The sequence below is a fragment of the Mus musculus genome, chromosome 14 (genome assembly GCF_000001635.26).
Source record: "Mus musculus strain C57BL/6J chromosome 14, GRCm38.p6 C57BL/6J".
NCBI classification, from domain to species: domain Eukaryota; kingdom Metazoa; phylum Chordata; class Mammalia; order Rodentia; family Muridae; genus Mus; species Mus musculus.
In genome coordinates, this window is record NC_000080.6 from 114,998,770 (window position 1) to 115,070,858 (window position 72,089).

At 40.8% G+C, this 72,089-nt stretch overlaps 1 long non-coding RNA gene and 6 other non-coding genes across 7 annotated transcripts; all 7 read left to right on the forward strand.

The window, feature by feature from the left end:
• Nucleotides 1-44,901: 44,901 nt before the first annotated feature.
• On the forward strand, nt 44,902-44,985 carry Mir17 (microRNA 17). Its single transcript, NR_029785.1, has one exon. It is a non-coding gene; the product is annotated as a microRNA 17 (primary transcript).
• Nucleotides 44,986-45,081: 96 nt separating this feature from the next.
• On the forward strand, nt 45,082-45,177 carry Mir18 (microRNA 18). The gene has a single exon (NR_029736.1). It is a non-coding gene; the product is annotated as a microRNA 18 (primary transcript).
• A 53-nt stretch (nt 45,178-45,230) lies between these two features.
• Mir19a (microRNA 19a) lies at nt 45,231-45,312 on the forward strand. Its single transcript, NR_029786.1, has one exon. It is a non-coding gene; the product is annotated as a microRNA 19a (primary transcript).
• A 75-nt stretch (nt 45,313-45,387) lies between these two features.
• Mir20a (microRNA 20a) lies at nt 45,388-45,494 on the forward strand. The gene has a single exon (NR_029737.1). It is a non-coding gene; the product is annotated as a microRNA 20a (primary transcript).
• A 41-nt stretch (nt 45,495-45,535) lies between these two features.
• Mir19b-1 (microRNA 19b-1) lies at nt 45,536-45,622 on the forward strand. The gene has a single exon (NR_029815.1). It is a non-coding gene; the product is annotated as a microRNA 19b-1 (primary transcript).
• Nucleotides 45,621-47,959, forward strand: Mir17hg (Mir17 host gene (non-protein coding)). The gene has a single exon (NR_029382.1). It is a non-coding gene; the product is annotated as a Mir17 host gene (non-protein coding) (long non-coding RNA).
• Nucleotides 45,658-45,737, forward strand: Mir92-1 (microRNA 92-1). Its single transcript, NR_029816.1, has one exon. It is a non-coding gene; the product is annotated as a microRNA 92-1 (primary transcript).
• Nucleotides 47,960-72,089: the final 24,130 nt, after the last annotated feature.

The window sequence follows — 72,089 nt, forward strand, 5'->3', positions numbered from 1 at the left end:
TCTGAAACCAAATTGTACTGAGAATGCATCTCTTCCTTAAGAGAGATGTGACTAGGTGTCTTTTTCTAATTACTCCACATTTTATGAGACAGCATTAATTCTACAGTAATTTTTTACTTTAACAGATAGAAATACTTCAAACTTTTACACAAATTAGGAAGGTTTTTTATTATTCTAATTCTACTAACTTATAGAAGTCTTTTTGAGAGGTTAGAGAATGGCTCAACTGATCAACCACTAGCCTTGTCAGCTGAGGACCTGACCCATCCTCAAACTCATAAGGGAAAAGTTGTGCATCCTTGTAACCCCATTCTGAAGAGACATTGGACAAGCCAGGACACCTAACCAACTCCACGAGTTCCAAACCATTGAGAGACCTTGGCTCCGAAAATATGGTGGATCATACTGGCGCCGTATTTGCCACCATTGGTGTATGTGTGCATATAGCATGTGTATGTGCCTGGGAGCACGTATATCATGGTGTGGATGTCAAAAGGCAGCTCTCTGAAGACAGTTCTTTCCTCCCACCATGCATTCCAGGAATGATTTCATCAGGCTTCTTTGGCAAGTGCTTTTGCCTGTTAGGACATGGTGTTGGCCCCAGAAAAATCATTCTAAATTCACATGACCATATAAAGAAGTCTGACTTATCAACATAGCTTGCAATAATGTGCCTATGTACAAAAGACAAAGGTCTATATTCTAAAATTATACCTGGAAAGAAATCTGAAATAAGATGAGAATAACAATTCACTGAAAAACAAGTCTTTATAATTAACCTCAAAGAGCTTAATAAATATGAAGGTTTTCAAGAAGTTAATGTCTCAAAAATACTCCTCAGTTATACGTGCAGAGATGTTTCTTTAACAACCACTCAATTTTTCTCAAAAGAAAAAAATAACAAGAAAAAAATGTTAAATGTTCCCAGTATCTTACTGAATAACATTTCTAAATATAAATATCACAATATCAACCCCAGTTTCCATGTGAAGTTTCTCCAAGCCCCTCTCCCTTCCAAAAAAAAAGGAAAAATGAGCAATGCCATAGAGTGATTTTGTGTGTGTGTGTGTGTGTGTGTGTGTGTGTGTGTGTGTGTGTGTGTGTGTGTGTTTAATAAAAGGTTTCCATTTGGTTGAAAGCTCTCTGGATGTTATGCCTGCAAGCAAGGCCCTGCTGTTCAACATGGGCTGGGGAGAGCTTGCTATACTTTGTGTAGAGAAAGAGTTTTACTGTGAACTCAGACAGGTTTTTCAATAGACCAAATTTAGGAAAGAATACCATGTTGATAGCCCAGAAGCTGATTCCCTTAAATTAGTCATCTATACACAGCTTTCACATACCTGGTCTCCGGATGTTGGAGTCAAGTAAGAATGAAGCGAGTTCTAGACTACAGTAAAGATTCCCAAGGCCAGCTTCAAAACATGCTGGTTCTGAGACACTCGTTGTGTGATGGAAAGTGTGTCTACACATCCACATAACGTCTTTGGTTTGTTGGTTGGCTGGCTGATTTTTGAGACAGGGTGTCTTCCGACAAGTACACCTGCCTTTGCTTTCCAACTGCTAGACTACAAATGTGCAATAGCTACCGTGCCCAGCTCAAGAATCTCAGTTAGTAGATGGAGGTATATGACTTTATTGTATAACAAAACCAACCTAAAACGAGGAGAAGGCAAGACAGTGCCAACTGCTACTGACTCATCCTGACTCCTACTGTCCACCATTGGTAGTTTGTTGTTGCTGATTTCTCCTTGAAATAAATGTTTATTTCAAGATTTAGAAACAAATGATGATAGTATCATACCTGGAAATTTCATCTTACTTGTTATACATAGACATCATAGATTCTCTAACTAGAGCTAATAAATATTCACAACAAATCTTGATGGCTGTCATTTAGAGAATTCATTCACAGATTGAACTATCATTTATGGAATGTCCATTATTTAGAGATATATACTAGACACCCTAAGGACACCAATAAAAAATACATAAATCTTCCATTTTGTCTGGACAATAATCTTGAAAATAAATAGTAGTGGTGGAAGTTGGTATGTCGTATTAATTGGGAGGGTGTGGCAAAGCAGGAATATAGACAGAGAAACAGCTGATTAGCCCAACTCTAACAGTTTGCACATTAACAGTTTATTTTGTAAAATTCTCCTGGTCTAAAAATGGGTGTATTTGAATCTCTAATAATATTAGATTATGAACACTGAACATTTCTGTACAATGTTTGCACAAAGAAACCTGGCATCAAGGGACAATGCTTGCTTCGAATCTTCATGATGCTAACATATTTTTCTGACATGTATTTCTGGAGACAGGGAAATCAACTTCACATTTTCAACAGAAACCTGACATTTTATACACACTGAAATATGTTTTATGCAGTTTTATGAGTTTCCTTTTTATCAAACCACACTAATAAAAACAGTGACAAGGTAGGCATCATTTTCTTTGCATTTCGAGGGGCAGCCATCAACACTAGCAAGTCAAGGTAAAGGAGCAAAGATTCGTGTGCTTTATTCTTACAAGTCACCGAAGATACAGCTTAGAGTCTGAGAATTGTTAGACCACTTAATATGGGAAAAGGAGAAAATCTGGCAAGAATAATAGATAGAGAATCAGAGGATATGGGAAATAAGATGTGCTTAGTCCTTAATGAATACGGGACTGCACAGCAGGAAGATTATAATAAAGAACAAAGGAAGGGTTAAATCCATGTGGATGCCCAAGATCTTCAGCAATTCCAGACTCATGTCACTCACAGAGCCAGCAAGACAACATCATCTGATGACATCTTTATCCCCTCGATTCCAAGCATCACTCTTTGGGGAAGCGATCCTTTTCTTCTCCAAGGTATAATTTTAAGAGCTTACACAATGTCATTTATTAGACTGAAAATAATACATTTTCAGTGGTTTGAGCTCCTAAAGCATGATCTTTAAATGTTTTGAAAAGTGAACAATTTTATAGAAGGGAAATCAATACAAAATAAACTGCATTTGTGTTTTGTGTGTAGTGTGAAAGCTTTGATTGCCAAGCCAGCAGACCCATTACCGCAAGCAAAGTAATTAATATAAACATGACCTTTAGATTTTCCTGGTGGTCTTTTTTGATCTCACCTTCACAAACTCTTCCCACATTCCTTCTTTATTCAGAAAGACATGACCTGATTTCTGGCTCGAGATTTGGCTGCAACTATCAGAACTGTGTATTTTGTATATTTATATTACCAAAAATGGAATCTATCTATTGATATACATAAAATATGTACCCTTTTATTGATATGTTGCTTCTTTCATCAAATAATTTTGACATTGCTCATGCTTAGGTGTTTTATTCCTGTGTAGTGTGGTGTATGACAACATTACACACATGTCTTACACACTGAACTGTTTATGAATTCTCCTACTGATGGATGGTGAGCCATTTTCAATTCTGAATATTACAAATAAATTTGTTTCAAACACCAGCGTGCCAGGCTTTGATAGAACTATCTAAAATTGAAATGGCTGGAATACATGAAGCATTTAAACAGATATTTCAGAAACTGTCCAAATGAGTTTTGACTGGTGTCACCATCTTCATTTCTGTAAGCAGGGTAAGGGCATTCTAGGTTCTCATCTTCATTAAAATTTGGTGTGGTCATTCATTTTAATATTAGGTCTTCTCAGAGTGATCTAGACATTTCTAATTCATACTTTTTCATTTCTATCATCAATAATGAGGGTAAGTATCTTTTATTGTGCTTATTTTATCTATCTCTTTTTTAGTGAAGAACCTATTCACATCTCTTATTCATTAAATTTTTAGGGGGATTCTTAATGGGCTTCAGGAGTTCATAAAATACCCTGCACATATGTCTTCATTCGACAAATCCTCTTAAGTTACTTGTTCCAACCTGTGGCTTTACCTTTGCACACTTTGCACTGTCTTCCACAGAAGACCTTAATCTTGACAAAGTCCAGTTTGTCTTGTTTTGGTTTTAGTCATGCCATTGTATCACAGCTTAAAAGTATTTACCTAAATGAAGAACACAATGCTTTGGCCATGTTTATAGAACCAGACATAAGATTCCTCCTGTGGGGCAAGCCTCAAATCCATCCAGAAAACAGTTGCTTAACCCAAAATTAACACATCACTACTAAAATCGTGGGCATACCTTACCTCTCAGGTCAGAAAAGGTCGCAATAAGTACTCTGGGCAGTGCTTATTGGTCTCTTTTGCTAAATAGCCATGTTATTAAAAGGATTTCTAAATATGAATCTTTATATCGCTTGATTTGTGCTGCTTTCAAAGTTGGTCAAAGAAAAACCGGGTTGTAGTTAACGAGATGGGAGGAAGATAACGCAGAGGTTCATACCTAGTCCAAGTGCAGAGATTAAGTCAGTGTCAGTTTTCCGGAACATAAACAGATCAGCTACATCAGTGTGCCCTACAGATGGCTCAAGACCATATGAGTCTTGAAAAGGAAAGACCTGAAGGATGGAGAACAGGGCTGTGAGGGTATTTTTTTCTGATCATGACATGGATGTTGCACGCAATAACTCACATCAGCAGTGATTAAGTACACAAGACCTGAACAGGATCAAACCAGTCAGGGCACTGCTGAGTAACCATTGAAGGTTGATGATTTCTCAGGGAGTGGAGGAGGGCAGAGTGGTTTGTTCTTGGAAGTGTGGCAACTTGTAGACTGCTCATGCCCTAGGAGATAACACACATTCATAGGCGTATGAGCTGTGCTAATTATATTCCATGGTTATGAAAAAGAGGACAGGAAGCTGAGAGGGAACTGCAATGGAAGCTGGGAGAGATAGTGGGAACATTCACAGGATGATATTATCAAAACATTTTATATACATGTACGGCAAGTTTAATGGATAAATAAAAATGATACAATTCTATAAAAAAAACACACACACACAAGAATCAGCGGGTATAGGCTGCCTGGTTGGTGATGCAGTGTTTGAGAAATCTTGGGAGTCCAGGTTGCTAGTTCTCCTACAGGGTCACCCTTCTTCCAGCCTTTCCCTAATTCAACCACAAGGGTCAGCAGATTCTGTCCATTGGTTGGGTGTAAATATCTGCATCTGACTCTTTCAGATGCTTGTTGGGTCTTTCGGAGGGCAGTCACAATCGTCCCTTTTTGTGATCACTTCATAGCCTCAGTAATAGTGTCAGGCCTTGGGACCTCCCCTTGAGCTGGATCCCACTTTGGGCCTGAACCAAAGCTGAACCATGCTTTCCTCAGGTTCCTCTCCATTTCTACCCCTGAAGTTCTTTCAGACATGAACAATTATGGGTCAGAGTTTTGACGGTGGGATGCCAACCCCATCTCTAACTTGATGCCCTGTCATTCTGCTGGAGGTGGGCTCTACAAGTTCCCTCTCCTTACTGCCGGGCACTTCATCTAAGATCCCTCCCTTTGAGTCCTGAGAGTCTCTCACCTCCCAGATCTCTGATAAACTCTGGAGGGTCACCCCAACCTCTTACCTCCTGAGGTTGCCTGTTTCCATTCTTTCTGCTGGCCCTCAAGGCTTCAGTCCTTAGCTGGGTAGAAGAGAATAGGGAAGAACTTTTGATCTAAGTAAGAGAGTCGCAGAGACAGAAGGGAGGGAGAGAGACCACTGGGAGAGGAAGGTGTGGAGAGCAAGCCCATGAAAAGTCACCATTAGCAGGTCACCAAAGGAGTCTCCATGAGGACACATTTAGACCACAGTAATCCAGGGCAAGACTGGGGTTGAAGGCAAAGGACCATGTAACTGGGAAATCGGCAGCCTTAGAGGGTTAGAGCAGCTCAGAACCTGCCCAGCTTGCAGCTAGTTAAAAAAAAAAATACCCGTTATTCTTGAGCTAAAATAGTCTCCAGTGGGTATGGAAACACCCAGCACTTACTGAGAAAAACATACATGATATAACCCCCCAGAAGTACTCTTACACCTCACCATTTAAGTTTTAAGTTTTATATCTATGTCTGTCATTATATATACATACAGCACTTTATTGGCTAAAAACATAATTATATTCTTTTTATCAAGGGTTTAGAAAACAGTGTCCAAAACTACAGGGATGCCATAAAACATAGAAAGGAGGTGACAGTGAACACATTGCCCCTCCGTTGATAAGCTTCGATAGATATCTCAGATCCTAACGTGAGCAGTCATGTACAAGCACCTTGGATACCAGCATTTTACAGAACTTTCGACTGCTCTTGATTTTTCTGAGGTTTTTGTTTAGGTTTCTAACCCCTGCTATTGCAACAGTTTCCCGGAGATTATTCTACAAACAATAGATGACTCAACTATAAATAGAAAATGCATGTTGCCCCTCCAGAATTTGGGGAACACCTCAGAAGGAGGTGTAGAATAAACGGAACAGCTGCAGGAAGTCTGAAGAGAGGCTCAGCACAGCCCTCTGGGAATACATGGCCTTTGGACTCTTGAACCCTTAGCAGCTGGCTGTGACTTCTTGCACAAGTCTGGGCCTGTCACTTCCTTGTCATAAAAAGGGAGGGGCTCATGAGCACCACACAAACCCATCAGGGGATTTATATACAGTTAAAAATTGATGCAGGAAGGAGAGATGGTTTCTTCAGTGAGAAATTCAATGCTAAAATGACCATGCTCTAGTAAATAAAACTTCCACCCATCCCCTTGTTAAAAGACCCTAATGTGGGTTTTACACATTCACATGAAAGTATAAGCAGACAATTTGGGAACGGAAAAGGGAATGGAGGTAAGAAAGCTATGATTGAGATACATTGTGTGTAGGTATAAAAATGTGTTAATGAAACCCATCGTTATGTATTAGTAATACACACTAATAAGAGCTTAAAAATAAAAAAATAAAATAGAAAATCCTTAGTCTCCATTAAGTCACATTTGGTTTAAATTAAGAGTTTCTTCTGTGAAATTTTTGAAGCTAATGAAAGCATTTTAAAAAATTAAAAATCCTTGTCTAGAGAAAGTCATACGTGTTCTAAATATATAGCTTCTTGTGTGTGATCTTCAGAGTCATTTTGTTTTCTGTGCCAGGAGGGGAATAAAAACCAGTTATTCTGGAAACCTGGAAAAGTACCCACCTAGCTGCACAGTTGCCTGCAGCTTCCTGTTGCAGTCTGTGAATCATCCCCAGATACAGAGTCATCTTTAGAGATGATTCAGGGCTCATCTGCCTGGCTGCCACTCTAGACCCCAGCGCATAGGAATTATCTTCCCAAGAGCCATCAGACAACTTGTGAGATCACAGGAAGTTTGCATTCGCTAAAAGTGTCACTGTTCCATCAAGCACATTTGAGTAAACACAGTTTGTATAGCCAGAAATTCATCAGATTCTCCAATCCATTTGGTCGGTCTTATTACATTGCTTCAGTTTCTTGTAAACTATGTAAACTCTTCAGAATCTGACATGGATGGACATAATGAAGGCCTACCTATAAAAATACTCATAATATCTTACACTCAGAACACAGGACTATTCTGCCTGGAAATGGAGCCAGTGGGCAAAACACGTGTCTGGCATATATGAGATTGTAGGGTGCTATTTTCAGTATTGGCAAAAGGAAAAAACAGGATATAAAAATATTTCATCAGCTATTGACAAAGGAAACATAAGTTTCATGTATACAGCATATCAGATTATTTCTGAGCTAGGATTTTACTTCAAATGATCAGAAATTCGATAGCTAAACAGTCATGTGTATAAGGCCTTACAGATTAATCTCAAAGTTTGCCAGATATGTAAGTTATGCTGCGTGTGGACATATTTAGCACTGTAAGTTAATAAGGCTTGGATTTCCCACTCTTCCCAGCTATGTTTCTCCTTCTTAGCTACATAATGCTAGTGGCTTTCATATTACACAGTATAATATAGACTATTTCCATCATCACAGAAAGCTCTGCTGTGTTCAAAATGAACAAACATTAAAAAATAAAGAATTTTATCCATATCAAAAGAATGATTTTTTTTTTCAGCATGGGACAATGTTCTATGTTCTTTGTATATAGAGATGCTTGGCAGCTCACGTAACGTTTTTATTTCCTTTATTATTTTTGTATGTGTTTAGAATGAGCACAGGCGTAGGCATGCTACAGCAGCCTTGCAGAGGTCAGAGGGCAGACAATCTTTAGAGCTGGCTTTGTCCTTCCACTGTGGGTCTCAGGGGTCAAAGTCAGGTTGTCCTTTCTGCATGACAAACAGCTTTATCTCCCGAGCCATCTTTAACTAAATTGGTTGAAAGTATTAACTATTATTCCACAGTGTAAGAGAGTCAAACACATACAAATGTTGTGGACCCTAAATGTACATCGCAGGGTATATTTTAGAGGAAAGGGAAAACAATGTCGGTTACTTCAGGCAATAGGGAAAGAACACAGGCAACTTTTAAATTAATAAATAATTGCATTTCTGCATCAAAAGAACTGAAATCTTAGTCTCACGGGACACCTGATGCATCTTTTCATTTCTTGCGTTTTCCTTGATCACATGACACTGCGTAATTTTATAGAACATGTGCAGAGAGGCAGGTCAACCCTCATCCCAGTTCAACGAGAGGAAATGTGAGTTGGGGAAACATCCTCTCCCTTCACAGCACACGCTATGAAATACACCAACAGGAAACAGTCTGTTGAGGATGCATTTCAGGATGGAATCGAGGAGGAATTCACCAGCTACATGCCGGTCAGCTCTCAGAGTAGAATTCTAAGCCACACCAAGGGGCAAAGGCAATTTCTTCCCCTCCACACTGCAGCTCTGCTAATTGGATATGAGCCAAGATTCATGGGTGACTCAGTTTATCACTCCAGAAGGTAAAGGAAACACTTTCTGTCACCCAAATTGAGGCTATGAGGATTAATCTGCCCGTAAAGCGTGTTGACATTGTTACAGTAAAGAGGCAAGCCAAACCTGACACTTGTACTTCACAGTGAGCTAGCAAGGCCATGCGCCTTGAAACTGTTTTGTTTGTTTGTTTGTTTGTTTTTCCACAAGATTTAGTCATGTGGACTAATGTGGACACAGACATGATTCAATCTTAAGGATTCCCATTGATGTGGATAATGAACAAAGATGACAATTTTCCCATTTTTACTGTTGCATGCTTTCATCCTTCCTGAATTATAGAGAGCTGAATTTTATATTCAGTATCCGGGTACTACTGACCTATATAGTGACCTAGCTCCAGGTATAGCAAGATGGGCTTTGTTGCTATATTATAATCTAAAAATAAAGATGTTTTATGAAAGACAAAGAAAAGGGCTAAATAAATAGCTCAGTGGCTCAGAATTTTTGCTTTTCTTGCAGAGAACCCAGATTCAGTTCCCAGCACCCATGTGGCTATCAGCCATCTATAACTCCAGTTTCAGATATCTAACCCTTTTACTGGCCTCCTTGATCAAGACACACTTGCAAACACTCAAACACGTAAAATAAAAATATAGGGGTTTTGGTTATTGATAGAGTAAGAGAAGCTTGACTTTAAAAATGAATCTGGCTGGGTGTGGTGGTGAATGTCTTTAATCCCCATCATTTGGTAGGCAGGAGTCAGATCACTGGAACTTTGTTTGTTTGTTTGTTTGTTTTTGTGTTTTTTCTTTAAGGCACTGATTCATTCAAGGATACTTCTCTTCCACAAATCACACCAGCCTCTAATAGATACTTTCAATCCCATACTCTCACAGATGGCCTTGGTTAAACTAAACGGTTCACAAAACAAAAGCAAAAGTTACAAAAAGCAAAGAGACAGGAGAGGTTTTGATAAAAATGGAAGAGATATAAGAGACAATAGGGGAAATGAGTAACTAGAATGATTAGATAGATAGATAGATAGATAGATAGATAGATAGATAGATAGATAGATAGATAGATGGATGAGATGGTCAAAGAACAAACCTAATAAAATAAAAATAAATATTTCAGCACATTTCAATAACAACGATATTTATAATTAAGTATTGTTTACATACTGGTATTTGCCACTAGCATTGAGAGGAAAATACACTTGAACAATTTACATATTTCTGCTTTAAATTTTCTCTAAACATTTACTTTTAAATTTTTTTTGCAAATTTACTTTTTTGCGACTGCATTTTACTTTCAAGTTTTAAGATATTAAAACCAGCTTCAGTCACCAAAGCCTCAGAGCGCAAGGATCCTGTGTTAGCATTTAAACACACTGACACTTCTTGGTTGGTTTAATCTGCTTTCAGATTAAATATATCTCTGCATGTATTTAGCGTGTTCCCTTTTCTTCTTTCCAATTTCCCCTACTTATTTCTTTTATTTCATTTATTTCTTCATTCACCTGACTTTTTTTAACCCTCTGTGTTCTAGAGTTTTACTCAGTACAGAAATGACAGTGACATTTATACTGACTTCCTCAAGATCACCGGCATACAAATGCAGAACATAGTTTGAATAATGTATACATAAAATACGAATATCTCTTTCTTTCAACTATGATTTTTTTGCATCAAGCACCATGTAAATTATTTTGTTACCATCTAGCTCTAAGAAAATCTGAATTATATAAGCTATCCCTATTGTGTGAACTGGGGTTATAATACCATATTTTGTTATGTATAATTAAGCAGTTGAGGCTACATTGTTTATACAGAGAAAGGTTTTAGTTAGCTTACAGTGTGGACAGTTTTAAGCTCATCACCTTAGCTTTGGCTAAACTCTGATTATTCTCCCCTAGCAGATGTCAAAAGTGAAAGAGAGAGGGAAGAGGGAAAGAGACAGGAAGAGAAAGAAATATGTGCTGTGCAGTGCAGGAATCCTGAGTCCTGAGATTGTTGGGTTTGCTCTACTTTAACAATCTTACTGCAATCTTCCTTCATCAGTTGATTGATGTCTCCTGAGGGCAGCCTTCTCAATGACCTTGTTGGGTTCTATTAGACCTTTAAAAGGAAACATCATACCTTCACCACCCTTACACTGAGCATCAACATCTCAACATAAAATCCCTTTTGTGGAAAGACAGCACACGTAAACCAGGAATGAGTGTCACCTGGAAGCCAGCAAGACCATAAGAAGCTGAACCCTCCATACAACTCAGCAGTGTCTTCATAGGGTATGAAAGTGATGAAATGTTTGGTGTGGAAGAATTTGGGGTTGAAACTGGCTGTTTCTTCTAGGTCATTTAGGTTAGAGGAGTTACACATTGTGGCAGCTACTACTGGTACCTGTCCAATGCCTTTAGTTTCTTCTTTATTAACATAACCTCATTTCATTTTCTGAGTACAATGCATCCATGTACCCAGTTCTTGCCAGAAAGATGCAAAGTTCAATGGGGATTTGTGACTTTAAATATAAGTGATGTGGCAAATAACCCTTCTCTGTCGTGATACATAGATCACAAAATTGAAGGTGAGGCTGCCATCTTGCAACTAAGATGAGAAAAGCAAGGTTGAGAGACTGTGAAGGCAGAAAGTTCTTTGGGAGGTCTGAGCATCTGGAAAGAAAAGAGAAACAGTAACTGTATTGTTGTTGAATTTCTGCCACACATTACTAAAAGCAGATCATGACCAATGTATATCCATGAACAGAAGGGAAAGGAGGACTTGAGACCTTGAAGAATTAGGTGTGAGGGGCTTTGCAATAGTCATGTGGTGGGATTTGATACTTGACCTTGAATTAGGGAATTAAAACATGTGATATGCCAAATCTGTGAAACCAGGGTTTTAATGTGTGCTAGCAGCATTGTAGAATAAAGATGGCAGTTAAGTGGGCTCAACGCTGATCTTAAAACCTCAGCATATCTGGGCATGCCTATAGGTTGTAGGAAGTAATATCAGCAGGATTTATTTATATGGGTGACCAAGTAGCTTTCTAGATGGGGCAAACAGAAATGGTTCATGGGGTAAAGGGCTTGCTACCAAGCCTGATGACTCGAGTTTAATTCCTTGGATCTCTATACACAAATAGATGTAATTTAATTTTTAATAATTAAAACTTACTACAGAAAAAATATATGTGTATAGGATAGTATTTCAAGAATAATGAAGTTGTTACAGTAAAAACGTCATACTTAACAGTTTTTTATTAAGTAAAAATGGCTGAGAATAGCAGCCTAACTCCAGGGAAATAGTGGCTGGACAAAGGAACGAAAGCTTTTGCTTTCAGTTTTTACTGAATTTTTCTGAATGTTCTCCCATACATGATTCAGCACCCAAAATGTCAACATTTTGAATACCTCTTTATGACGAGACAAATAATGAGAAAGTAATTACTGCAGCTGTCCCAAAAAAGATTAAGAAGGTGGTTTGCCTTGAGAGGACAACATTAGTACCTCCAGATGCTGCCCTCAGATATCTAGTGCTATGCCTGGAGTGTCTCTATGCACAACACATATACATCCACCAACCACAGCAGTCATAGTTCTAAGGGTACGCCTTGTCTGTAGTCCTTTAAAATACAGTTAAACAGGGATATTTTAAAAATGGATGAGGAAGCCAGAAAAATGGGAAAATGAAACAAAGAGACAGTTCAAAAAGGAAAGAAATTCCCGACCTGCCACTTCTGGACTGCCAAAGCAGATGAGATCAAGTTTCCTTTTAAGCTGTCCAGTCTGTAGGGCTTTGCTACAGTGGCACAGTGGCAACAGGGAAATACAATGTCACACCATTTGTGTTTGTTTCAACATGTATCTGTCTTCTCTGCTAAACTCCTATTCAATGGGGCAAAGAGATGTCTTAGGCACACTGTTATATTTTTGTTATGTTCTCCACCTGTCCGCATGATTTCCATTCTTTTCCTTTTGGATATAAAATTTTTAGGGTCTTCCCTTTAAACTATTCAGTTTGTGTTCATATAGCTTTGCAAGAATGGTGGTTGGGTCAAGATTGCTGGTAAGGTTTTTCTGTTTTTGTTTTGTTTTGTCCCTTTTTGCATCTCAAACACAGAATTATCCTTAGAACAAGCATGTTGTGTTGCCTCATTGTCTCTGGCATATCAGCTACTCCCTTAGGTTGGAGGGAAGTGCCACGCCTTTTTCATCCCTTAGTGATCAAACTTGATTTGCAAAATGAATTCACTTGGCTGTAAGTATTTCCATGAGGTGTCAACAGCTTCATTCATCTCTTCAGTTGTTTACTGTGATGATTTACCGCGGTTCATTCTATCCAAAGACCACCATGGACTGACCACCCACTACACATTCTCTTTACGGACGGCAAAAGGTAAATAACGTAATATAAGTGTAGCTGGTTTTATCTTCACATTTCAATAACTTAATTTCTAACATAAATTGTCAATTTAAAAACTATTTACCAGTGTGTAATATCAGAAAATGTGTTATTTTATTAACATGAATGTTTTATCTGTGAGTGATCAAGTTACAATGTTGTTACTCATTTTATCTATAACTATTGACAAAAGTATTTACTGAGAACTTTTCACCAAAGACCTAATGATTTGAAATGTATACTTCTACATCAAACAATGAAGTGATTTCCCTGATGTGACTGCAAATATTCACTGCTTTTTAAATCTTGAAACAGCTACGGTCAGAATTGCCTTGCTGGCTCATAGGTCCCTTTTACTTGACATATAGAACTCTATGGCTTTGGTTTTAGCTGTATATGTTACTTTTTAGAAAAAGAGTGATCAAAGATGAGGCACTTTGTCCCAGCACTATCTTGAATGTTCAGTATCTGCTTTTTCCTATATGTATCACACAAGTATTAAATGATTACTATAAAGCATACATATCACTGACTGATGCACATGTTCATTTGGTTTCCTGTGTAACTCTTTACCTTGATGAGTGGGCAGAGAAAATGGAAGAAGCAAAGATGGGCATCTTGGAGTTCCTTGTTCTTTTGACTTCTAGAATCAATTCAACCTTCAGAAACCTTTGTAAATATAGTCCAGGCAAAGAAACGTTGTTTGGTAACTATTATTGTAATGTTTACCCACTCCATTCAGAAAAACAAATTATGGGAAGGCAGTTTTCAGTAGCTTCAGTCTGAGTTCCAAAACTGACATTCCCAAAATAGTCTATACATCAATTACTACACAGTCTACGTACCAAACGCTTCCTGGTTGGATCTACTTATCCAGAGTTTTGAAGGTGAGTGTAGGGTGATGCTATGCTATAAGGTACCAATTTCTGCTTCAATTTCCTGCATCTTTGTTATCCCCACATCCTCACTGTCCCCTGCATCCTTACTGTCCTCACATCCTCACTGTCCCCACATCCTTACTGTCCTCACATCCTCACTGTCCCCACATCCTCACTGTCCCCACATCCTCACTGTCCCTGCATCCTCACTGTCCCCACATCCTCACTGTCCCTGCATCCTCACTGTCCCCACATCCTCACTGTCCCTGCATCCTCACTGTCCCCACATCCTCACTGTCCCTGCATCCTCACTGTCCCCACATCCTCACTGTCCCCGCATCCTCACTGTCCCCTGCATCCTCACTGTCCCTGCATCCTCACTGGCCCACATCCTCAATGTCCCTTCACTGTCCCCGCATGCTCACTGTCCCCACATCCTTACGGTTCCCGCATCCTCACTGTCCCCGCATCTTCACTCTGACAACCTCACTTGACTGGCAATATCCTAAGCTTCATTTTCCACCAAACCTTTTCTTACATGGTCCTTTGCTCCTTAGGAATGCCATTCTGAGCCCTCTAGCTCTTTTCTACATTCTGTAGGAAATGAAAAGGTGTTATATATCTTCTCTTATGCTGTTGGCAGAGATAAAGAAATAAGATGGGTCCTGCAACTCATTGCCTGGAAACCTTCTTAGTTAGATCATGGATTTCCACTGTTCCAAGGAGCAATGTTACCAACTTCTTCCATGTGAGAAGCCCTTTAGCTGTAAGTTTCTGGGGGCATTTTCCTTACTTGTCATTTCTGTACTTGAAAATTGCTAAGCATCTTCCTTCTATGACAAAAACTGTTCAGGTTTTGTTATAATAACCAATATCAAATGCTGTCTGAGAAACATTTGCAACCCAGTCAATTGCCACATATCCATGGCTCAAAGGTTTACAAAGAATAGAGATTGAATGTGTTGTTTTTATTCTTTGTGTTCTTCTTCACGATACTTGGAAGTCTTGGCTGCAAATGATTGAAGAGTGAGAAGTCACACAAACATCTGGAAGCTAGAATCGTTTTGTGTGTTCTTTGTTCATAGATCTGGTGCCTGGTCTGGCGGAACTTGAACCTGGAGCCTATCTGAGGCTTTGGTAAAGGTGTTTGTCAAAGCCTCTCCCTATGCCTTGGGCTAATTGAAGTTCTTGCATATTAGGTGAGGGTTCTGAAAGTAGCTCTCTAGCCCCAGTGCAGAAACTACATGGCCTCTCAGGACCTGGGTTAGGAAAGCGCAGGCCTCTGTCCCCACTACACTATTGCTTAACACAGTATGTCCAGACGCAAAACCAAGGGTCATAGCCATGTCTTCTCTGAGAACAGGTATTGGATCACTTGTGACCGTGTTCCCAAGTCATCCTATTATTGGTTATTCAATATAAGCAATAAATACTATAGTAAAGCCCGAACGTGCTTCTCAAAATAAATAATAATAAGTTCCTGAAGCAAAACCAGCTTTTCTCAAAACTACTGGGGGCCAAAATTGCATCCTTCTCTCGGGCACTTACACAGTCTGAATTCATCTTCCTGATCAAACACAGGTCAGGCACTGTGCCCAGCTGATCTGTCACCAAGCAGGAAGAGCTTCCAGCCATCTCAGAGCACCCGTGAAATAGTTATGGGTTACATGTAATTTCTGAAAATTGAGTTTATTGTAGAAATTTTGCTTTCTAATAAACTTTATTTTAGGAGATGAAGCTTAGCGTTTAATTCAGAAAGAAATATGAAAATAATCACTTTTCCTATACTCTTGCCAATTGATGATCTGCTGATAAAAAAATATCTAGAATTTTTAAATTTTCCTGTGAAGCTAATTCTTGTGTCATTAAAGTAATTCTCTCATAACTTTCTTGAAAGTACTTTTTTTAGTTGTGTGTGTGTGTGTGTGCACGCACATGCATGTGATCTCATACACTCAGGGAGAGTATGTCACAATGCACACATGGAAGTCAAAACTCTTGCAGGAGTCAGACCTCTCTTTCTGCCATGGAGATCAACCTGGGGTCTCATGCCTAGCAGCAGATATTCCCAATAATCTTCATTCCTTATATAATATTGTTTTTGCTTTTAAAGATTTATTTTGTTTTTAACTATGCGCATAGGAGAGGTGTGTACAGCTGGCTGAAGAGGTCAAAAGGTGAGTCTGGATCTCCTGGAGCTGCCACCACAGGTCCTTCTATCCCTTTATCAATCTATCAAGTCAAATGCATGGTGCCCAAATACTCTCGTGTGTTGGGCTTTGCCGTGGAGGGTGACTGGAAACACCTAATGATTTATTGCTATACCCATAGATTAGTGCCATGTGTCTATCATAGATTTCTGTTTTGATCTGATAATGCAATACTTGATTGCCAGTGTAACAGTCTGGGCTCAATCAGGAGATGAAAGTGACAGCAATTTACACAAGGGAAGTTAAGAATAAAGTATTATTAAATTATGATAGGAGTGGCTTTAAAAACATAACGAAGATGCTAAAAGCTACCTTATGATTAAAGGACTCTGGCCCTCAGAAGAATAAACTGGGGTGTTTGGGGTGGGGTGGGGTTTCTCTCAGGCTAATTGAGAAGGTATTACTATAGCCCACTAGATGGCAGAGAAGTTTGCTACGTGGCTGGGCTAGTAACACGCTTGAGATATGGAGCATTAGACAGCAACAGAGTGTTTAAAGAGTAGGAAAATGGGTGAGGACCTCCTGAAGATAGCCACTAGATTCCTGCCAGAGGCTCAGGGTTTCCTAGCAACAGCACTCGGTACTGCATGATCAGATGTTCAGCACCTAGCTTCTTCCTAAACCCGCTCCACAGGATGACCTCAAGGTAAAAGCAAGAACAGAGAATCCTATACAGAGTAATCAAGTAAAGTTACTCCCATCCTTTAGCAACTGAATTTACATTGTGTGCATGAAAAGAAAACATATTTAAAGTGTTATGCATGGGCTATCAGAACAGGTGCTAGAGAGCCAATTTGGGGGCTCAGGGTAATAAATTGATAATTGGCAGAGAAAGCAAGCAAATACATCTTTGTCTGTTTGAAAAAAAAAAAAAGAATTCTACGTCCTAAGTTTCATTCTAGAGAAAGCGCTTTCACTGATGATTTGTTTTATATAGTGGAGAAAAATAGGAATAGGAAAAAGATAAAAGCAAGTGTAGTGGAATTTTATTCACATATATTGCTCAGAACATATGGTCACATAGTCACTGTGAAACCCTTTCAATTTTAGAGCTGAGTTTTATAAAAATGTCATCCACGGTGCCACTTAATGCTTCCCAAGCTATCCTGTGACAGTTTAATCCCTACTACGTAATAGTTTACAAACCTCTACTCAAAGAGACTGTGGTCAGGCAACATTGAGACTTACCCAGGGACAGGCCCCATGGCCAGCAGTTTTTGTTTGTTTGTTTGTTTTTGTTTTGTTTCTATGTTTTTTGTTTGTCTTTGCAATGCTCTAACCGGTCATTTTCTTACCTTACCAATGTTTTACATATTTTGCAGAATTTCTGTGTTTGTAAATGTGTCTCTGTTTTTATGTGTTTCTTGTGCCTTACGGGACTTCTGGGTATCCAGATGTGTGTCTCTGTGTTTACACAAGTTTCTGGGTATCCAGATGTGTGTCTCTGTGTTTACGCAAGTTTCTGGGTATCCAGGTGTGTACATCCGTGCTTACACAAGTTTCTGGGTATCCAGATGTGTGTCTCTGTGCTTACACAAGTTTCTGGGTATCCAGATGTGTGTCTCTGTGTTTACACAAGTTTCCGGGTATCCAGATGTGTGTCTCTGTGTTTACACAAATTTCCTGTGCTTCTTCCTTGGCTCTTTTTATTCCTGTTTGTTTTTGTTTGTTTGTTTGCTTGCTTGCTTGTTTTGCCCTATTCTGGTTTTTTGTTTGTTTGTTTTGTTTTGTGTGTATTTTTAGTTGTCTGTTTTGTAAGGAAAGAGAGAAAGGAAGGGTGTGTGTAGATCTGGGTGAGATGGGTGATGGAAAACAGCTAGGAGGAGTTGGGGGAGAAGAAACTGGGATCAGAATATATTGTATGAAAAAAATCTATTTTTTAAAAGAAGAACAACAGTAATTACCACTAATCATGTTTTACATATTGAATACCACAGTACTTAATCTAAAAAATTTAAAAATATATAAGTGATACTATATAGTATATATCCTGACATCATCATCCATGACTAGAGTTGTGATTAGGTAGAAATACATTTCAATGTACCAATGAATCTATCGGTTAACTGGAATGGACTATATGGATCTGTTCAACTTTGTAATTCACGCGCACAAAACTAGTGGCCGTTCTAGAAACCTACTACATCTAGCTGTGAATATCATCAAGCCCTGAAAATTCTTCACTAAATTTTTCAAAATTAAAAACCATTTCTATTATTTACTTTAAATGCTGTTACAGTTTTATTTTAAGGTTTAACCTATATAAATACTAGGAAAAATTATTAGTGCATACCGAGATAAATTTCATAACAAATGGCCATTAGTCATTTAGTGTTTTAATATGCTTGGTAGTGTTTCTGACCCAAGGACACCTTCCCTGATTTCCATAACCTTTAATGTTATGCAGGAAAGCATCCACACAGCTTTGCACTTAACTTAAATTCTCAGTCCTGATGATTTGGTACCCCAACTGTGTCCCTGGTACCTCGGGCCAGATATAAGATCACCGCACCCTAAAACAAACTAAAAAAAAAAATCAGTTTCTGCACAAAATAGGCAGGTAGAAAGATACAGTCTCTTATTTTGAACACCACAGAGGGCTCCTTCTACGCTTTCCAAGTCAGTTTAGACGTTTTCCAAACAAACTATCGTCATCTGCTGTGGCCGTTGATTTTTAAAAATTTACCCGTGAGACAGTAAAACTTGAATAGCCGAGAAACTCGTTTTCCAGGCTGGGTATGCGGTTTGCTCCTTCTTTCCGGCTCTGTGCAGCCAGCCCTGCCACCGTTACTAAGAGTCACCAGCAGAGGGTAGACACGGAAAGGGCTGTCAGCCGAACCAAAACTTGTTGCCTGCCTGCATCAGCAGCGAATATTTCAGAAAAAAACGGGGACCAGTCAGGATCACCCAAGCCTTTGGGTGACGGGTGGACAACGGCGAATGAGTTTAAGGATGTTAGGATCTTCGTTGATCTCACAGCCTGTGGACCTTCATATGAAATGGAACCAGAGCGTGCTCTCAGCTGCCCACCATGTGACTGCTCTGTCAAATCGGTCTACATGAAGCAGTTTACAGTCATAGCAATATTCTGTGGAGCCAAATTAAGTGTTCTATTTGGGAAAAAAAATAGCTTGAAAACAAAACCTGGGCAATCTGTATAAGGGAGGTATTTAACATGGAAACCATTTTAACAATTGATTTTAAGATAAAAATTATATTTGAAGACTATTCTGATTAAAATGTGAAGGCCAGTTTCCTGGGGCACTTCTGTCAGGTTGTAAATGTTTTGTGAGATGTAGGGATGAGATTTAAGCCATAAGTTTTGTAACTAAAGAAACTCTGGAGAGGGGACATTAAACATGAAAATGCATCTCATAGAATAAAGGTCATTCGGCGTGTTCACAAGCTGTACCTGTTCACAGGACAAACAGAAAACATCTGAAAGCAAAATTGGTTTAGAGGAACCTCCAAGTACGTCCTCCTCACGACAGCTCTTCAGTGCCAGCAAATGCTGCCTGCCCACAGTATCCCCTAACAGATAGATCTGTCCTGTGCCAACTGCAGACCAATGCACATCCCCATGCTAAGAAACATTAACATACTATCATCCCCCTATCAAACCATTTTTAAAATGTTTTGCAAGGTTTATGCCACTGCAAACTTAGATTTTGATGAATCAGCGAGTGAAGAGTTTTCTCATAACGAGTATCTCTGCCTAGGGTTTTACGGGAGAGACTGTTATTTTCAGATAAACTATTTGTAAACAACAAATATTCACTAAAGCCCCTCAACTCTCTGTAGTATATGCGAGTTTCTAAAGCACCCTGAACACTGAAGCTGAGCCAATAGGACCACATTCTAAGCCATCAGTGAAGCATAACGGGCAACTAAAATCTTAGTCTTTCATGCTCTCTGGAATTCACCATCATATTTAGTTTAAGTAGATCTGTTCTGGTTACTCTGGATAAATAAAATGTTCAGTTAGCATCCATCCTTATAAACCTTACTTGAAAAGTGGAGATTCTTGTTTTACATATGAAAAACCTTGACTTTACGGTTATCATACATAAAGATACAGCATTTTTTTTTTGTATGCTAGATGTGCTTTTTTGGTAACAAATACTGCTTTCATTTGTACTTGTGAGTGCCTACTCTATTATAGTCTGCATGTTTAAAATAATTAGTTTAAAATAAATATTTTATGCATCATTGTGAGTAGTGGAAATAAGGAAACACAGAGATTTGCATATGAACAGTCATGCTACTTCAGATCATGAGGAAATGTAATTTTAAAGGCTTGTTTTACAACTCTATTCAAAAGAAAAAGAAAACATTTAGACTAAAATTGTATTATACCCAGCCTGTTTCACCCTTTCTTGACTATTACAGCCACCAGTTCGCAGCTGTACCACTAGATAACACAGCCAAGCTCTGGACATGTAGCTAAGCACAAGATGTGCACACACAAGAAAACTGGCAACAAATCCAACTTTTCAACTTCTCCGTTAGTAGCCCAGTTGTTAAATAGGATCCTGTGTCTTAATTCAGTGTTGTACGATAAGCCTGGATCCTGCTACAAAAGAATACAGACATAATATTGTCAAATATAGAAATTATAGTTTTAAGCCATTGGAAAAGATTGGTCCTAGAAAAGACCTAAACTGAGTAAATGAGATAACACTTATTGAATAATTTGATATAAGTTTCTAAATTCTAAAATTTTACCATTTTGATAGTTAACATCATTCCATGCAAACTTCTACTATATAAAAATTCTGTGTCATTTAGATTTGTATGAAATATTTGGAGAGAATGGTTGAATTAGTAAAATAATTTTCATAACTAATTACTGGTTTACAATTTAATTTTTATTTCGGTGAAATAATTTAATTTATTATATTTGTAGTAAGAAGAATGCTTACCTATGCATGACAGACATCAACCATACAGATATGTCTATAATCAGATATAACTTGTTGATTTTACTTGATCATACGAAATATTTTCTTTGTTCTTTTCTTGTAGGTTGTACAATTTTTAGACTCACCCAGTTTTGTTAGCTTGGGGATTAAGATCAACGTGCTGCATTGCCGAAAGTACTGGAGGGTGGGAGGCAAAACATTTACAGAATAATCAGACCCTCTGAAATAAGATGTTTTCAAATGCAGCAAGCACGAAACTAATATTTTAAGCTCTCTAAAATTATTACATTTATGTACTATAAAACAGTGAAGAAATCGAAATTAGTGTTTAAATTATAAAACACGTTTTTATTTCTTGAAATGGAAACTATCAAAGATAACAGAGAATTAAAATTAGAGAATGTCTCACAGATTTATGATAAATAATAGATAAGCAAAAAGATTTTGAAAAGGCAAATAGTCCCCTTCAAATTTGCTCAAATAAAATCATTGCAAAGCAAAGACAAGATTTCAGGGTGTGTTATTATGTGTACAGTTTAGGGTCCGCTACAGGAATTTGCCTTTTGAGCTAGAACACTATGTTACAGCCTTAACTACGGAAAACAAAGTGACATTTTCCTTTCCTTTTTAAAGCTGCTACTGAATTTTTCATTTAAGCAGCATTTCAGATAAAAGCATAAACAGAATCATGTATGTTACCTGGCTCTCTTTTCATGTGAAACTTGTAATAGTCTATAGAAATAAACTTTAAAATTATTTTTACATGCAATGGTATCTATTTGGCAACAATTTGGGATATAGATAAATCAGAGTGTCTGCTATCTGGAGAGATGGAATTTAAGCATCCACACAGCTGGAAGCAACGGAAGCTGCTTAAACCTTTGAGGAAAGAGAATCTGACTTTACTTAGTAGTGTTTAACACATGACTACTCTTTACCTCTGTGTCAGGAGGCCTGTCCATCAAAAAACCTAGCAAGGTAGAAACAGCAACGATATAATAAAAGCTGTGTATAACTCGAATTTCAGTGATCAGTAGATAAGAAAATTGAGCCATATTTATATATTGGAATGCTTTCTGGAATGGAGGTGTTGTGTGAATATATATAAAAACTAGAAGAATGTAAGGGCTGGAGCCACACCTCAGTGGGTAAAGTGTTTGCTCTGCAAGCCTGAGGACCAAATTTCAGCTCTCTGGCCCCCACATAAAAGTCAGATATGGTGGTTGTCTGTATGTCAACACTGGGGGAAGGAAACAGGCAGATCTCGGGGACTCTCATCTAGCCAAAATGGTAAGCTTTAGATTCAATGAGCTTCCCTATTTCGAAATATAAGGTGTAGAAGACAATCAAGAAACACATTCCACCATGAGCCTCTGGGCTCCATAAATCCAGGTGTGTGTACAAGTGTGCCTGCATACCTACGTGCACATGTGAATGCATACACAACACACACACACACATATACAAGATCACAGGAAGGGTTGTTCCATTTGTCTTCCCCCCCCCCCCCGTTTTTGTCACACATTTTGTTATTTAGGTTTGGTATATACAATTTTTCACAACAAAACATAAGAAATGTAGCCACATAAATGTTTAACAAAGTGGCAGCCGTTTTTGATTGATTTTCACCATCTGTTCACCAGCTTCTTTTATTTTTTTCCCAACCAATAATCAAATGTAAAAGTGAATGTGTTGATGTTCAGAGTAAACCCAGAGAGAAACTAATTCTAATGTAATTTATCTAAATGTATCAGAATCAGATTAGACTACAGAAGACGGCAATACATATCAGTATAGCTTAAGAAGATCTTACTCAAAAAGAGACATGATAAAGTTGAAAATTGACATGCACACCTGTGTCAGGGTGGGTATGGAGAATTTGAAATAGCCTGTACCATACCTTTTGAATGGTCACCTTATTCTTCACCTCCCCAAGGTTCATCCCTCAATCTTAAAACTGGCCTCAAACAAACCTTAAATATGAACGTGTTTGTATTTTTCCTTTGAAATTGGAAGAATTCAAGTTTTCACTTTCATCCACACATCTCCAACATGAGTGTTGAATATCTTACCCCGTGATGGACACAATTTCATAAAATGCCGTGGCACAAAACCAAAAACCTAAAGTGTGGACAATTCAAAGCCTTTTGTAGTAAGCGAAAGTCACATGGGGCAGGACGAGTCGCACTGTTTCATCTACTAGTGGAAAGCTGGAATTCCGCACACTTAAAACACTTAACGTGTAACCCCCTATGTCGATACGCGCGGCTCATTTACATCTCTTGATAGCTGGCAGCAGAGTCCTTTTCTTTCCACCGAGGGGAAGCTTGACCTGTTCACATGGTGTGCACGCTATGTGATTACTGGGTCAGTTCCTTCAAGTGGGGTGAGAGTGAAGGTCGATTAGAAGTTATTCTCATTCATTGTCTGAAATGTCACGTTAGGAGAGAAGAAATTTATTTATTTGTTTGTTTGTTTTTGTAATTTTCCCCCTCTAGAACCAATTCCCTACACCTAGTGTTTCCTTTTAGTTTTGTCAGAGCCTCACTCTGTAACGCACGTTGGCCTTGAATTCAAACTCTTCATCCTCCCTCTGCTTCCCAAGTGCTGGGATTCTACACGTTCTCCACCTTGCTTGTCCCCGTGGAACCTGGCTCTGTTTGATCTAATGCTGCGTGCATGCATTCTGTTAGTTTGATCCCCAAAATTGCATGAGACACTGAAGGATCCTGTCCTGAGTTCGTTTGGGAGACAGAGGCTGGAATTTGGGATTCGCAGGCAAGGGACTAAAGAAGGAGCAGGAAAGGAGACAGACGCCATGCTGGGGAAAGGAGCAGAGGCCATGCCTGAGAGATGCTGGACAGAGAACGTAGGCTTCATGTAGGTGCTGGGGAATTCAGCCCGAGAGGAATTCAGCCAAGATGGAACATAGGTTTTACTAAGTAGCATCAGAGGGAAGAGTGTTAGCCACGTGGAGGTTTGGAAGGGGCCCAACCATTAAGCTGTTTCAGGCATATTAAAATATAAAGCCTGTGTGTGTGTGTTTCATTTGAGAACTCAGAACATTGAGGCGAGTAGCAAGGGGTGCCACCGCCATTGCCAAGACTATTTGTGTAGCGATATTTGGGCACAGCAACAGAACCCACCAGAGGAAACAGCATAAATGGGTCCCAGTGGGTTCAGACTAAAAGAAGGATCTCTTGGCTTCTCCCTTTTGAGTCATTTTCTGCTAACAATGATGTGAATAGGAGCAGGCTCATGTAGAGGCAGAACCATAAATCCCGAGGGACAATCAAGCTTCAGAGACAGGATTAGAGGTTAGGAAGCTATTCCAATATTCTGGTTTCTCTGAAAATCGTCTCTGGAATGAGGAGGGTCTGGAGAGATATCTCAGGAGTGAGGAACACTTGGTACTCTTCCAGACGGCTAGGATTCCGTTCTCAGGGTCCTCATGGTGCCTCATGATGCTTGCAGCTCCAGTTCTCAGGAACCTGATGGCCTCTTCTGGCCTCCGCATGCACCAGATCGCCACATGGTGTGCATACATAAATGCATGTATGCAAGCAACACATTCGTACACATAAAAAAATAAAATAAATTAATCTTTCAAACTAGTAACTGAAACGGGTTAAATAATGACTTCAGAAAATGAAAAGACAGCATAAGAGAGATGAATTGTAGTAAATTAACCGTAAAACAATGTAAAAGTCTAAAAAACAACCCCCTAGCCATCTCAGTGAATGAAGATTGGACAGACTAGAATAGCCCAAACTCTGAGGCTAAGTCCTTCAATTGTCACCATGGCAAACAACACGGGTGCAGAGCTGGCCCCAGTGCTAGGTGAAGCAAAGAGAAGGCTGCTGTCTACACTGGGATTTGAACTCCCGTAACTTCCCTGGCTGTGATCCTCACCTGTCTGGATCAGTAGCCCAGGCACCTTAATCCCCATGTTCCTCTGAGGCTAAGGTCAACGACACTCAGGGCATGTCTGAAGAGCATGCTGGGACATCATGCACTCCGGCACCGAGGTTTTCATCTCGTCATTAGCTTCCTTCATCCCCACTTCTCCACTGGATCCTTTCTCAATGTCTTAGGTTGCTGAAGGTTTCTTTGAAAGTCTTCTGCAGCTTCCTTTTGTTATTCCTCTCTTCTCCGTTCTCCTGCAGCCACCTGACACAGCACGCAGATAGAATCACACACCTCCCTTTGTGGTCCTCCCATAACTGTCTAATAAGCATAATTTGTCTTCCCTTTTCCTTCTGGGAGTTTCTTATTCAAGGTGCGTAAGCTTGATGCAAGAAAAGGGATGCTGCTTGTGTCCTTTTTTTTGTGTGATTTGAGCTCTCGGAGCATGCGCTGTCAGACCTGGGGTTTCTGTTATTCACCGACCTATTCCCGTGGAACCCCGTCCCTCATCTCCTAGAAGGCATCTTCATCAGACTTCCTGAGCTGCACGCTCTGCGAGTTCCTCCTCTGGACCTTCAAGAATGGTGAATGGCACCAACTTCTGTTTCCTTTAAAATAAAAGTTAGTACGTCCTAGATTTTAAAACTTTTACAGCTTTCAGCACTAATTGTGGAGCCATATTTGCTATAAAGATTCAAGGGGTTGGGATTAAAAGTTTGAAGTCACTAGTGTGCAGAGTCCTGGGCATTTGGATTCTACAGTGTAGTTAGGTACGCTTTAAGTGTTTAACTCTATTCAATTAATAAAAGCAAACGCCAATCCTCCAGTGTCATCATTATTTATTGTCTTTCGAAAAGGATGGTTTAATCTCACAGAGGGAGTTAGAAAATGCCTAATTAAGTCTCATGAAGAAACAATTGCCCGGCTTTGCTGACTTTTCTCATTTTTGCCCCGGCCATGCTACACATTGACATGGAAAGGCAGTAGCTTTAATGAACCAGAGTGTTCTCAGTCACTCTGATAGCCATAAAGGGAGACTTGGAGGCCACTCTGGACTAAATAAGAACTGCACCAAAAAGCAAAACAAAACAAAAAACAAACAAACAAAAAACCTGCAAGGGTGAAGTGGGGAACCTTCAATTTGGGGCTATGAACTGTGCTTATCATCCCAGAGAGGAGAGAGCCAGTGACCCAAGGGCCTTGCATTGATTCCCCTCCTCCCAACGCCATCTCAGTGAGGAACAAACTCTTGAGACCTGACTATGCTGCCTGTGAATACAGAGGCTGGTCTAAGGACAGCTTCTTTCCAGACGCCTCTCTCAGGCTGAGCTGAAGAGAGTGACTCCTGCGGCAAGCATCTGTCAGGAAAGTGGGTGGTAGAACAGTGCTGTTGCCCTACCTTCCAAGGCAAGTTGGTCATTTGAGACACGGCACTGTTTGGCAAAGAAATATGCTGCCTGAGTCAGGAAAGTGGAAGAACAAAAGGGCTTCCTAGGACATCTTAACAGCTCTCCTTGTGATGACTGGAAAATAAAACCAGACTAGAGAGCTCTTGACACAACTGCCCACTGCTGAGGCTGAAACCCATGCCTCTGACACCCGTGTCTTCCTGACATTTCTCTGTGTAAATTGTTCATACCCTCTGACTTAATGGTACCAGGCAGATGCGGGCTTGACTCCTGGTTCAGTCATTCTGTTGTGCTGGGATGAAGAATAATTCTGCAACTTCCCTGAGCTTCAGTCTCTCAGTTTAAAAAAAAAAAGTAATAGCAAAATGTTGTATTACAATCTCAAAAATAAATGAAAAAAATTAGATGAAAGTAATTGCTAAGACATAGCTAGAATTGGACCTGCTAAATGTTATATTTTAAGTAAATGCATAAAAGAACATACATACATAATATACATACACACATACATGCATGCATACATAATGCTGACATGAAAATAACCTACAAGGAAGGGTGAAGCATGCTGCCGGGTATGGTTTTATTCCTTGGGAGTCAGACAACTCTTAGGAAATGTGCTCTCTCATCTCAGCCTAAATGCAAGGATTGGGTCTCACCTTCTTTGGCATGAGAGTCTGCCCTCTCATAGACCAGAAGAGGAACTTTCCTGACATGCCAGTAAATTTAAGGGTCCACAGACTTTAAAGGTGAGACCGTGTTACTAGTTTCCCTTTGTGTTTTCTGTGTAAAACAAAGAAGGAAGGCAAATCATTATCCTTGTTGCAGCTGAATTATTGTTCTAGAAGTTTTGGCCAAGAGTTTTCCTCTGGCTTTAACTACTCCAACTGTGATGAAACAGTGACCAGAGGACAGCCATCTTCATGCCTTGCTCTCAGAGCTAACACTGTTGAGGGCTGCTCTCACATCACTGCTCTCCTAAGGTTACAATGGTACCAGGAGTAAGAAGAACACATGGGCCCAACATTAACCCCAACAATGAATGGTCCACTCCAGCAGGGAATAGGAAAACACTGTCAGAAGGCTGACAGCTCAGTAGTGAATCATGACTGCACATAAGCAAGTGTGTGATCTCAGAGAAACTATTCAACTCTGCATGTCTCAATGTCCTGGAGTATAAAACGAGCACTGCCACTTCCAATAGAGATCCAGAGTTTTGTTCTGCTCAAGCTTTCTTCTTCCACCAAAGAAGTGTTAAAATCCTTTCATACTCTAATTAAAAAAAAAAAAAAAGTAGTTTTGGCCGGGTTTGGCCTGTAGGTCATTGGAACCAATACTCACCTATGAATAAAGCCCTGATTCCATTCCACCACCACAAAAAAATGGTCCTGTTGGCATAGAGGAGGTGGAAGCTTGGGAATTTGATGTTCAAGGTCATCCTTGGATACATAGCTAGTCCACGGACTTCCTGGAATTGTGAGGCTGTCTCAAACCCATATGTGCAGATATGCACACATACTCCAACCAGATACTGGCAATTTAAACACAAAACAATAAAATCTATATTTGTGAATAAATTTTTCAAATGGGATACATTTAATAGCTTTGAAATACATTGTCTTCAGTTGTGTCCTTTCTTTGTAAGCTACACACCAAGGTGATCTGTTCAGAGAGCAAGATAGAATACACTACCATAGAGGTGTTATCCACACAACAGTTCACACACTTCCTGCCCACAGCTCTTGGATGTCCCCAAGTTCATCCCTATCACTTCTTACCTAATGAAACCACTGCTTGATAGACAAGTCATGGTAACGACTGGGGTGTGTCAGTCCTTACCAAGAACTTTGCTAAATACTATGGTTCTCAGTGCTTCATACTAAACATTTGGAATTAATCTTCATTGACAGCATAATGGGTAAATTAACAAATGAAGTAGCTAGTATGTGCATCAAGGCAGATGCAGAGTGACTGCCTTACCAACCAACACCTGTAAGACTCTTCTGCAGTCTCTTCACGTGTGGTTCTAGTGTTAGGATTCTGTCATTTGATCATGACCCTCATATAGGGCTCATGTGGCCTCTGAGACTCCTGATAACTGCTTATGAAAAGGGACAAAGGAAACTAGAAAATATTGTCTAAATCATAGGAGAATCTCAGCAGATTTTATTTCTGTTTTCTTTATAATCTTTTACATGTAAAAGGAGATTACATATGCATCTATCTTAACAGCATTTTAATTGTAATAGCGTTTGTATGGAGTTTTTAATCTCACTATTTAATGAAATTAAATTATCACAGTAGCATCTAGCACAAATTTGTTTGGAAACACAGAGAGATGACATTTGGCACATCCCCACACATACACCACACACACACACACACACACACACACACTAAAAGATGGGAGCAAAATGTTAGGGTGTTGGGACAGAATATACTGGAAGGAAGCCTGTAAGTGTTTATGAATATTCTGGGGTCGTGAGTGAGTATATTTGTCAGAAAAGAAGATGTTGATTAAGTGCAAAAAGGCTTCACATATTTGGGCTAACTCATTTCTCATTTCATTTTGCCACATACTTAAAAGGCAATAAAGAGTGCAATGTTATAATACTGACACTGTCATTTTAGATGAGAGGAAAGCTTCGATATTGGCATTCTTTATAAGCTACATTTTTTTAAACAGCCGAGTTGTATTGCAATGTTTTACCTTAAATATATAAACTCTATATGCCTAGGGAGATAAGTCTAGAGCTTGGCTGCTCCTTACTGAAATTTCTGAACACACAATAAGTGTGCCATAAACACACAAGGTTTGAACATACAATAAGTGTGCCATAAACACAAGGTTTCTTTCTCCCACCCCCTTCTCCGTGTTCCATTTCAGAAAGCCCAGGTTTGTCTTTAGAAAGTTATTTGTTTTAATTGTACATGCATTAGCGTTTTTGCCTTCGTTCACACATATGCACCCTATGCATGCTTGTTGCCAGCACAGTCTAGACAAAGGCATCAGGTCCCCTAGAACTGGAGTTCTACATGTTTGTGAGCCCGTGTGAGTTCGTGCTGAGAACCACATCTGGGTCCTCAAAAGTTCAGCTCGTCCTCTTAACTACAGAGCATCAGCGCAGCCTTAGAAACTTAGTTTTTAAAGAATTGCCATTCTTTTGTATTTCTTGTTTCAATTTCATAATGAGCATGTCAAGCTATTCCCTAGCTCCTCCGAAGGTGCTCCAAATTCTTTATCTCTAAAATTCTTCCCTCCTCAAAATTTTCCCCATCAACGTTTTCCTACTGGCAATACCGGCTGCTCGGTTCCTGTTTTTGCTACGTAAAGTGGTTAATAAGGTAACAGAAACATTTGAATATGGTTAATAACACAGCTATGCAGCATGCAGTCACGAATCTTTATTTTTTTCGACCTTACTAAGAGAGTGAGTTAGCAGCAACCGTACAGAGATAATGCTTCACGAGAAGTGTATGATTAGTGGCATATAGGACACTCAGAGGCTGGGGGAGAATTTTTAATGGCTGTGCTTTTTAGCCCTCTTTATTAAAGACGTGTATAAAGTTACCTTCACCAAAGAATCAGGACAAACTCACAGGGTTCATGGAAAACTCAGAAGAGCCTTTATCAAGTGTCCCTCCAGAACTGCGCCTTCCCTGCCCCATCCATCGTGTGTGTGTGTGTGTGTGTGTGTGTGTGTGTGTGTGTTTGTGTGTGTGTGTTTCTCTCTCTGTGTGTGTTTCTCTGTGTGTGTGTTTGTCTGGGTGGGTGTGTGCATGCTTGTGCACATGCTGTACTTCTGTGTGTGTGTATATTTTTGGCAATCTTGTTAAAATACAAGTTTCCAATGGAAATAGAGCTTGCTATATATAATTTCTAGAGGAACACTGATCCTGTTTTAGACCCTGCCAAAAAAAGTTGTTCTTAATAGAGCAACTAGAGTCACACCTTTATTAATGGGCATCTAGGTAGCTATAACCCACAAGCCACTGGCACTGTAGTTCTTCGGTAAGTTATACTTAGCCTCAAGTCCTTCCTCTCCCCAAGATTCCCCCAAATTCCATAAATTAAAGATGAGAAACCTTCCTTCTTGGGCCATGTCAGTGTAACACATCCAGTAAAGTCTCTGTTGGGAGGGAGATAAAGTCTAAGCTCTTTAAAAGCCATTCATCTCTCAGATTGATTCTGTAATTACAAAGCATGTCTTAAACTTTCCGGGCTTTCAAATTTCACAAATTGCACTTTAAATCTAAAATTCAAAAAAATTCTGAAATTGCATCCCTTTTACAAGTGATCCATCATTACCTTCTTAGATTACGTTAATCTTGAATTGTTTGTTGCATTGAAGTGAATTGTTTTTAGAGTCATGTGAAATCTTTGCATATCTAAATATGGTTTATTCTTAAGGATCATTTACGTATCCATTAATTTCTTTAATCTAACAAGGATGCCCAGAATAGACAGACCTGTATATTAAGACTTCCTGTGGAAAAGTAAAATACAAGTGTTTGATTTGCCTGTGTATTTGCTTTCGCTGTTAATTTTTAGAGTAATATCTGAACACTCTTTGTAGCGATAGCTCTGTGCTGTGTCATCTATTCAAAGAATTAACCCCTAAACCTAATAAGAAGGCACCTGTCCGAGACTTCAACGGTCCTGATGCCCACAGCTGCAGCAAGGTTGGGGAGGAGCATATGTCTCCTTCCCTGTCAACTCTAAAGGTAATTGCAAAACTGACCTTTTTCAAAGCTTCCTTGGAAAATGTGCCGACACTGTGGTTGATGGCCCGCTTACGACTGGCATGCAGGCTGGGCTTTCAAAGAGACCTAGTTATGTGCACGGTGTTGCTCAGAAGACTAGTAAAAAGATTAGTGGTTGTTAAAAAGAGCTAGATTCCTAAAAATACTTCATCACAGCGTCTACTAACACAAGAAGGCATAGTTAAAGATTTCCACTGATCCAGATTCCTGGATCCTATTACGATTGTTTCGCTACATAACATATTGCCCTGGACAGTCAGAGGTCACAGCCAATACTAACAACATGATATGCAATTTTGACAATTAGCTGTTGTATTTCCACTTCTTCGACATAGCTTTTGTGAGTAATAAGTGAGCATCTCCCAAGAATGCGGTGAGACCGTTACGGGGCTTTGTGCACTCGCGGGAACACACCTAGGAAAAGGCACTTTCAGAAGATTTAACTTAACACTTAGAAGTCTGCTCTCTGTTGGGTTTCTCTCTCTCTCTCTCTCTCTCTCTCTCTCTCTCCATTATTTTTAAACCTTGTTGTATTTTTCTTTTTCTTTAATTTCTTTTTTAATTTTTTTATTAGATATTTTCTTCATTTACATTTCAAATGCTATCCCAAAAATTCCCTATACCCTCCCTCTGCCCTGCTCCCCTCCCCACCCACTGCCACATCTCTGGCCCTGGCATTCCCCTGTCCTGGGGCATTTAAGTTTGCAAGTCCAAGGGGCCTCTCTTACCAATGTTGGACGACTAGGCCATCTTCTGCTACATATGCAGCTAGAGACACGAGTTCTGGGGGTACTAATTAGTTCATATTGTTGTTCCACCTATAGGGTTGCAGACCCCTTCAGCTCCGTGGGTACTTTCTCTAGCTCCTCCATTGGGGGTCCTGTGCTCCATCCTATAGATGACTGTGAGCATCCACTTCTGTATTTGCCAGGCACTGTCCTAGCCTCACAGGAGACAGCTATATCAGGGTCCTTTCAGCAAAATCTTGCTGGCATATGCAATCGTGTCTGGGTTTAGTGGCTGATTATGGGATGCACCCCTCCCCCCAACCCCCCCCAGCAGTCTCTGAATGGTCCATCCTTTCGTCTTAGCTACAAACTTTGTCTCTGTAACTACTTCCATAGGTATTTTGTTCCCTATTCTAGGGAGGAATGAAGTATCCACGCGTTGGTCTTCCTTCTTCTTGATTTTCTTGTGTTTTGCAAATTGTATCTTGGGTATTCTAGGTTTCTGGGCTAATATCCACTTATCAATGGGTGCACATCAAGTGACTTCTTTTGTGATTGGGTTACCTCACTCAGGATGATATCCTCTAGATACATTCATTTGCCCAAGAATTTCATAAATTCATTGTTTATAATAGCTGAGTAATACTCCATTGTGTAAATGTACCACATTTTCTGTACCCATTCCTCTGTTGAGGGACATCTGGGTTTCTGCCAAAAGGCAGAGTGAGAGGCTGGTGTGGATGGTCTTGGGGGAGAAATGGCTTTGAACAGAACAAAATTGGAATTACAATAGAAAGATGTCAAAGAGCCAGATGTGATCCAAGAAAACATGACTGCCTTCACTGAGTGGTTGAAGAAATAAACAGAAGAAAGAGTCAGAGGGTAAATTCAATCGAACGTGTTGAAAAAAGAAGGAGGAGGAGGAGAGGGAAATGTTCCCCTTTCTAAAATATCTTACAAAAAACAGGGGAAAATAACAGTTGTCCGTAGTTTTTGAGGTTATGAGAGGTTAAGAGAAAAGGCTTAGCAGGAGAGCCCTGTGTGATGGATGGAAGAAGCTGAACTGATAAACAGACAGGGGAGCAGAGTCAGTACTCCCTGCCTTTTCCCCAGTTTTCCTCACTGTCCCACTCACAGACGCTGGCAGCTTTCCCGACCTCAGCTCTGTACAAACAACACTGAATGACACAGACCAGGGAAGATTCACTTTCTGTATGTTGATTTTTAAAATGTATAGACACACACAAAGAAACTCTGTCTGCTGAGTCTTCTAACTGCAAGACATTGTGCCGGCTGTCCCCCCATACAATACTAGCACACAGGTCCATTCCATGGATATTTCTCCTTGAAAACAAGCTGTCTGTGTTATAATTTTTGTAGCCACTCAGTGATTGCTTGTTGAATGAATAACCAAATTCAGCCATTTATTCATTCATTGTGGAACTATTGGAATTGGCCTAAGAGGGGAGGGAAATAAAACAAAACAGGTTCTATCGTGTTCTAAAGGAGGATAATACTAAATTCAAATCAGAGCAGATCTACCAGTTTAGGAGAAAATTTAAAGTTTAACCATGGTTCTTATGAATCTTAAGCGGAGAAAAGGACTTTGAAGGGACATAGTTTTGTTGGTTGTTTGTCTTTCCTTCCTTTTCAGACTTATGTTAGAGTTAGGATCGAACACACTGTTCCTACCCTTTATAAGCACGTACTCAGCTCTGCATCTGCTGCAAGCCTCCTCCCAGCACCCCTCTCTATGTTGTTATTAGTAGACAGAAGATTCTAAGGAGGGGGATATTTAATAAATACTTCAACAGTAAAGCGATTGTTTTACGGTGACACCAGTGCTGCGGTTTCTAAAATTATATTCCACTCTCAGAAAATGACAAGTGTGAGACTGTGGCCCAGTGTGGTTTAATGTATTTCCAAAAAAGAAAAGAAGTCTTTAAATATTGGTAAATAATCAGATCATGGTGCATTGAACTCTATGTTTATGATAGTATGTATTTAGTCCTGATCTTTATGACCTTACCCTCAACTGTAACTGTTTTACATCTATTACTTCAGTTGTTCTTAGAAACAATCTGACAAGACAGAAATTGTTAATGTTCTAATTGTAAAGATGAGGAAATTGAGAAGTAGAAATCTATGATTGCAAAGTTATGTCAACCAGCTTCCATGCCCCCCCAGCCCACAGGTCTGTAAGTGTGTGAGTTCCATTCTTAGCTTAAACACAGGTCTGACGTTTCTATTCATTTTCATCAGGGGGTCTGAAAATGTCAGGAATTTTATGGATTATCTGAAAAAAATTAAGATTCAAGATTCTTTAAAAAAAAGATTGACCTATGCTGCAATTTCAACTTTTCTAGAGATGACAATATGAGAATAATTCTTGTCTTTTTTTTCTGCTAGCAACCAAACAATGACAACCTTGATACTTATTAAATCTGTTTAGAACTTTAGAAAGAGAATTTTTTTTGTTGTTCGAGTGAATGCATTATCATTATGTCTTTTAGCTGATGATGTAGCTCACCATAGAGAATTTGCCTAGTAATTTAAAAATGGTCAGTTTCCCAGCACTGTAAATGATAATAATATTATTATTATTAAAAATTATAACATAAATATTTACCAAAGGTGGTATGGAGAGTCGGAAATGCTAACATTGTAAATTACTGGCTTTTTCTTTGATACAGTTATTTGTAACGCTTAGCTATCGTTTGTAAAATCAGTAATACTCTGTTACCTTGCTTGGCAGTTTACAAGTTAGAAAACCACAGGAAATTCCTAAGTGAAAGTGAAAATGAAAAATCTAGGAAGTGCTTTGAGGCTCAAAATCATTGACTCTAGCCAATATTGCTTGAATGTAGTAAAGATATAGTACAGTTACAAAGTATTACTTTGCTAAAATGTAGCATTTAACCTTGCCTGGGAAGAGCCGGAGCAAGGTGGGGGGTGTGGCTCTTCCCTCTACATCAGAGAAGGAGAGCTGATCAGGAGCTCTGCAAGGTGCTATTGCTGCTTCATCTCAGAATCCCTACTCCTTCTTAGCATCACCACTGAGCCTTTCTTACCCTTCTCCTTTATGGATTCAGGACTGGCAGAGGTGGTGCGTTCCCTGTAAAGGAAATATTTAAGACTATCTCTGTGGAGCAGAATTTTGCTTTTCTTTGTCTGTTTTACCACATGGTGTTATGATAGCTCTGTGATGTTTGGGCTTTTTTTCCTGGCTGCAGTTCTCACATGTTTTTACTGGGGCTTGCGTCTTACCCTAATACATGTTCTCTCTTCCCTGAGAGGCCAACTTGACACTCTAGGTACTATACTGGCAATCGGTGCGATCATCCTTCCAGATGAGAGGAGCAGCTTCCCAAACATCCATGACTGAATGGATGTGTCTATTCAACTGGGCAAGGGCCATGACGTCATCTGCTGTAATCTCCTAAAGTTCTCTTGAAGTTCCAGTCAAGTCCAAAAACCCCATTTTCCATCTCACATTGGTTTTGTGCCAAGGATTTGATACTATGTATGATTCCCTAGAAATTGGTGAATCCACCTATTCGTGGCTGAACTCTTCCACTCTCACACTTGTGACAAAGTATCTTATACCTTGGTGACTCACACGCTCTGTGTTCTGTAGGGCCAATATTCTGCACAGGAGTCATCAAGGTTTTAGGTATCCCAGGAAACCATGTGTTCATAAGCGCTATCATTGTAGCAGCCATTCATTGCATCCCTCACTTCACTTCCTGTCCCTCTAAACCCAGAACTACCTGATTCATTGATTAGCCTCCCTGCTGCTGTGACTCTAAGTCCTACCTCCAAGTCATTGCCAACATTGACTTCATAATTCAAGTCAGAGAGTAACTTTGTCACATTCCAAAGTCAGTCTGTTCATCGCCTCTTCGTCCTGGACTCTTCCTTTCTAGCACCTTCTGTTGTATAATGCAGTAGCTGAATAGATGTAAGACCAAAGAAAATCTATAACTCTTTTCAGGTTGTCTACCGAAAAGATAATGAAGCCAACTCTAAGGGTTGAGTTTTCTATGGGCACTGGTGATTCTGTAGCTAGAACTTTCACGTGTCTTGGTAAACTCAATTGTTTCTGACTGTATACTCTGTAGTAAGTATTTTAGGTGAACACTCATGGCTTTAGGCTTTACCATGGCTCATGTGCTCAAGCAAAATCAAGCATCAGCCTTTCTTGAACAGTGGATAGTGAGACATCTGGCTTAGGTAGTTGATGTCTGTCGGAGTTTTAAACCACATAGTGCATTTGGATAATAGCCAATGCTAGTCATCTCTTACAAGCTGAATATTGAAAAGAGAGTTCTCTTCAGTGACAGAGGTTCGCCTTGTCTTAAGTACCTGATACTGAAAAGGCCAGTCTTTTGACTCACATGCAGCAACATCAGGTCCTTCAATATTACCTGGCTGATTTGTCAATTCTTCCCAAGGCTGTAAATGCTACCGACCCATCCACATACAATCGTGGAGAGAACAGACTAATGTCATCAGGAACTTGCAACTCCCTCAGCGCACTGTCCTTGAATGTGCCCCGTTCACCCCTGCTTCTGTCTCCCCTAAGATTTTATACTGATACTTTGTTCCTGCTTGTTGTTACTATTACGAAACTGAACAATCTGAAACTGAACGATCTTATACAAAGAACAAAGTGCACAACAGCCAGCATCCCAAGTGTCTGACTAAAAAAAAAACAACCCAAGTAGCCACCTGCTACAAGTCAATTAGAACAGTTCCAACACTACCTTCTTAGGCTTTTGTACATAGCCTATCCTCACCCTGCTGTCTATTCTAAATCAGCATTCCTCAACTCTTTTTATGTTGACTTTAAGTCAACTTTAAGAGTATTTAAGTGTTTTAAGTTTTAAGTATTATTAAGATTTAAGTACTCTCTTGGATTCGTTCTACTTGCTTAATAGGAACAACTGTTACTACTTTTCAGTTTTTAATGAGTTTATCAGATTATCTATTGTTTTACAAGTATATTACACTGTTCTAGTGCGTGTGCATGCTGGAGCAGGTGCCAAGGTGCGTGTGACCTTCAGAAGAAAATCTACAAGAGTGGGGTCTCTTCTTTCTCTCCTTCTACCTTGTGTGTCCTGGGACCAAACTCAGGTCTTCTGGTTGTTAGCAAGCACCTTTACATGCTGGACCATATTGCTGGCCCAGAATATCTAGTCTTTTTTTCTTTTTCTTTTTAAATATCATATCTACCCTTCATTTATCTTTTCCAACTCACCCACGTTCTCTTCCCCCAAACAAGATCTTTAAGATATACAGCAGCTGCTCTTTTCTGGAGGTTTACAGGTAGGGGAAGTGGATCTGGAGAGAGGGGAGTTTGGGGGAAGGGAGTGGGAGGATGGAGGGAGGGGACGCTGTGGTCAGGACACACTGTATATGAGAAGAATAAATTAACATTTAAAAAGAAAAAGAAAAAGAAACATAGCAGCTGAACCACCACATATCTTCAACCCAAACACACTGTTGCCAAAGGGAAAATTATGCAATACTAGCAACAATTTTACATAAACTTGATTTTGGACCACCTAGACATACGGCAAAGGATTAGGGTCCACTCTAAGAATGAAAATTAATACTCAAGAAAATTTTATAGAGTAGTATGAAATCTGTTGTTCCAAACAGTTTTAAAGAAAAGAACAAAACAAAACAAAACAAAACAAAACAAAACAAAACAAAACAAAAAACTACCCAATCCAGGTCTTGAGTTGTTTGGGAAACTATTAACTGGTAAAACACGGCATTATATCAGTTTGTCTCCTCCGATATTGAAGGGCATTATAGCCAATATTTGAAATCAACACAATAGAGAAAAACCCAAGACATGTTTAGGGTTGAATATAAACAACAAAAAGTAATGCCATTTAGAAATATCTCCTATCTTCGACCGTTATTATAATGTCTTGTTAATTTCAAAACTTTATAAGAGGTCTGGATGACTACTTATATACTTATATACTTATATACTTATATAAAAATTCCATCACCTTCTAGGCAAACAAACTCAACACAACTCTGTGAAGCAGGAGCTTACACGGTTAAGTCATTGCCTTCGTTCCTCCAATCCCAAACCTGGACAGCAGTCAGGCCAGCCAGTTCAGCTCTTGCCCAGTGTGCCTTAGAAACTGCTGATGCTGCTCTCAAGGTTGCTTCCAAGTTCTTTGACTTGGTCAGACCTCACATCTAATCCTTAGGGTGTGTGTGGGGGGGGGAGCATGGGGGGACTTAGAATAACCCTGATTAATTCCTCCTGGCTTCTTCGTGTGTTATATGTACACAACTGGGACAAGGAGACAGCAGCTCCTAGCAAGATTCACCAACTCACAGTGAGAACTAGTCAGACATGCTCATCTAACGATAGACTAAGTCACAAAGCTGGCAGCCCCTTCTCACATAAGCATGAAACATGATCTGGGAATTAAAAGGGGGAAAACTTGGCTACACTCTGACTAACTAAATTAGAATGTCTGCAGGTATGAGCCAGATATTTGCATGTCTTAATGGCTCCTTGAGTAATAGAAGAACAGTCAGGTTGAGAAACACTGAGCTGAGAGTCAGAAGTTTGAAATTAGTTACTTGCAATTTTGATATTTGATACATCCTTCTAAGAAAATGTTGTGAAAAACTACTGAAGTACTGCACTATTCCATCCTATAACGATAGGTTGCCTTGGAAGGTTTAATAGAAATGATCCTGTCTCTCTTGTTTTTGTAAAAGCCTCACGGTTTTACACACATTGGCAGATGACTGCCCTGGGCAATCTTTAAGGCTTGTGGCTGTTGCAAGGCTGTGATAGGCTGTTCCCAGCACGACTGGTCGTCTTAATTGAGTCATCAGGAGTTATCCTCCTTCAGCTCTTCAGGGCACCACAGGGACAGCTTCAAAGATGTAACAAGAAGAGAAAGGATGGAAAGAAGAAAAGGAAGTTGCTTGCCAGTTGCTTTTTACTCATCCTTCCTTCCATGGTTTCTAATTTAATTCCAAGGACATAGATGAAACTTTTCATTTAAATGATCAAAGGACTTTGCTTTCACTACAAGTCCACAGACCCACAGAATGTCTTGGGATACTGTCTGTGGTGAATGAATAATCCCTATATTTATTCTATATGTGCATTGTCACCAAGTGACTCACAGATTGTCACTGTTTTAAAGCAGCCCACATTAGGAGAAATTATTCAAAAAGCTATTGGAAGGAGCAAATGAAACAGAGCCTCGAAGAGACTAAAAACTCATTCCTGGAAGATTCTCAGTAGCCAGCAACATTTTGTAGTTCTTAATTTTTAATAACCTTAAAAATAATTTTAATAAAATAATCTTAATTTCTGTCTGATTCTTTGCTGTACCTCTGACTAGTACAGCAGGAACTATGAGCATTTGTACATGATGGGCAAAGTGGATAGAAGAGTCATTAAATGGCCAAGATTAAACACAACAGATATGCTAAGCCTAGGTTATGCAGTTCCAAACATATTGACATGTTGTTAAAAAAAATACTATAACTCATCTTTTAATTTGTACCGAGGGGCAGCTTACTACATTACCAAAGATGATCCACGCCCATTCTTATTTTACAACGAGTTAATTTTATAAACCCACAGTCGTATTTAAGTTGCTGTACCCCATTAAATCCAAATACCATGGAGAAAATAATAAATGGTTACAAGAAGAGAAACCATTAAAAATGTGGATCTTCAAAAATATTAAATGTGCTTAGTTGCTGTGATCAATTTACAGATTTTCTTTAATTTTCTAAATTGAACATGTTTTAAACAGGACACCCAAGATTCAAATATGGTGAGGTTTGAAAACTTCCCCTCTAAGATGGGTACTTGTTGCTCATTCAGGTAGTTTCTTAAGACCTACCCTTTAATAATGCTAAAAAAGAGAACATTTTAATTGAATTTATCTTTCAAACACCAAACACCAAACACTAGTCAACTTATAGTGTCACAGTCACCCAGCAACAAGGGTTAGTAGTCAACTCCAGGACTTTATAGATGCCCTCCCTCAACTTACCACCCCTATCCTGTAAGGCTCAGAACCCCACGAGTGTAAAGTGAAGGGCAGTCTTCTACTGCCAGTGTCTCGGCACGTAAGCACCAAGGCTTTGCTCTCATACTGAACAGAGCTTTTCCTTTCTACAGAGGCTCTGGCTTCTGTAACATCACACTGTATGCTACAGTGCCCGTTTCTCCTTGCTATGTCACAGAGCTTTGTATACTCTTTAGCTGAAGATGGCATTTGAGAGCAGCTCAGATATTTTTTGTGATGCTCATAATTATGCTCATGAAAATTTTCTTTACTTATAATATGTACCTGGCTGTGGCCCGGGAAACTGCAGATGTGGATGTTTCTAATTAGTAATGGCTTCACACACACACACACACACACACACACACACACGCACAGAGGGGGGGCAGGGGACTAAGTTTTAAATTCATTGGTATAAAATGGTTTTCAATTGTCTTCATTATAATCAATATGCTTTATTAATTTTGAAAGGAAGCATGAGTGCACATTTTAAAATAAAATGCAACCTAGTAATTCTGAAACTTTCTGGGCTTTCCAAGTCAATAAGTTTAAATGAATTTACATCTTCCAAAATTCTGATTACCGTAAAAAAAAAAAAGTATGTGTTAAGAACCAAATCCTTTATACTTACTATAGATACAGAGAATAGCTGATTACATGCCAGATTTCCAGAGAAATACTGTTAGATAGCTTAAAACAGATTCTTAAAATAGAACTATTTCTGTGTTGATTTTAATTGGAACGAAACTAAGAAATAAGTAACTTTTCTGCCAAGAAACTTGTCTATAGGTGGGATTTCCCATGATTCAGAGTGATGAACGCACACAACAACCACTCCAGTTTAAAACAGAAGATAAAAGTTCTAAGGAAAATTTGACATAGTCAGTGCCAGCCAACAGTAATGTAAATGAGACTTAATAAAATTAGCTTTCATTTTTCCCCTTCGAGCAACTTATAAAGGTCTGTATTTCAGACAGTCTACATACTCGAAACTTCATGAATTTTGATTTTTCAAAGCAAAAAAGTATCTAGAAAAGTTTCTTACTAGTGAAAAGTAAGGGATGAAAAACCGCTAATCCATTATTTTAAAATGTCAGCCGAAATTAAGTGATACATGATAAAGTAAGTCGGGAGTATAATAAATGGAGAAAGTGCCAAGAAATGAATGCCAAGCCAGCCCCATAACACTGGGACATTAGAGATATCTTCGGGTGAATTCGGTTTTTACAGTTTCCTTGTAAAAAGCACAGGACAGAAGTGGCATGTGCTTTGCAAAGACTACGAACTGGATTGCTCGAAACCAGTTTGAAATTGCTGCTTGTAGTAGATGTTATGAATTCTCAATTCTTTTAATAAGGTTTCTGAGAATTCTGGAATTTCCTGAACCACAGCATGTAGCAGGGAGTGGGCTTATCTCAGCTCTGGGGTTGTTTACAAGGCACTTTCCGAGCCCTGTGCTCTCTCTCTACCAGAGAGCCCAGACTTCTCGGTGCTGCACTAGGCGAGGGAGGCGGCTCAGGTACTGGTCGCGAAGCTCCGAGCCCAGCACGCGCCCCGTCGCACGCGGCCAGGTTTAAGGAGACTTTCCCGGGAGGAGCTGGACCCCCAAAGGATCCGTGATCTACGGAGATCGGGGGGGGCGACGGTGGGCGAGTGGATGTGACTCGTCTCCCACTCGCGTGGGCCTCCCGATCGGCGGCTACGGGAGAGTGGGCGAGCTGTGGTCACCGGGCGCCTCCGTCGAGTCCCCGGCCAGCGCGGCTGGCGGGAAGCCTGAGCCGCGTGCGCTCGCAGGAGGGTGCGCGGCGCGGGGTCCGCACGCGCGGGGCTGGCTCGGGAGGGCGTGCCGGGGGCGTGGCGCGAGGTGTCCCGGCCCGGAGCCCTGCGCCGAGGGCAGCGGGCGGCAGTGGGCGGACCCCGGGGGACGCGCGGCCCGGGGAAGGCGGCGCGGCGCCACCAGCGGCTCCCCCGGCTCCCGCTCGCCTGGCCGCCAAGAACGAGCCGCCGTGGGCGGGGCCTGCGGTGATTGGCGGGCGGGCGGGGAGGTCGGAAGTACTTTGTTTTTTATGCTAATGAGGGAGTGGGGCTTGTCCGTATTTACGTTGAGGCGGGAGCCGCCGCCCTTCATTCACCCACATGGTCCTTCGAGGTGCCGCCGCCGCCGCCCCGGCCCGCGCCTTCGCGCCACTTCGCGCCCTGCGGCGAGGCCGAGGGGTGGGGACGGTCCCCCACGCCGCCCGTGCCTCTCCACGGAGCCCCGAGCTCGGACCGGGCCGGGCGGGCCACGCCGCACCCCCGGCCTGGGGCCTCGGGCCGGAGTGGCGCGGAGGCTGGCGAAGATGGTGGCGGCTGCTGCGGTGAGTGCGCCCGCCCCGCCGCCGGCTCAGGGAAACCTGTTGTGCGCTAAGCGGAGCGGCGGCGGCGGCGGGACGGGCGGGAGGGCGGGGGCCGCGGGCCGGGTGGGTCTCGGGCCGTTGGGCGCCGGCGTGGGGCGGCCGTCCTGGCGCGCACGCGGGCCGGAGGGGGCCCGAGGGGGCGGCGGCCCGGGCCCCGGAGAGGCCCGCCCGGCGCACACAATGGCCCTCGGGAGGCTTCGCACGAGGCCGGCGGCCGTCCCGGGAGCGGCGGGAGCCGGGCGGGGCGCGCGGCCGCCGTGCGGGGAAAGTTTCTCCCGGGGGCGAGAGTTAAAGCGCCTCCAGAACAAAGCGGCGGCGGCACATGGGGCAGGCCGCGGGCCGGGAGGGGGCGCGCCCACGAGGAACCTGCGCGCGGGCGGCGTGGGCGGGCGGCACTCGGCGTCCCCGAAACTTTGTGCGCGCCGGGCCGGGCTCCGGGACGCGGGAGCTGCGGGGCGACGGGGCCGGGGCGCCACCCCGCGCTCCGCGTGGGCTTTGTGTGCGGCCGCGTGGGCAGCTCCCCTCGCGGGCGAGGCGACCCCTGCGGTCCGCCCGGGCGGCCCGGGACGCCCCGGCCCGCCCTCGGGGCGGCGCGGAGCCCCGGACGGGCGCTGGCTGCGAGCGCGGCGCGGGAGGGCCGGGCGGGTTCGGCAGGAGCGGCGGCCCCGCCGCCATGTTCCTGCGGGGCGGGCTGCGCGCGCCGAGGGCGGGGGGGGGGGGGACATGGCGGCGACTGCGCGCCGCCGCCGATTGTTCCCGGCTTAGGCCTCGGGCCGCGTGCGGCGAGCGCCCTGTCCGCCCCCCTCCCTCCCCCGGAGCCTGGCCGGGGGGCGCGCGGGACACAAAGGACGGCCGGCGTGTCCGGAGCCTCGCCACGCTCGGGCCTCCGCGCCGCCGCTCGCCGCGCAGCCGCCCAGAAACGGGCGGGGGTTGGGGGGGGGGGGGAGTCTCCGCGTCCGGCGCAGCGCGGCCCGGCTCTGACCTGCCGCCCCCTGGCGGCCGCGCGGGGAACCCACAAGGGCCGCCTGCCCCCTTGTGCGACATGTGCTGCCGGCCCGGGCTCCATGAGCGTGGCGGGTACTTGGCAGGATCCCGTGTTCCCGTCCGGTTTTCTCTTGATAAGCTGGCGCGGAGGGGAGAAAACTGGAGAGCGCAGCAGGGCTCGTGGTTCTTAGGTGACCAGAGGGAAGAAAATGAGCAACGTGCCACGAGGATCACAGCAGTTGGGGAAACAACTCTTTATCCCGGCGTGCAGCCACGAGGTCCTGATTGGGGGAGGGGTGGTGAAGACTAGTCCTGGTTGCCCTTTTTCTCTAGCTTGAGCTGGACAGTAGAGTTCAGGCTTGCTGCTACTCATCTTGCAGTATTTCAGGGGCACATTAATTCGTGCACGGATGTGAATCTTGGTGGGTTTTCAACTTTATTTTGTTACAGCGTTTTCCACCCAATACATTGTTGCCCTCAGGACCTTGTGGTCCTGGCTCTCTCTTTTTTTTTTTTTTTTTTTTTTTTTTTGGCAAATGGATAGAATTGCCCCTTAGGAAGATTAAGAGAAGAGCAACTTGGAATGGGGCTCGGAAAGTGGTAGTAATTTTGAGCAAATGTGCTTACCCTTTCTCTGTCTTCACCCCACCCCCAACCCTAGTCATACACGTGGACCTAGCAGCACCCGAAGCATTGCCCAAGGATACTTGCTGAGAAGGAAGTTTGCCTGAGTGGGTGAGTATATTCTAGTTTTGTAGCTAAAACTTCTTTTGAGACCTTTGGTTTTCACTTTTGTCTTTGAGCTTGTACAACATTCTTGGTCTTTTAAGGTATGAAATAAATACAGTTTGAACTCTTGTCATAAATGAGTGAGCCACATTTTAACGTAGTAAATCTACAGTGGCTTTTGGACACTAACCAAATAGTTGTAGACCCTTCAAGTTGGAGTCATAGAGTATTTCTAATTTGGGGTGATACTAAGACTTTTTTATGTTTTATGACTAATAAACTTGAAAATGACTAAACAATAATCATTAATCTTGTCGAGTATCTGACAATGTGGAGGACAGAAGAAAGGGATTGCTGCCTGGTCAATGTGAGGCTTTCCTCTAAAGGTAGTACCAAGTCAGACTGCCTTCCTGATAACAGGTCTCATTTTGTAGGACCCTTATTGTGTGTTTTTTGGGGAAGCCTACTGTAAAAGCCAACATTTTAATGGGATTGTATCTTATATTTCTTTAAGGAGTTTTTTTTTTTTTTTTAAGGCTTACATGTGTCCAATTTGGAACTTCTGGCTATTGGCTCCTCCCCTCCCCCCCTTGGGTATAAGCTGTAATTGATGTTTGTGACAGAATTTAGAGCTTTGGCTTTTTCCTTTTTGTCTAATTATTTATTTCAAATTTAGCAGGAATAAAGTGAACCTCACCTTGGGACTGAAGCTGTGACCAGTCAGAATAATGTCAAAGTGCTTACAGTGCAGGTAGTGATGTGTGCATCTACTGCAGTGAGGGCACTTGTAGCATTATGCTGACAGCTGCCTCGGTGGGAGCCACAGTGGGCGCTGCCTCGGGCGGCACTGGCTGCGTCCAGTCGTCGGTCAGTCGGTCGCGGGGAGGGCCTGCTGGTGCTGCGTGCTTTTTGTTCTAAGGTGCATCTAGTGCAGATAGTGAAGTAGACTAGCATCTACTGCCCTAAGTGCTCCTTCTGGCATAAGAAGTTATGTCCTCATCCAATCCAAGTCAAGCAAGCATGTAGGGGTCTCTCCATAGTTGTGTTTGCAGCCCTCTGTTAGTTTTGCATAGTTGCACTACAAGAAGAATGTAGTTGTGCAAATCTATGCAAAACTGATGGTGGCCTGCTATTTACTTCAAGTGTTGTTTTTTTTTAAACTAATTTTGTATTTTTATTGTGTCGATGTAGAGCCTGCGTGGTGTGTGTGATGTGACAGCTTCTGTAGCACTAAAGTGCTTATAGTGCAGGTAGTGTGTAGCCATCTACTGCATTACGAGCACTTAAAGTACTGCCAGCTGTAGAACTCCAGCCTCGCCTGGCCATCGCCCAGCCAACTGTCCTGTTATTGAGCACTGGTCTATGGTTAGTTTTGCAGGTTTGCATCCAGCTGTATAATATTCTGCTGTGCAAATCCATGCAAAACTGACTGTGGTGGTGAAAAGTCTGTAGAGAAGTAAGGGAAAATCAAACCCCTTTCTACACAGGTTGGGATTTGTCGCAATGCTGTGTTTCTCTGTATGGTATTGCACTTGTCCCGGCCTGTTGAGTTTGGTGGGGATTGTGACCAGAAGATGTGAAAATGACAATATTGCTGAAGATGCCGATTTCCACTGTAAAAATGTTCACGAGCTGATGGAGTGTATGAACACATTCTGTAAACTGTGATTTCTATTGCTTTCGTTGGTGTGTAAAACGGGATTTTTTTAATTGAAATTTGTGTTTTTAAATTGTGGTTTGTTTTTACTGAATCATTTCATTTTCGTGTTTGCTCGCTGGATTTAGTAAGAAGTTGTGTGTGGGGGCTTAGGTGAAGTTAAACTGCCTTTTGAACCTGGTATGACTTCAGGTTTATTTTACTCTAAAACCCATTAACATGAGTTAAGAAAAATGTTACTTTCTTTGGATCTCTGTTTATTAAAGTGTGACAATTCAGATGGAGTGTTTTCTGATAAGATTATTCCTAATCCGTGAGTTCTTAACAGTTAACAGGTGGTGGCCACTCTGTTAATGTGCACACCCTGTAAGAAAGAACTATCCTTGGACTGTTCTTACCATGTGACCCCCTCAAGGGAAAGATGGCAAACTGATGGTCAGTAGAGTGACAGGTACACATGACACTCGAGTGCTGGGTCTGGAGAAGCTGCAGTTAGTATTTAGGATAACAGTATATATAATATATAGTTCTACATTTGGGCAGCACAGTTGGTTTCAGGCTATGAATAAAAATCATTGGAGTGAAACCTAAAGAAAAGTAAAATTAATAAGGAAGAGCTGCTAAAATCAGGTTTAAGCTGACACTATCTACAGAGCTAAAGTTTTCCATAATATGTTGCTTTTTTTAAAAGAAATGCAAGAAGCTGACTGATGGATCCCTGAGCTGCCAGGTAAGGATTCCACAGGCCTGGGTTTGATTGTGAGTGACCAGAATTGTACAATTATTACTAAAACAGAAACATAGTCACTTCTGACTCCATTCTTAACATTTTTGGATTAAAACTTGTTTCAGATGACTAATGAAAACTTCCTTTAAAACGTGATAAAGCTCTAATGTCAGCACGATCCACATGATCCATGTGCCTCCTATAAAGGGAGGGGTCTGTCACCAGTGTTACGGATTGAATGCTACGTTTATCTTCCAACATAGGAAGCCTGCCAGGTACTTTCTTCAATATACTAAATTAGAAGTTTAAAATTAATAAGGTCTTAATTAGGACCTTTGGATGCTGAGCTTGTGGTAGTAATTGTGTTCAGAATGTTTTGAACTTAAATTGAGATTTAATTTTAGTAAGGAATGTGTGTCTTAGAGGCCTAGTAGTGAAGAGGAGTTTTCCTAGGATTTTCCTCTCTCCTCCCTTAATTAAGCTGCTTTCTGCACTAAGGGCTTCACGCAGCAACGCACTTGTTCAGTTCCGCACAGGGGGCTTTGCTGACTGTCTGCTCTAAAACTCTGTTGGCAAAACAGCTGTGGTCTCTCTTAGACTTTGATTTTGTAGTAACTAGGGCATATAGTTGCTATAAGCTTTCAGGAATGGGGGTGGGTTACTAATGTCTTATGTTATATGAAAGTAGTTAAATTTATCCTATATTAAGAAGGAAGCATTATTGAGACTATATACTGTTGATTTTACTAAAAACTCTAAGATGTCCATTTTAACAGGCAAACCTAGCACAGAAAACCAGCTGGATTTTCCCTGTGCATGGTTTGAAGAGTCAGTCCTACATAATTGCTGACACAATGCAACCTGCAACTGCCCGGAGAAAGAACAGTTCACTAAAATTTGTTGTATTTATCATCCAATTCTGTTCTGTAACTGGTAACACTAGTTTGTCTGGCTTTAGAGAATAGGTGAATCTCTAAAACAGTAGAAACAGCTCAGTTGGGCAAGGGCCGTTCTAGTAGCATGCCTGCTCCTTGGAGTTTTCCAGATTATTTTGTATAGCCTATTCCAGATTCTTGTCTAAGATTGCTTTGCTCTGTGCACTCAGAATTGGTGTGCCTTTCTATTTGTGTAAATGATATATAATACATTGCTAGTTGTCTAGGATCTATTCAGGAAGTGCGTGCTGTGAATTTTAAAGTATGGGAAGATTGTTAACAAGGGTTTCAATGTTTTGTTTTTTTTTTTCTGGTAAGCTAAAATAGAACATTGTGAGGTACCTGGTTTATTGTGGTTACAGACTTGGAATAATGTTCATTGTTTTGTGCTAATAAATTGTGTTAAAATTTGGTGTACATATGAGCATTTTTAAATAAAGTTATTTTGTAGCACTGATGATCTTGTATCTTGTTTTTTCCTGTAAGTGGCCCAAATATCTTTTTCTTGTTGAGGGCATGGGGAGACCAGTCTTAGCTTTAACCATGGAGTTTGTCTTTTGCCTTAATTTACAGGGAAGAGGAAATCATTGTGTGTCCTGATTTCAAACCTCAGAATAAGGAAAATTAGCAGGGTACCTTTTACAAGTTGGTCAGAAAGCAACAAATTGTGCTTGTGTGTTTGACTTGGGTTCTTAGGATTTTGTAGGAAAGTCTCCAGGATCAAATGCTAAGATGATGGACGACACAAAGCCTATCTGCCCACTCAGGACTAGAACACTGTATGTATGCTGCAGTTAAGACTTGGAGACTGCTCGGGGGAATGAGAGGTCTAAAATGGTTATGACAACTGATGAAGCAGTGTATGACGCTCAAGGATTACTATATAGCAAAGATCTTAAGTCATGACAGTAAAGAAGGGCTACTAAATGCCAGTGACTTAAGAATTGAAGGCTCATGGAGTGCTGAAAGTGCTCATGTAGCATTGGGAAAGTATGTAGGTGCAACATGAGTGCAGAATTTGTTCTTAGTAAGTAGTGAGCATGAGTCTTTAATACAAGTTGTAGAGCTGTGTGAGACCCTGTACCAATGTTTCTTCCAAATTGAGACTGGTCATTAGAATTTAATTCTATGGATGGAGTTAGGCTATAGCAGGAAGGAGCTAGGCCTTGCAATTTGAGTTCTCTAAGACTTTTGATAGCAGTCTGCTCTACTTCTGTTCTTGACCATGATGCCAAGGTGGGTACCATGAAAGTACTGTGCGTGATTCTAGGCTCCTGCGTTCTAATATAGTAGCACCATTTGTATTTGTGAAAAGGATGATTGGCAGTGTTTTCAGGACTCTTGGTTTTTATCTATGCATAGGTGTTAAGTAGAACTATTGGCCTGAGTTGTCCAAAGTCATGCCTTCAATGCTTAGGAACCCCAAGGCCCGGTCTTTTAATAGGTTATACTTTGCAGAGTCCATATGCATTCACTTTCTCTTAGGCTTATACTTGAAGCTAGCTGCAAGATAGAATTCGTTGTGTATGCAGCACAACCTTTTTTAAAAACCACAACTATTGGGTTTTTTGCTCAGTTGCACACTTAATTGATTCCTGTTCTACCACTCTTGACCCCATACTTGAAGTCTGCCTTGGATTCTTGTGTGGGAGCTGGGGTTCTAAGGTGCAGGCTAGTACTTTAAAATTGTGCTAATTCTTTGATACTTTGTATCTTATTTTGACCACAGCAGTGTGCATATACTGTCTGCCTCTTGGCTCCCTGCCTTTCACATTTTCAGGTAGTCTTATAACTTACCAGTTTTTCTGGGCATATGTATATTAGAAGAGGATCTTCAGTAAGGAAGGCCTTTTTCAAAAACTCCTACCACCTGAGATGTGAGAAGTGAATCTGGAGTACATTCCCAAGCCTCATTTGATGGTCATTTTTAAAAGTTGGGTGTGCCTAGTAGCTCTGTGTGTAATAGAACAAGGCAGGCCTTCAGCAAGTTAGCAAAATGCCCTGTATTAGTGCTGCTAGAAGGAAAAGGGCATGGGCGGTTGATGCACATAGTGGAGCAGAAGCAAATTGAGGTGGTGGATACATCTCTGCTTCGGGTAGTGAGGAATTCTGTTAGATTGGAATATAACTGACAGCCTCTCACTAAAAGTGAGTTAAAGTTAACTACGGGTGAGATGATGGAAATGGTCCTTCAAAATTAGAGCTGAGTCTCCAGGACTGAAACCTAAGACCCTTAGCTGGCCTGAGCTTACTGGGTGCTCTGTGGAAGATTATTTCACATTGGTTAGATTTGTCAATGCTAACTAGAACTACAAATATTTCTACAGAGGATCTCCCCACAAACAGACCTGGAACACAGGGGTTACATTTTTTCTGTGCCTTGAGTTCTTAGCACCTAGTAGCAAAGCAATACAGTAATTTCGGTGGTATGGTGGTATTTGAGTTAGGTTGTTTGTGGTTTAAGAGGAAGCAGCATTTGGTTATCTTCGAATACAAAATTGTGGCCAGTGATTCTCTTAGAGCAATGAACACCTCTGTAGTTATTCTAGTGTTAGGTTTGTAATGTGTCAGCTCCAATTTGGAGACTGCTCTTCCAAGTTACTTGGCTAATAGATTAGTATTAGCTGGGTATGATGGCACATGCCTTTAAACCCAGCACTTGGGAGGCAGAGGCAGGTGGATTTCTGAGTTCCAGGCCAGAGTTCCAGGACAGCTAGGGTTACACAGAAACCCTGTCTCGAACCCCGCCCCCAAAGGGGGGTGGTGGTGTTTCTCTCATTATTTAACAAGTATGTTTTCCCAGAATTAATGAGAACTAGTGTCCAGTTCACCAAGAGGTACCAGGAATATCCAAATCTCGGGCCTATGCCTTATAAATTATTTCTGGTGCTACTGAATAAGGAAAGCTACTTGGGCTGAGGCACAGATACTGTGAAAACGTTACTTGCCTAGTTAAAACATTAGAAGACAGACCTTTGTGGGCTGCAGTTGTCCTTATTGAGGGTTGATGTGAGGAGGAAGGATATAGGTAGGTAGTGACTTGTGAGTGCAGCTGAGCAGCACATCAGACTGCAACGACCTGCCCACCCTTAGTCTCACTGAGCCTGCTTGCTGTGTGTATGTCTCACATGGCCTTAGAAGAGGCTTGCCTTTCCCTTCTCTGGTATGCTGTCCTGTCAAGATAGCTGTTTCAGAGAAAGCATTTAGTACATGATTAGACCCTTTTGTTCCTCTGACATTTTTTCTAAAGTGGGTTATCACAAATGTGGGTTTAAAGCCCTGTTATTGTCTGGGACACAGTCTTGATCTTACTGGATTTGGTTACTAAAGAGGCAGGTTGGGACAGAGTGTCAGAAGCTCTAGATAAGTCTCCCTGCCTTCCACCCTAAAGATACACCATTTCTTGGCTTCATCTTCAGATGTAGTAATAGCAGTTGGAAACCTTACAGATCTCTCTTAACCCTCTTTCACATTCAAGGACCCTTGTAGTCATATTGTGTTCTCCCAGATACTACACACTTTTTATGGCCAATTAGCCTTGATTCCACTTGCTTCCTAATAACAAATTGCCATGTGACATGTTTGTAGGTTCCAAGGATAATACTTGGATATTTGTCTAGTACTACAGCCTCATTTTACTCTTCTCTTGACATGCTGATTTTAAATGTGGGTATAGTCCTAGCTAGGCCTTTGTAACTCCTGAGGATTTAGACTCCAAGACAAAGTGTTTGTTAAGAGCCCCATTTGAAGGAGGGGAAGAGGGAAGTAAAGTCAGGATTTTTTCTTAGTGTTCAGTACCTTCATAGAGGGGATATAAGAGAGTGATTATACACAAACTTAATAGTTGCCCTTGAGTAAAAGGAGGGTTTGCTACAGTGAAAGAAAGGGGTTACAGTATTTCTCAGAAGCATTCTAGAAAGAAAATGGCACCCCAGTCAATGAATAGGCCTCCAGAATTAAAGTGAACTCCAGAAGAGGGAAGTGATGAAATAGAAACATTTGTTAGCCGGTAGCATCAGTAAACATTAAACGATTGTTCTTCAGAGGATGAAGAGACCACCATCAAGGTTTGAAATGTCAAGAATGCCTCCAAACTGGGGCATGCGACTTTGAAGGCAATTTAAAAATAAGTAAGCAATTTACCTTTTGTTAAGAGTACTAAAAGTGCCTGGTAGTGGTGGTGCTCACCTTTAATCCCCAGCACTTGGGAGACAGAGGCCAGCTGATAGCCGAGTTTGAGGCCAGCCTGGACTACAGAGTGAGTTCTAAGACAGCTGGGACTACACACATACCCCGTTTTAGAAAAAGTTTTAAAAGCAACCACAATGAAGCAGTATACTTTGAAACCATTTAGAGGAAAACAGTTACTAAGTTTATAAAGTAAAAGGCAAAGAGAATCTTTTAAATTAGTAAGATTTTACATAAATTTTATTTTAAGCAAGTTTTTAAACTCAAGAACACAACCCTGATTAATTTTGGCTTTTGGGAATTATGCAGCTAGTAATCGAAGTATTGTCAAAGGTAAGTTTCAAAGCTTACCTTGAGTGTTCTTTGTCCTGACTTGCAGATCTAGTAAACCTACGTCCCTGGGAACAAATCATCTTAATTTGTTTCCTTAAAATGTTTGTAAAATAGGCTTTCAATGAATTAATTAACGAATTGGTGACTTAAGCATTACATGGTAAAATCTTGGATTTTTTTGCTATGGTTTTTTTCCTATTGCTCTTCAGTGTTGTATGCTGATTTTGTCTTGTTTGTAATTGTTTTCCCCTAGTGTTGGAGATTAAAGAGTGCTAGTTTTAGTGAAAAGGATAGCAAAAAAAAAAAAAGTACAACAATGGTGAAGGGACCTTTGATTAAAAAGAAAAACTGCATAATTCTGTGTGCTGTGCAGAAGTGGTGTGTGTGGTTCAATGGGGCCGGACAGTGGAAATTTGCTTAGTGTGAGAGTTAGAGCAGGTCTTGAGAAGCAGCTAGCAGGAGTTCCGATTGCTGTACCAGCACTCTGGCGGCTGAGCTGGAGAACAGCTTGGGCTACATACTGAATTCAAGGTAACAGTCTTGTCCAATTTTTCTGGTTTTTAAAAAGTGGACCAAGATTTGAATTCCCTGTACCCATATAGTAGCTAACAACCATTCTTAACTCCCAGAGGATTCAGTTAATCCTCTGGCCCTGGCTGCAGGCTTGCACCTGGCTGCAGGCTTGCACATACATACATACATACATACATACATACATACATACATACATACATGCATGCATACTACAGGAAAAGCATTCATAGGGATAAAACAGTGTTTTTTAAAAACGTTTTAAGTAGATGGTTCATGATCTCAAGACTACTTTCCTGCTGTTTTCCAGCAGACAGCCATGGTCTAACTCATGCAAACCCTGTGCTAAAGGCTGTGTATCCTTGGAGATATTTGATTTAGTATGATGCAGTGTTAATGAAGTAAATGGAAGACTTACAGTAAGTACTACGAGAGTTGAGGGAAAGTACCGGGTAATACGGTAAGTACTGCATGCATTTGGTGAGCATTACAGCAGGTAATTGAGGTAGCCTTGTTAACAGGCTAATGTAGCGTACAGGAATACAGTCATTTAGGTGGGTTTTGTTTTTGATAATTTGACCTTGGTATGTTAATCTTTCTTAATACCTTTTTTTCCCCCAAATGTTAAGCAAAAATTGCATCTTAGTACCAAGTGAATCTGCTCAGTGGTGATTGGTCAGACTCACTGCCACAGTGCAGCCCTGATCTTCCTGTTTATATAGGAAGTAGAAGTGTTGGACTGCTTTAAAATGATGAAATGTTAGAAAATGAAAATCCCTCAATAACATATTTTATTCATCTTAAAGACATTCGGTCTTGCTCATTTTTAAAAACCTACTGTAACATTTTAAACATAGGTTTGTCTTTAAAAGGATGTCATTCACAAGTAATTTTCATTTTTGGATAGGGCTATTACTTTGATTTCATTTGGTTTATAAAAAAATTAAGGGACAGCAATACATTTAGAAGCCATATAATTCAGCCTTAGATTACAGGGTTCCTGCACACATTCAGTTCTGGGTAATGATAGAGTCTAGCAAAAGGAAGCACTGATTGACCTTAGGGAAAACTAGCTGAAGAATGGGAGAATCAAACTTTGATAATTCAACGACATTGTGCTGAAGCCACTTAATACACATTTTGCAACAGGATTATTTAAACAACTGTCAATGACAACTGTAACCTTTCTCACTTAAGAAAACAGTGCTAGCTAACCACAGCCCATGCTGCTGGGATGCTAAAGACAACTCTGATATTAATAAGTAACATCTACACATTAACCCTCTTGGAACAGGGTCTTAAGTGCTGCTGACGCCATTCTTTCCGAAACTCATCGAATAATTGGGAGAATTCTGAGGAAATCAATCCCTATTAAATAGTTAACCATAGGCATATTTGTCTTAGCAAACAAAATGCTTTCAAAATGTTCCACTTTTGAAATTGCTTAAATCTTTTATGTTGACCCAGTGACTTTGTTTGCAAAGGTTAACTGAAGTGGAGTTAAGCAATTGTTTTGCACATTTGAACACTGTAAATGATCGTACAGGCTAAAATGAATAAAGCGAATTTTTAAAGTTAATGAACAGCCTTTTCTTTCTAAGATTGTCAGGAGTGTGTATCTGAGATGTTCCTAGTTATGAGCCCACTTGTTTTACTTCTTATTGTCCGTATCGTACCCTATCTCTGTTTCTCCTTCACCACTTCCGTTTTATTTCTCTTCTATTTTCAGTTATAGCATCTGCAGTTAGTGTTAATATTTGTATTATTAGGGATTTTTCTAGTAACTATTAATACTATTGTTAATATGATAAAATGGTAATTTTAAATATTGGTGGTTTATAAAGTACTGAGAATAATTTTCAATTTCATTTGGACATTTTACATTCCTATAAAAAACTCAGACCAAAAATAAATATTTTAAAAAATAGTCTATTTTGATATGAACAGTGAAACCAACTTCATGCTACCTGGTCATACAGCTCAGCTGTCTGTCTACCTGGTCATACAGCTCAGCTGTCTGTCTGTCTGTCTGTCTGTAGGGTCACCATCCTAGTCAGTGCTTCAGAGTCTCTAGTAATCTCAATTCTTAAAGCCTGCCATTTCCAAGTCATCTACTCTGTCCTGAAGTTGCCTTCTTCTAAAAGCTAAATACTTAAAGATCTCATGAACTCACACCCAAGGAACGCACTGACAACATATATAGCAATATATTAAGAGCATTTTCTGTATATTAAGCTTCTCTTCTTCCTGTCACCGTGTTTGTTCCAATTCTAATACCAAAACGTGCTGTCAATAGCTTTGTGTCCAGCATGAAAAAAAGCAGCCTTCAGTACCTGCATCTATCCAAGAGATTGGGCATAGAAAACCAAAAGAAATGATTGTAAAACTCGGGCCTTGGATCTAGGATTATTTGTTAAATGACAGTTTGAATGAAATTGGACCCTGTGTGTCATTAAGGTGGAATACTTCATTTCTAAGCAGTGACTCTTTGGGAGGTGTGATCTTGCTGGGGAAGCATCCCTTCTTTGTTAATGGGTCCAGATGTATGCTCTCAGCTACTCCTGACAGCATCCCTTTGGCAGCTGGACTCTTTGAAAGAGTAAGCATAACTAAACACTTTCTTCTTTAAGTTCTCTTGGTTATGGCATGGCATTTAGTCCCATATATATATTCATTCCATATACAATAATGAGATAGAATGAAGAAACAATATTAAAGGCATACCCCTCACAACTGTTCTTGTTCCTGTACATAGTTTCTTAGCAGAAACAAACACCGAACCTGGTCTATCAGGGAGAGCAATGGAAGTGTGGTTACCTAGAAACTTGAGTGTCTGTGTAAAATAAGCAAAGTATTTTGATAGGCTTGAGTAATTGTGTTATGACTTGTTTATTCTGTCCTCCTTCACATAGAACTTGTCTTACATAAACTCTAATGAAGATAGGTAGCTATCTTGTCAAGCCCCAAGAAATGCATTTATTACTAGCACAAACAAGAGCATTGCTATGCTCTGGTGCATTTCTCCATGTCAAGGATAAAAGTGAGGTAGATAGCAGGAGATATCCAGTTTAAGGAGGGAAGTGGAGCCGGTTTATACATCTACAATGTCTAGACCAGTGGTTTTCAACCTTCCTAATGCTGTGGCTTTTTAAAAGACAGTTCCTCATGTGGTGAGGAACTACTTTTGTTACTAATTTTGCTACCGTTATGAAATCATGATGTAAATATCTGTGTTTTCCAATGGTCTTAGGTGATCCCTTTTTTTTGAAAGGGTAGTTTGAGTCCCACGTCCGAGAGGTGCAGCTCACTGGTTGAGAACTACTGGCCTGAAGATTAACATGCCTAAAAGGGCACATGGTACAGTTAACTAAACGGTCTAAGAAAATGAGAGGGAGTAGTAAACATTATTTAATAGCAACTCTCAGTATTAGCAGTTCCAATTCCCTAGCAAAAGGATGCGGACAGACTGGATTAGAAAGCAGGATCCATTTTTGCCTATATAAAATTTGCTATCAATGCCATCTTAAAGTAAAAGGTAGCTGTGTTCCAAGGAAATGCAACAAAGAATAAGCAGGTATGTTGTTTATACCTATTCCAATATCTGACTGATAAACCATTAGACAACAAAAGAGAGCTAAGATACAATTAATAAAATCAAAGTTGAAAAGGCAAACATCAAAGGTAGACTGATGAATTCAGAAAGTTGTAAGTGAAGACCTACTTCAAAACTCCTTCATCATACTTGAAAATTTAAAATAAATGGATGAATTTCTAGATACATACGACCTACCAAAGTTAAATCAAGATGATATAATTTTTAAAATACATGTCAAAATCAATGAGAAAAAGTAATTTGAAATTGCCCTCCACCAAGAAAGCCCAGGCCCAGGAATCCACACAGGATTCTACCAAATCTTCCAGGAGAACCAATGTCAACCCTTAATTGTGCAAAACAGAAACTGAAGAAACATTTCTAAGTTCATTTTGTGTTGTGAAGCCACTATTACCCAGGTAGTACTCAACCAAAGAGAAAGGACATTCTAGATCAGTTAAATCTCTTATGAAGGTATTCAATAAAACACTTGCAGACCAAAACAGGAATTCATCAAAGATTATCCACCAGAGTCAAGTTGCCTTCATCTAAGGGATGCAAGGGTATATACATATTTTTTTTTCTCAATTTAAAGGGAGAGAGATTCTACCACAAAAACAAACTAAAAGACAAAAACCACATGATCATCCCATCAGATGAAAAAAAGACCTTTGACAAATCAAACAGTCTTTCATGATAAAAGCCCAACAGAGACTAGGGATACAAGGGACATACCTCAACATAATAAAACCAATTTATGAGAACCTTCAGACAGTACCTTCCTAAATGAAGCAAAGTTCAAATCATTTCTCCTAAAATCAGTAACAAGACAAGGATGTTCACTCTCTTCGTTTCTGTTCAATAGAGTGCGTTTAAAGTCTTAGCACAAGCAATAAATAACTGCAGGAAAACCTTTAAGAAACTGAAGAAAAATAAGATACAAGAAGCCCTTTTAATGCACATAGACTTGTAGAAATAAGATTATGAAAGTGACCATCCTACCAAAAGTAGTTTACAAAATCAATGCAGTTTCCATCAAAATTTTAACTAAATTCCTCACAGATACTGAAAATAAATAAATTTTATTTGGAAACCCACATGCACACTTACACACAAACATTTCTGAACAAAAAAGAATTGCTAGAATTATCACTATCCCTGATTTTAAGTTGTACTTCGTAGATAGAAATAAAATCAGGATGGTATGGGCATACAAAACAGACAGATTGGTGAACAGAAGACTGACACATAAGTTCGTACCCCAACGTCTACCTATGTTTGACAAAAGAGGGAAAAAAAAAAGAGGAAAAAGAAGCACTAGAGAAAAAAATAGCATTTTCAACAATTGAGGCTGATCAAATAGGATGGCTACATACAGAAGAGTGAAAGTGTATTCTTCTCTCTCACCTGCATAGACTCAACTTTAAAATGCATCAAGGACCTTGTCATCAGAATGTGAAAGAGGAGAAGGTAAGGAATATAATACGCTTGTATTTACAGACACAGAATGATCTGAACAGACCTCGAGTAGCCCAGGCCTTAAAACCAACGACAGAGAAAGTGGAGCCCATTTTTAAACTGAGATCTGTACAACAAAGGGCCCTGGGCAGCCTGCTAAGGTACTTCTCGGCTGTAGGATTTTCCTTGTACGGTATTTGGGGTCTCTCTCTTATGCCCAGAATCATACCATCAGGACATAGTTTGAGTAAAGAGTCATCCAATGGAAAGGGAAAGTCATTACTGGTTGTATACCCAACAGAGGGTCAGTAATGAGAATATACAGAGAACCAAAGACCCAACCATCATGAACATGACTAAAAAATGGAGCATGTAAGTAAATAGAATTCTCAAAAGATGAAATACAAACAGCTTAAAGTAAGTTTTTAAAGTTTAGCATCCTAGGGGTAATGTGCAAGTTAGATCTACTTCAAGATTTCATATTTCCCCAGGGGGAATGACCAACACCAAAGAAATGGCAATCAATGATGGTGTTGAAGTGGCAAAGTATAACCTTTATTCACAATCGGTACAAACTGGTACAGCTTCTATGGAAATAAGTGTGAAATGTTTTAAAAAGCTAGAAATAGATCTATCACATGACCGGGCTGTGTGTTTTGCTTATTTATATACCCAGAGCACTTTGTATCTTATTACCAAGACACTTGCTTGGCCATGTCCTTGTCTTTTTCTTCACAGTAGCGGGGAATTGGAAAAAGCCTACTCATTCTAAACTGGTGAATAGATAATGAAAGGTCAGTGAATTTATACAATGGAATATTAGCCAACTGCCAAGAAAAGTAAAATTATGAAATCTTCAGGTAAATGGATAGAGCTGGAGATGATCATTCTGAGTGAGATAATACACAGAAAAACAAACATTGCATATTTTCTTATTTGTGGATATTAGCTTTGAATCTTCAGACGTGTGCTCCATTGGATATGCATATAAGTCAGAAATTTGGTATGAGGCAATGAGACGTGGAAACATTTGAGGGAGAAAGATAGAACACAGCAGTGTAGAGGGGTGAAAGGGGAACAGTGGAACAGGAAGAGTTAAATTGGGGTGGTGGTACAGAATAGAGAAGAGAATGTGGGGAGGGACAACTAATGCTAAAGGCCTTTTGAAAAAGCCGAATGGGAACTGGGAGGTTGAGTGCCCTAATATAATTTTGTGTTTGGAAGTTTGGTCCACGGGGAGTGGCACTGTTAGGAAGTGTGGCCTTGTTGGAGTAGATGCACTTTTATTGAAGGAATTGGGTCACTAGGTGTGGGCTTTGAGGTCCCTGAAGCTCAAGCTGTTTCACTTCTGCCTACAGATGAGGATGTAGAAGTCTCAGCTACTTCTCCAGCAGCAAGTCTGCCTCCCCACTGCCATGCTTTCTGCCATGATGATAATGGACCATCTCTGAACTGTACGCCATCCCTGATGTTTCCTTTATAAAGTTGCCATGGTCATGGTGTCTCTTTACAGCAATAGAAAACCGAAGACAGAATTCTAATGTAGAAGCTGATATATTCAAACACACACACACATGCACGAGTGCGTGCTATGAAAAAATGGGGAGTAATTCCCCAACCTTAAGTTTACAAATGAAAACCTCACCACTGGGGTATCAGACCGCTGTCCATATGCTGCTTAGAGGAGGTGAACCAGGGCACTGCCAGAATGTCACTCAGGGAAGGCAGAATGCAGTCAAGGATAGGAGTCCCAATCTGTGTTCTAGACGAGAAACAGAGAGATCTGGAACAGGTGCTGTGGTTGTCAAACTCTATGTACCCAGATGCCACTGGGAAACTCAAGGAGTTGGGAATGAGGGTCCAGGGATACTTGCTAAGCCCCGGACAGGGCAGAATCCAACTTAGCTCTGAGTGAGTGCCAGCAGTATAAAGGGGCTGGCAAAGAGGCCTTCTCTGGGAGATCTGGCATGGCATTTTACAAGGGCCTCCTCCATGACACTCCTTGAAGAAGACGGTTCTTGCTTATCCAAATTGTTTTATTCATGGTGGATGAAAACACATAAATCTTACTCAGGACTAATCAGGGAGTAAATGCCGTTTGCAGGAAGGGATGGCTAGGAAGGGAAGCTCATTGGCTGAACCTCATTCACATGGAGACCTCTGGGTTTGTATGCAGTTGTCGTGGTCCTTTTAGTGGGGTGTTGTGGTCACTTAGTCTGGCCAGGAGCTGATTCTAATGCTTACTGTTCTCAGTTATAAGATTTGCCAGGGTCTTCTGTCTGGTGGCACATTTCCACTTGCCCCACAACTGGGTATAGGTTACTTTTTATTGAGTTGTTGACCGATGGAGTCACATAGACCGTCAAAAATCACAGACTTGCTGGTACTCTTGGATACTTCCTGAACATGACAGTGAGACCCTCGTGCTGGAGACAACACACACTGGAGTGACAGAGCATGCAGAACTCAAGCTGATGCTTTGCTTGGATGCTTTCTCCCTACTGGCTAATTTTCCTGGTACTGGAAGATGCTATGAGCGATACCAGGGGGAAAATAATCTATCTTATCCAACTCTGAACCTTTCAAACTACAATGACTTGCTTGACAAGATATGCTTATTGATGCCTTGATAGCATGCATGTCATAGACGTAACCACATTTTCTGATTGGATCCAAGGCATATTCCATAAAATAAACCTATACCTGACACTGCTCAAGAAACAGAGACCAAGAACCTATGGTTAAAGTTCACAGGTCCTAGCAGAGAACCAAATACTATTATTTGCTAAGTGGACACCTTTAATAAAATGACCCCTTGTAATGTATCGCTATATCTATAGATGACTATCTCTCCATCCTCATCAGAGAATCTTCTTCCAGTAGAGGGCAATTAACACAGACACCCTCATCTAGTCAAAATGGAGTGAATAAGAGCCTGGAGTTCTCAGCCATAAATGTGATGTACATCTCATATGCCTTCCTCCAGTGCTCAAGAATTTTTGTGGAAGAGAGGGTGGAAGAATTCTAAGAGCCAGAGGTGTGGACTACATTAAGGAAGCAGTGTTCCCTGCCCTCCTCCCCCCCCCCCCCGCCGGGCACCCACCCCAACTGAACTCAGAATGATCTTGACAGCACGAACACAGACCACCTCGAACTCCAGCCAGCCAGAATCCCAGCACAAAGCAGAGGATGAAGGTGCACATGAAATCCCACGACTAGCCAAGGGAGCACTGGCTTCTGGTAGATCCTGGGAGATGATGGACAGTCAGCTGTTTTTTAAATGATGTCACCACATGCCAAGTCAGGCATCACTTTTAAGACTGGTTGTGAACACCAACAAAAATTGATGGGAAAGGAAAAATACTAAAAAGAAGAAAATTCAGATTTGGGTGAGAAGAGATTGGAGGGTACATATATTTATCCAGATACCCAGAGTGTTTTTAGCTAGTGATGGAGGAAAGTTATTGCAAATTATTTACCACTACTTCCACACTTTCTGAATTGTTTCTGTAAGGGAGTCTGCCCTATTCCATTGCCACTTAGAAGTTAAAAAGCCAATAAAGTTAGTGCTTGAAAGATCCAGGTCATATCCCCTGAAAGTCAGGCCTCTCATCTTTATCTTTTGGGGTGGTATAAGTCATCTCTGGGTAAAAGGAAGCAAAGGTAGATTCTAAGAACGGAGTGCAGCACAGTGAGAAACCTTACCATGGGTGACTTTTTTAGAGCAGTCTCCCTCAATAAGTTGAATTGCCTTCATAGTGGAATCAAAGGCAAAGATACACATGCAAGAAGGGTTCTTTTTAACAGTGATCCCTGGAGCAGGAGCAACGGAATGGGAAAGAAGCTAGAGACTTGACAACTACTAAATCTGCCTGCTGTCCTGTCTCAGGAAACCTTATAAAGGTCCTTTAGGAACTGCATTCCATAACTAGGCTAAAATGATTCCACGATGGTATCTACTTCATAGCCCAGCCATAGTGTGAGAGGTATGGGTAGTCTGTAGAACAATTAAGTTTGTATAGAACTTGTTGTTCAGGAAGTGATGTTGTTTGTGCAGGTTCCTTTGAAGCCAAGAGATGGTGTTAGACTCTGAAGCTGGAGTTATTGGCAGTTGTGAGATGTCTGACTTGGGTGATGGGAACTGAACTCTGGTCCTTTGGAAGAGTAGGAAGCACTCTTAACTATTGAGTCATCTCTCCACCCCTAATCATTGATTTAAAATTCTACTTGAAAGTTGTGTCACATACTACATTCCCTGAACACAGATTTCCTTATTCTGCATTAATCCTAACCCATCACAGCTATGGGTAGAGGCTCTTGATTTCAACCATGCTAGAAAGTTAGCTGTCTTGATATTGTGCGGGTCTTAAGCAGACGATCATAGTTTCTGTGAGTTCATAAGTACAGTGGTTCTGTCATGTCCAGAAGATACACTTTTGGTCTGGTCATCTGAAATCTCTGTTTCATTTTGTTTGTTTTGTTCTATGAGTTTCTGACCTCCTCGTCTATGACATCCTGAGCCCTGGGTGGATGACATTTGATGTAGACACTCCATTTGTGGCTGAGCTCTTCAAAGCTGTTTGCTCTTTGTATTTGTGATTTTCTGCCTTAGCTACCATTGACTGCACAAAGACACTTCTGTAATGAAATCTGAAGACTACATCAACCCATGGGTATAGAGATATGAACTTAAAAGTCTGTTTGGAATTCTGTTCAATTAATAAAACAATAATAGTAGGCTTAGACCTGGGGCCTGTGAAGTCTTTTGGAGAACCAGAGTATTAGTAACTGGCATGGATAGCTTTCTTTAGAGTCTGCTTTAAATTCAATCAGAAAGTGGTTGGTTGATTGATTATTTCTCTCTTGTTTAGTTTTTATTTTTAACTCAACTGTACTGGCTAGTTTTGTGTCAACTTGACACAGCTGGAGTTATCACAGAGAAAGGAGCTTCAGTTGAGGAAATGCCTCCATGAGGTCCAACTGTAAGACATTTTCTAAATTAGTGATCAAGGGGGAAAGGCCCCTTGTGGGTGGGACCATCTCTGGGCTGGTCTTGGGTTCTATAAGAGAGCAGGCTGAGCAAGCCAGGGGAAGAAAGCCAGTAAAGAACATCTCTCCATGGCCTCTGCATCAGCTCCTGCTTCCTGACCTGCTTGAGTTCCAGTCCTGACTTCCTTGGTGATGAACAGCAGTACGGAAGTGTAAGCCGAATAAACCCTTTCCTCCCCAACTTGCATCTTGGTCATGATGTTTGTGCAGGAATAGAAACCCTGACTAAGACATCAACATAACCTAGAGTTACCTGGAAAGAGAGAATCTGGATTGAGGAGTTGTCCTTATAGAACTGGTATGTGGGCATGTCTGTCAGGGCATTGCCATGATCATTAATTGATGTAGGCAGTGCCATCCCTTGGCAGGTGGCCTTGGGCTCTATACAAAAGCTAGCTGATCATAAGCCAGTAAGCTCACCAACAGTAAACTGTGTCACACTACAATTTCTGCTTCTTTTCCTGCCCGAGTTCCCTTAGTGACAGACTGTGGCCTGAGAATGTAAGTGGAAATAAACTGTTACCTAAATTGCATTTTGTCAGAATGCTTTGTCACAGCAACAAAATGAAACTAGAATTTGCTTAATTTTATGTCACTACTGTATCTATAGGCATATTGTACCATGCTTGTAGGTTATTGTGTTCACAGCAGGGTATGTGAGGTGGTCGTCCCTTCCCCCATTAACCTGTATAGATCCTCCAGTACTATGAATGTCAACCAATAGGAAGAACCTTGCAGGTTAGTACCAACTTGATTGTCTCTGCAACCTTGACCAAAGTGTATGGTGTGTTCATCAACAGTCTTATCATCAAATTCTGGTGTACAACCAAGAGCAGTGACAATAGCCTGCATTATCTTGGGGGTCTTCAGAACACTCTTGACCAACAAGTCAAGGAGAGGTGTTCCATGCCTGGCCCTGGGAGTTTCATTTGTCAGCTTTTGCCTTCTGGGAGGAATATAATCCTTTGATGGTAACTCCCATTAAATTCACACACACACACACACACACACACACACACACACACACACACACATTTAGTTTATGAAATAATAGAGTGTCCTTAGTTCTCACTCACATTGGATCCTAGTATCAAATCTTTGGATTTGTGTGTTCAACACCTCTGTGTTGAACCTATACATGTACCTATAGATCCCAAATGTAGAAAGGGGCCATTGGTGAGTTGGGGAAGGAGGATCCTGAGGGGGTGGGGATAGTGGAACAGGTGATATTAAAGAAAAAGGGGATAATGAAAGGAAGGGTTAAGTGGGGAGAAGGACAAGAGGATGGGGAAGCAAGCAGGGCAGTGATGTAACTTAAGTGTTTGTGAGGTGCCAGCCCTGACGAAGACAATATTCTTCCAGCCTATATATATATATATTACATATATATAATGTAAGACTGCTTTCTTGGATGTAGGCTAGGAGTGGAGATGGGGCTGCCCAGTCTTGTTTTTACCAGGTGTGATCTTCTCTCTGCTATTTCCCCCAGTTCTGAGTGGAAACAGTGTCTGTGACCCATTTTGTTGAACACAGAATTAAAGGAAGTCTCAAGTTTCAGAGTCCACACAGAGAACGTGAATGTGCCTTGTGACCCTGTCTTTCCTTTACTTGTGTCACTTGACTCCTGGACAGACACATGGGAGAATAGCAAATCTTTTTTTCTTTCTTTTTAAGTTTGCCCTTGGGCTTTTTGTTATTAGTCTAACATGTTTCCTAACACACAGCATCTCTCTCTTTTCCATCATATCCTTTCCAAATTTAATACATTATTTTCTATCTGACATGTGAAATCTACAGTATTTCTTTCCCTTGGGTCTACCTCTCATATTTCCTTTGCCAGAAAAAAAAAGTGTTTGCAAAAATCTTTGGCTACATCTCATTACTTTTTACTGTCAACTGCCTGAAGTCAGAGCCCATAATGTAAATGTAAAAAAAAAAATGTGTTCAGCTAAGTTCCCTTGAGTATGTAATTATAATGCATTCGAATTCTGGGATATTCCTAAATAGGAAGACTCTTCATCCCCAACATGAGATTCTTTATGTCGGCAGTCACACAGGAAAATATAGGCAGAGGAGACAGCTGTAGTAACTAGCCCTAAATGAGGCAAAACATAATACAAATACTATCCATTTTCATTGTTGGTGTTCTAAGGAGAATTCTCTTACGATAGAGGCCCCAAAGGAAGAATGAGAGAATTCTAACATGATCTGGAGGAGCACAAAATACTTCATATAATAGTATTTCTGTTCATCTTCAGAAGTACCAAGTGTTTGGAATACACTTCATATGAATGTTTTTGATGAATAGCAAAACATTATTATTTCCTATCACCAAGTCATAAGTCCTTAACACAGTATCAGATAATTATTTTTAGTTATTATGCTATCTACAACGACTCAGTGCATATGAAAGCATGAAAATATTTTTCTATATCAAATATACTATAAATCTTAAAGATGTAACTTTACATGTCCACAGCTAAAAGCAGTCCCTGTAAAAGTGATTAGTCAACTATCAACTGGTTTATTAACCAAATTAAAATATAGTTATCTTAACATTTCCATTTTTCAAGCAGAAGTAGAAAGTAGATTGTTATGGTTGGACCTATAAATATATAATCCAAGACTTAGGGAATTATGGATATAGAACCATGATGTAGAAGAATCATATGGTAAGAATATGCATGTAAAGTAAAAATAAGTGCCTGTAAGTACAAAATTAACTAAATAAGTTCAATTGCTGGCATAACCTGATATCTCTTGAATCACCATTTGGAAATCTATATAAGTGTAAAAGCTAATATAAGAACCAACAATAAAACAGGTAAATTTAGAGATAGAACATTGTTCCCTGAAGTTAAGTCATTTAAAATCACGTTCACTGTGGGTCATGTCCACCTAACACCTAATGTAATATTCACTCAACACTTTTATTCTATTTCATTCCTTTTTTTACTTAGTGGTTTAATTCTTGTTCTTACATTTATTTATTGCATGTATGGGGGTGTGCGTGTGAACCACCGAAAGGGTAAAGTCAGGGAATGACTTGGAGTGGTCGGTTCTCTCCTCTGACCACTTGGGGCTGGAACTGGAGCTCAGATCCTGAAGAGGAGGCCAGCACCTGCTGAGCCTTTTCTCCACCCATGTGTCACCTACAGCCCAAAAAACAAAACAGCGTCATGGTTTTGCTTGTGATATATATTATATTTATGTAATACATCTAAATATTACATTAACCACATATCACATGGTTAACATAGAAAGAACAAGCACATTGACATTCAAATAAGTAGGACTATTTTGAGTATGCTGCGTGTAAATGTTTTTTGATTGTCTGCAAACTGCACTTCATTTAATGATTAGTATGTGAAATTCTCTTGTGTTGAAGGTATATACTTGTTTTTTAATCTGCTGGACTTAAAATTTCATCATAGCAGAGCTTCTTCGTGTCTTAAGTGCTCCATCAGTTCCAAATGGTAGTTCAGTGGTGTCTCCTTATTTCTGCATGGCAATAAGATTGACAGCACCGTGTAGACAGAGGGCTGGGATGTTTGCTGTGAAGTAGCCTTCTAAACAACATCAAAACAGGGACTGCAGGAATGGCTCAGCAGTTAAGACTCCTGACTGTTGCAAGGATCTAGGTTGACTTTTAGCACCCACATGGGACCTCACAACTGTCTGTAACTCTAGTCCCAGAGATTTTGACACCCTCTTCTGGCCTCTGTCTGTGGACACCAGGCATATATGTGAAACACATACATACATACATACATACATACATACATACATACATACATATATACATACATACATGAAGAAAAGATGCTTGTACATATAAATATTAAAAATAGATTTAAAAACAAAACAACAAAAATCCATGAAGACCAGAAGACAGAAAGTGGGGGAAGGTGTGGGGCAGATATGAGAAGACTTGGAGTGAAAACGTGAGAAAATTATCAAAATGTGTTGTTGGGAAATCCCAATATATTAGTAAAAACATATGATTTCCAAAACAGTACCAATTAACTGAGCAGACCAAAAAAAAGAAAAATATCAACAAAAGAGTATGGTTCCAAATTTACATCAGGTCCTGCAAGAAGTAACCACTTGCTAGTTTCTTAGCCCTACAACCCCATAGGAAGAAAAAGAGTATCAACTAACTGGACCCCTTCAGAGTTCTCAGGGACTAAACTACCAGACACCCCCCCCAAATATGCACGGGCTGATCCTTGGCTCCAGTACATAGATAGCAGAGGACTGCCATATCTGGCATCAATGTAAAGGGGTGCACTTGGTCCTGTAGAGGCTTGATGTCCCAGAGAAGGGGATCCTAGAGGGGTGAGGCAGTGGTGGTTGGGGAAGCACCCCCTTAGAGGCAAAGGGGATGGGGATGGGGTGGAGGGTTCCAGGAGGGGAGACTTGGACAGGGGATAATAACATTTGAAATGCAAACATATAAAATGATTAATAAGAAAAACATGTTTTTAAAGTTCTTTGAACCATGCTTGCACTGCAGTTTTCTTTTCTGGGTTATTTGTAGCATTTTTCCCCCACCTGTGGTTTTGTTAGGCTAGAGAAAGCATGTTCCCAACTGTTCTCTCACAGAAGAGAACAGCCATCTTCCACCGCCAAGGCGTGTTTTAACATTCCAGGAGTTGGATTAATGGGAGCCTTGCATGTTGTAAAAGTTTCACATGTGTTGGTTGAACACAAACTTAGCATTTTTATTGTTATTATTATTAATTCATTTTTTTTACACTACAAATTTTATCCCCTTCCTGGTCCACCCTCTGACTGTTGCACATCCCATACCTCCTCCCCACCCCTGTCTCCACAAGGATGTCCCTCCCCCAACCCTACCAGACCTCTAAACTTCCTGGAGCCTCCAGTCTCTTAAGGGTTAAGTGCATCATCTCTGAATGAACACAGACCTGGCAGTCCTCTACTGCATGTGTGTTGGGTGCCTCGTATCAGCTGGTGTATGCTGCCTGGTCAGTGTTCCAGTATCTGAAAGATCTCCGGGGTCTAGGTTAATTGGGACTGCTGGTCCTCCTACAGGGTCACCCTCCTCCTCAGCTTCTTTAGCCTTTCCATAATTCAACCACAGGGGTCAGCTGCTTCTGTCCATTGATTGGGTGCAAATATCTGCATCTGACTCTTTCAGCTGCTTGTTGGGTCTTTCAGAGGGCAGTCATGATAGGTCCCTTTTTTTTTTTTTTTTTTTTTTTTGTGAGGGTTCCATAGCCTCAGTAACAGTGTCAGGTCTTGGGATGTCTCTTTAGCTGGATCCCACTTTGGGCCTGTTACTGCACCTTCTTTTACTCAGGGTCCTCTCCATTTCCATCCCTGTAATTCTTCCAGACTGGAACAATTATGGATCAGAGTTTTGACTGTGGGATAACAACCCCCCTCACTTGATGTCCTGTCTTTCTGCTGGAGGTGGGCTCTATAGGTTCCCTCTTCCAACTATAGGACATTTCATCTAGAGTCCTTCCCTTTGAGTCCTGAGAGTCTCTCACTTCCCAGGTCTCTGGAGGGTTCCTAAACCTCCTGTTTCCTGAGGTTGCCTCTTTCCATTCTCCATGATGGCCCACAGGGTTTCAGTTCTTTTCCCCCACCCAATACTAGATCAGGTTCCCTCCCCCCATACCTTTCCCTCCCAGGTCCCCCCCCCCCCCACTTCCTTGTGGTTGCTTTCTTCTCCCTCCCAAGTGAGACAGAGGTGCCCTCACTTGGGCACTTAAGCTTGTTGATCTTTTTGAGTTATATGGACTGTATCTTGGGTATTCTCTCTCTCTCTCTCTCTCTCTCTCTCTCTCTCTCTCTCTCTCTCCATATATATATATATATGTGTGTGTGTGTGTGTGTGTGTGTGTGTGTATGTATGTATGTATGTATGTATGTATATATATATATATATGCGCTAATATCCGCTTACTAGTGAGTATATACCATGCATGTCCTTTTGGGTATGAGTTACCTCACTAAGGATGATATTTTCTAGTTCCATCCATTTGCCTGCAAAACTCAGGATGGCCTCGTTCATAATATCTGAGTAGTATTCCATTGTGTAAATGAACCACATTTTCTATATCCATTCTTCTGTTGTGGGACATCTGGGTTGTTTCCAGCTTCTGGCTATCACAAATAAGGCCACTATGAACATAGTGGAATACGTGCCCCTGTAACATGGTGGCTTCTTTTGGGTATATTCCCAAGAGTGGTATAGCTGGGTCTTCAGGTCTATTTCCAATTTTCTGAGGATCTTCCAGATTGATTTCCAGTGTGGTTGTAACAGTTTGCAATCCCACCAGCAATGGAGGAGTGTTCCTCTTTCTCCACATTCTTTCCAACATGTATTGTCACCTGAGGTTTTGATCTTACCCATTCTGATTGGTGCAAGGTGGAATATCAGGGTCGTTTTGATTTGCATTTCTCTGATCACTAAGGACTTTGAACATTTCTTTAAGTGCTTCTCAGCCATTTGAGATTTCTCTGTTGTGAATTCTCTGTTTAGTTCTATACCCCATTTTTTGATTGGGTTGTTTGGGTTTTTGGTGGTTAGCTTCTTGAGTTCTTTGTCTTTTTTGGATATTAGCCCTCTCTCAGATGTTGTGCGGTTAGTGAAGATTTTTTTCCCAATCTGTAAGTTGCTGATTTGTCTTATCAAAGTACATAGTTGATAAGACAAATCCGATTTCAAGTTTCATGAAGTCCCTTTTATCAAATTCTTGATTTTAGAGCATGAGCCATTGGAGTTCTGTTTAGGAAATTTCCCCCTGTGTCAATGAGTTCAAGGCTCTTTGCACTTTCTCTTCTATTAGAGTCAGTGTATCTGGTTTTATGTTGAGGTCCTTGATCCACTTGGAGTTGAGCTTTGTGCAAGGTGACAAATATGGGTCTACAAACTACCATTTTTGAAAGAATAACATTTTTGGTCAAATTATGCAATAAGCCAAGTGAGAAAATGCTTTAAGTAGGCACATTTAGAAGTTCTAAAAATTTTAGACAGGGAATATAGCTCAATGGTAGTAGTGTCTGTGTGGCCTTTGAATCATACTACTAGTTCTAGAAACTTTTTCAAGAAGGATTTACTTTTACATAGTTCAGGTCGGAGTAAGAAATCCTACAATGGAATGTTTTTAGCAGTGGGATTATGTGGGAAGTACTTGGGATATTGCAACTGTTTCTATGGAAAACATCTCACCCAGTTCTCACAATAGATGGCGATTTCATTGTTGAAGTAATCCTATATCCTACCACGGAATCTCTTTCAAACCACGAGGCACCGTCTGCTATGATACTGTTGGAATACCCTTAACAAAACTAAGTGGATGTTGGTATCATGCTCTCAGAGCACTGAGACCACGGTTTGAATAATCACTTTCTTTTTTCTTTTAATTTAATTTTATTTATTTTTATTCTTTAATCCTTTTTTACAGTCCACACTTCATCCCCTTCCTGGTCTGCCCCCTCACCTCTCCCCATCCCATCCCTCCTTCCCACCCAGTCTCCAAGAGGATGTTCCCACCCCCACCCCCACTCCACCAGGCCTCCCCACTCCCTGGGGCCTCAAATTTCTCAAGGGTTAGGTGCATCTTCTCTGACTGAGGCCAGACCAGGCAGCCATCTGCTGTATGTGTGTCAGGGACCTCATGTTAGTTGGTGTATGCTGCCTGGTTGGTGGGAGAGCTCAAGGGTTCTGGTCAGTTAAGATGCTGGTCTTACCATCGGGTTGCTCTCCTCCTCAGTTTCTTCCAGTTTTCCCTCAAGTCAACCAAAGGGGTCCCTGGTTTATGTCCACTGGTTGGGTGCTAGTATCTGCATCTGATTCTTTTAGCTACTTGTTGGACCTCTGAGAGGACAGCCATGCCAGGCTCCTGTCTACAAGCACACCACAGCACCAGTAACAGTGTCAGACCTCTGAGCCTCCCTTTGAGCTGGATCCCAGTTTGGGCCTGTCATGGAACCTCCTTTTCTCTCATGCTCTTCTCATTTTTTATCCTGAAATTCTTTCAGACAGGAAAATTCTGGGTCAGAGCTTCTGACTTTGGGGTGGCAATCCCATCCCTCCACTTGATGTCCTGTCCCTCCACTGGAGGTGGACTCTACAAGTTCCATTTCCCCACTGTAAAGCATTTTGTCCAATAAACACTTTCTTAAATATTCCTCAGCTGCTAGTATTCCACTACAGCTGAGAGAGTGTCTGTCTCCCAGAAACGTTTGTTCAGTTAGGGTTCTTTCCTTGTGTATTCCTTCTAATGCCATCCCTTGCATAAATGTGTCTTGTGTCATTTTGATGTTTTCCTATGACAGTAAGTGAAACACTTCTTCTATAAGTCACGTGTCACAAAAGTTAATTTATTAAAGCAAATAAGATTAGTGTTTGGCAATTCTTTTTATTTGCATGATACTACAGAGTTTCAGGTTTTCTTTTGCCATAGTTGTTACAGATGGAAGTAAAAGTAATGGCTGGGCCTGCTTTGCAGAATATTCTCTAACTTTATAGTGACTTCATTGCTTGTCTTTTTAAACAGCATGAAGTAAATAGATTTAATCCTACTTTAGAAATGCCCTAGTGCTCACCATTTGAAAACCGATGTATGTGAGGGTATTTTACTTCTTTCTTTTCTTCTTTCAGCCCCGGGAAGAAGCTGTGCATGCCTTTTTGTTGTTGTTGTTGTTGTTGTTGTTGTTGTTGTTGTTGTTTTTGCCAAGTCTGAAAACATGTCTACCAGCTTAGTTAGGAACCACCTTGCATCAACTGAGGAGACTCCATTATCCACAAAGCTGCAGCCTTGGGCTCTAGTCAGCCATTCACCATAACAGTAGGTACAAAAGACCCCATAGCATAATGTCTGTAGATCTTGAAGGGTTTTCCAAGCCTTCTCCAGTTGACAGATCTGTTTTTAAAACATTTCCAGTGTGCTTCACTTCTTGTTACATGAACTAGCTGTTGTCATTTTCACATTCCTGCCAATTAAATTTTTTGTGTAGTGTAAATATAAATGATTTGGTACTGATTACAAATATTTTAGCTTGTGAAGTTTTTTTTTTAAGAACATTTATTTTTAGCAGTGTTCTTTTATCAAGAAATATTTTAAACCATTTTCTAAATACAACCTGCTGAAATGCAGGCTAAGCCACTTCTCCTCAGCGGTAGCCATCATTATTTAAGACAGACATTATGCCCTGTTTACTTGTCACAGCATTCATCCCAGCAGCTAATGGATCCACTCGCACATTCCCATTTCTCTTTCTGTAAAAGATTCAGCGAGCTGGGCACTGCCACCTTTGAACAGTTGGTGGCTCCCATGCACTGCAGCTGTCTCCCTTTGGCAATGAAATAGGATGGCTCTCTTTTATCCATTCAAAACGCATTGGAAAACACAGATGCAAATAGGATACATTTTACCAGACTGAAATGTTTACCACAT